The sequence below is a fragment of the Malus sylvestris genome, chromosome 8, assembly GCF_916048215.2.
Source record: "Malus sylvestris chromosome 8, drMalSylv7.2, whole genome shotgun sequence".
NCBI classification, from domain to species: Eukaryota; Viridiplantae; Streptophyta; class Magnoliopsida; order Rosales; family Rosaceae; genus Malus; species Malus sylvestris.
In genome coordinates, this window is record NC_062267.1 from 18890438 (window position 1) to 18951385 (window position 60948).

Below are 60948 nucleotides of genomic sequence, written 5' to 3' on the forward strand. Positions count from 1 at the left end.
TGTCACTGCACAAGGCCTTCCAACTTCAATGAATGGCCTTAGACTTTCTGTCTGCGTTAGAAAGAAGGAAACAAAAGACGGAGCAGTTCAAACAATGCCGTCAAGGGTGACACAAGGAGCTGCTGATTTCGAAGAGACCCTTTTCGTTCGGTGCCATGTTTATTGCAGCTCCGCCCATGGAAAAAAGACAAAGTTTGAGCCGAGACCCTTTTGGGTGTATTTGTTTGCAGTTGATGCAGAGGAGCTTGATTTTGGGAGAAGTACTGTGGATTTGAGTCAGATGATTCAGGAGTCCATTGAGAAGAGCCGTGAAGGCCAACGAATTCGACAATGGGATACGAGTTTTAAACTGTTAGGGAAGGCGAAAGGCGGTGAGCTTGCTCTGAAACTAGGGTTTCAGATTATGGAGAAGGATGGAGGAGTTGGGATTTACAGTCAGGTTGAGGATTTGAAGTCTAGTAAGTCCAACAATTTCACATTTTCTTTTGGTAGGAAGCAATCGAAAACATCATTTAGTGTGCCTAGTCCAAAACTTTCAAGCAGAGGAGAAGCTTGGACACCTTCACAAGCAAGAAAAGCAGTTGATCTTCAGGGGATTGATGAACTCAACCTTGATGAACCGAACCCGGTTCCTATATCATCACCTTCTTCTTCTTCTGCAGCTCAAAAGCCTAAAGAACCAGAAGTGCCAAAGGTGGAGGAGCTTGATCTGCCAGACTTTGAGGTAGTGGATAAAGGAGTTGAATTCCAAGACAAGGGAAAGGAATATGGGGAGGAGCAATCCGAAAAGTCTGTTGGCGAAAAATCAGCAACATCAAGTGAGGTTGTGAAGGAAATTGTGCAAGACCATGTTCATACAACAAGATTGACAGAACTTGATTCAATTGCTCAGCAGATTAAGGCTCTTGAGTCTTTGATGGGGAAAGAAAAAATCGACGAAAAAGATGAAGAGGATGAAGATATCAAATCACAAAAATTGGAGGCAGATGAAGAAAATGTGACAAAGGAGTTTCTTCAAATGCTTGAGGAGGAGGAGATCCTAAACGAATACAAATTGAATCAAAGTGATGTTCCACCTTTTGCCCTTGAAGGGGCAGAGGAATCTGGTGAGGGTGAAGCAGCAGCAGTTTACCTTCCTGATCTCGGAAAGAGCTTAGGGAGTGTGGTTCAAACCCGCGATGGAGGATATTTGGCATCCATGAATCCTTTTGATACTTTGGTAGCAAGGAAAGACACTCCAAAACTTGCCATGCAGATATCAAAGCCGTTTGTTCTGCCATGGGATCAGTCCATGAGTGGATTTGAATTGTTTCAAAGGATTGCAGGTATTGGACTTGATGAGCTGAACTCCCAGATTATGAATCTGATGGCATTGGATGAATTGATGGATAAAACTGCGGAGCAGATTGCTTTTGAAGGCATTGCGTCTGCAATCATTCAAGGAAGGAACAAAGAAGGTGCTAGCTCGAGCGCTGCAAGAACAATTGCTGCTGTTAAAACCATGGCAAATACATTGAGCACAGGCAGGAAGGAGAGGATTTCGACCGGGATTTGGAATGTGAACGAGAACCCTTTGACACTAGAGGAGATTCTAGCCTTTTCCATGCAGAAAATCGAGGCCATGGCACTCGAAGCTTTGAAAATTCAAGCTGAAATGGCTGAGGAAGAAGCCCCATTTGAAGTTTCACCAACGAACAATAGTTTCACAAATTCAAGTGGTGCAAAAGTACTTCAAAACCACCCTCTCGCTTCTTCAATATCGCTCGAGGATTGGATCAAAAACCACAGCCTGGCAAGTTCAGAAGGTTTACAAGACGAAAACCAGCCGGAGACAATTACACTGGCTGTGATTGTTCAGCTGAGGGATCCCTTAAGGCGATATGAGGCGGTTGGAGGCCCTATGATAGCGCTTATTTACGCAACGAGAGCTGATGGCGCCGTCAATGAGGAGGAGAAGAGATTCAGGGTGACAAGCATGCATGTGGGAGGATTGAAAGTGAGGACAAAAGGGGGAAAGAGGAATGCGTGGGACAGTGAGAGGCAAAGGCTAACTGCAATGCAGTGGCTAATTTCTTATGGATTGGCGAAAGCTGGTGCGAGGAAGAAGGGCAAACATCATGTGGCATCCAAAGGTCAGGATTTGTTGTGGAGCATTTCATCAAGAATGATGGCTAATATGTGGCTCAAGTATATGAGAAATCCAGATGTAAAATTTACCAAGTGAAACTTTGTATTATTTGTATTGGTTTAATTATTTTTTGTAATTTATTTGCTGTAATAATACATACAAGGAGTAAAGATTAAGGAAGTACAAATAGTTATAACTTTGAGAGTGACAGATTGTAACACCTACAAATAGTTATGTTTGATGCACTTGTAGAAATTATCAGAGAGATTAGTCAAAGGTCCACTTTCAAAAACACCGATATTATCCCTAACTTGGTAGTTATCACCTGCACAATCTATTAGATGTGAGGTTTTATCACAAAAGGCTTTGGCATTAGTTGAAGGGAGACAAGTAATTTGTGAGGCAAGTTATTTGTCCTTCATTGTGATTGAACACTGAATAGCAAAGATAATGGAACCTTAGTAGCATAAGTTGACTTTTGAAAACCCTAATTCAGTAAGATATAGTGTACTTTCCTTGGTGGGCAGGATTGAAGGAAACTGTAATCACTATATTAAGGGTGTCCTTACTTTCACAAAACACACGTTCTATTTTGAGCAAACTGTATTATTACTGGAACAGTTATGCTTGTTGAAAGTAGAAGACTCCTTGGTCATTTACATGAACCATGTCTTTCGTATTCTACAGATAAATAAACTATAATTGGTTTATTGTAAAATTTAGCTTATCAAATCTATAATCCTAATATCTTGTTGTTTCTATGATTTCAGAAATATCACATCCACCACCACAGGACCACCACTAGGGAAACTTTTGAAAACCTACAATGTGGTCCTAACTCTAAAACAAGGATCAATGGTCCATTGCTTTGAGCAAGCCATAAACTTGGGACGAATTGAACCAACGGAGGAGACAAGTGAAGAAATTTGGCCTAGTCCTTATTGCCAGGTACATCACATGGATGATGACTTGCACATGGGAGGACTAGCTAAGACTCACTAACAACATTTTTAATTCATCATTAAGAACATGTTTATTAAAGCCATACTTAATTAGTTTAGTTCCACGACAATTGAAAATATTAGTGATAAATCTTCAAAGAAACCAAAAAAAAAAAAACATTAGTCAGATGCAATAACAGTTGAATCGAGAAGTTTTTCTCTTCAAAAGATATTTCTATTTTTTTTTTCTCTTTAACTAATTTGTCCATCGGTAATGGAGATCACATTGGTTGGAATGTAGGCCAATATGTCTCCAATTTGTGTTTCATTGACGAGTAAGGCGGTCAAGCTACTTGCACCTGATCGTTTAGTAGCTCTTTCTAAGAGACAGGAATGCAAATAGAAATCATCGCCTAGGAAAACCTCACGGCATGGCAGTCATCACAACAATAATGAAATTTGTCGATATGTCAACTCTATAATACAATGTTGACTCAAAATTCCAGCTTGAGTTTCACAATGGCCTTGTAGCTCAAAGACTCTTACGAAAGTTTACTCTTGCACACGAATTCCTGTATACTCTTGGACCCAAAGTCCTGTGATCAATTCCCCCTCCATTAATATCGCTTGTACAAAAAAACAACTTCCATCTTTAGTTCTTTATTGGAGGGAACAAGATGATACTAAGGCATCAAGACAAGTATTCGACAAGTTCCAGATGCAGAAGAATGGGCCCTCTGCTCCATTGTTTCCCACTTTGTGAACCTAACATGGGTCTTGCTTTACAAAATGTTTGGTAATGGGAGTTGAACTTTTACAAAATTAAATTTCATCTTTTTCTATAACAGTGTGAAACCAAAGCACCAAGATCCCTCCTTTTACAGCCTGTACTCCTTTGAAGAAATGAAAGAAAACCAAAAGAAAAAAGAAGCCCCAAAGAGTTGAAGTCCAGATAACAATAGCACTTTCTTAGGGTTTTGTACTTTATGGATTGGAGCTTCTACCCACAAATGAGCATGGTGGAGGCAAAGACCTGTGTCACTTTCTGCACAAACAAACCCCCATTATTCCATGGCCCCTCTCCTCTTTGTCAGGTTTCTTATCCAACCCTTCCTTACCTTGACTCCCTCCGCCTTGTTGCCGACATGACACACACTGCCCTTGTTCGACCTCTTCCATCTGATGAGCTGGGCCAAGTGACCAATCCTCTTCCGCCACCTGAGCGGGATGTGGGATTTCCCGTGCTCTATCACGCTCTTGCTATCCTTTGCCTCCTTTGTTTCCTTGGCTTCCTTGCTCAGGTTGTTATTCCAGGACATGTTGCAATGATCTAGAGAGACCTTAGACACTTTGTTCTTTTCCCATGAGGCCACTCCATTGTCTTCAAACTTGATTGATATGAATGAGTCTGCAAAAGCAATTGACATTGCGAATAAGTGATCATGGTTGCCAAGAAAATTCAGACATGCACATTCTTTACAATCCTTTTCAGTGGTGAGAAAACCCCCAATGACCGACTATCTCATTGAGTTCGGGGCCTTAAAACCCCAAATACGAGCAATCATACGCAACCACACGGTACTCCCATCATTTTCAGTTAAGGCTCCAAGGGTTGATGACCAAGTAAAAGCAAATGTAATTCAATCAAAAGAACGTAATTAACGCGAATTTAAGGTTTGGAGTTAATTATATATGGTTTCATTCAAAATGGGCTAATGATCATGATATTAACTTATGAGAATATAAGCAAACAGAAAATGTTAGTCAAATGTAGCAACTGTGTTTTCATCCCCTCCAAACTTTACTTTCATTATTATTATTATCATTAGTTGGTTGGGATGGATGGAAAACGATTGTTAGTTAGAAACTTAGAACTAAAACATAAGGTGATGTCAAATGATCATGCTACCTTTTGGATTTTGGTCTTTAATTAAGTTGCTTATAATAATGGAAGTATGGTGATGTTTAAAATATTTCTAAAGAGGGATGTTTTCCAATACCAATATTGATTTGGAGGACTAGTGGTGACCCTCCCTCACTTATTTTTCAAGTGAACCAAATGTAAATGCACAAAATCTCATAAAGGTGTCACTTAGTACTTCAATGATATTCCTCCTCATTTGTAAGTAAGAGGTATTAGGTTCGATTATCACCAAAGGTGAATTTGAACCACATTATTGCTAGCCCATTATGAGGCTAAGCCACGCCCTCCTTCTTAGCGTAGATAATATCGTTTGTTAAAAAAAAAAATCTCATAAAGATAACATCCATTTAATTCAAAAAAAAAAAATGCAACTTGGTTCAGAAGGATGAAGCTTTTTTAGGTAATTGTCAAAACTGATCTGCATGTAGTTTTTTAATAACAGTTTCTTCACAAAATTGGAAACAATTCCTAATTAAATTAAATTGATTAGACAATTCCATGAACCCCAAAAACAGAAAAAGATGCTTCTTCATGAATAAATCCCTAAACCCTAAATCATTTTTTGCAATCTTTCAACTGGATTTTCTTTTTCATGCTGTCATTGGTCTTGAAAACTTGAAAACCCCATATACTTAAGGTATAGAAAATGAAATCTTGCTTCGCAAATCTGCCATTTTATTTAAACTTTGACCATAATTTTGTCATTATTACCCAAAAAGCAACTAATTACGCAACATATTCAACCAGACCCACAACAAACAAAGAAACAAATACACACATACAACATCAAAGCACAATGCTTGGCCTTCAACATTGTTTATATCACCACAAACCCATAATTTTTACCACTAAAAGCTGGAAAAAGTGAAAAAGATAACAAATTTAGCACTCACCCACTAGAAAAATAACTTACCTTCTTGGCTGGTGGAAGCCTCTTGATCTGAGCCGTCGTCTGGTTTCCCCTGCCGACTGAGGAGAGAGCTGAAAGCAAAGATCTTGGGGAGGCTAATGGGTGCCTTCTTGTGCATACCATTTGGGTTTTTATGGGCACTGCCGCTTCCGACGGATGAGACATGGTGGCGGTGGTGGTGGTGGCCTTTTTTGGAAGCCAAGATTAGAAGCCTCTCAGTCAGGCAGAGGGAGCAGACCCCCACAACCAGCTCTTTGGGGTGGAAATAGCAAAAGGAGGTGTCTTCTTTGTACCCATTCATGTTAGAATTAGGGTTTGAGGGAGTTGATGAGAAAGGTGGAAAAAGAAGGGGAAGAACCGAAAAAGTGAGAAAAATTTGTGACCTGGAAAGAAAGAATAGGTTGTGTCTTCTGTGTTGTGTTGTCTTGTGTTTTTCTGTGTTTGTGGGAGAAGTGTGGGAGAAGTGTGGGAGAAGAATAACTGTTTGTGCGTGTAATGTGTGTGTAGGAAGGCATTATAGTCCGGAAAATTTTTAGATTAACGGAGGTGATCACGAGGTTGGCCCACAAATCCATTTTGGCCAATATAATATTTAGAATTGAATGTATGCTACAGACCATCTCCAACCTTTAAGTTAAAATCTAAAATTTAGGTTTTAAACTCTAATGATTGGGTCTAAAATAAATTTTAGGTTAAAACCTAAGATTTGGACAAATTTAACTCAAAATTTAGGCCATGATTAAAAGGCTGACCAACCAAAATTTAGGTTTTAAACTAACCCAATCCTTCTTCAATTGTTGGGTCTAAAATAAGTTTTGGGTTAAAATTTTAAATTTTGGTAATTTTAAATTTTTAAATGCATTAAATTCAACAAATGATATCGAATATGGTCAAATCTAACATTACAAGAAAGATCTAACGGCCCAAAATTGAATCCAATGGCTAAAACAATTAAAAAAATATATTTAAATCAAAATTCACCCAAAAACTCTATAAATATATGTTTCATGGAGTCAGTTTAGTGAATTTTCAATTTTTTCAGAATCTAAATATTTTAGGTTAAAATACTCATAAAAATACATTATGATAATCCACATAAATTTTATTTGATAAAGTTACTAAAAAAATTAATTTAAAAAAAAGTTAGCCTAAATTTATTCTTTAATAATCTCAGGTAAAAATTTTAACCCATAACTATTAGATAAAAAAAAGTTTATGGTTAAATTTGAGTTAAAAAATTTAGGTTTTAACATTGGACTGATAAATTGGAGTTTGAATATTATGATTTGGTTATTTAATTGAAACGAGAAAAGTCGTGAATTGGAAAGAAAAAAAAAAGAAAGAAAATGGGATGAACTAATATGTTTTCTTAGAAAGAGTACGATATTTCATTCGTTGAAAAAAGAGCATTACACAAATATATTATGAAGAACTCGTGACACACCCCGATCTAAATCAAGGCATGTTGGCCATCACGTGAGGGTGACGTAGCCATGTGCACAATGTGGAAGCAATTAAAATAAGCAATATACGAATATTTATAAACCGAAACTACTAGAGTGCACTAGAAAACAGGAAGTGTTAGGAGTCAGTTACAAAAGTAAATACTCCTAATCAGAGCATAATAAGTCTAGGTGCAGTCCAGTAGGACAGAGTTATACAGTACTAGGAATGTTTTACTATTATTTAGATATGTCAGAACCGCCAAAATCCTCAATGCCACCTACAACAAGTTTACCTAAAGCCTGGAGGGGCGCAAAACAGGAAACGTGAGTGGGCAAAAACAAATGTTTTACAAAACCATTTCATTTATCAACATATCTAACCCCTCGCTGTAAAACATGTATAATTTTTCCCAGAATCAAGATATATGCATATACATAAATATATATGAAATTATATCAATTCAAATCATGCTTCATATAATCATATTCATATGTATGTCATGCCAAGATATAACAGAGTAAACAATTCAGGTAAGAATATTTTCATATAAATATAACATGTTAGCCGGAACCCCTGCAATAGTCTGTACGGCTGAATTCATAGCTCAAAACTCAATCTAGCCGGAGTCAATACAATGACCTATACGGCACTATACTATACAAGAGTTGAAACCAAATGAAAAGGTTTGTACGACCATAATGGGTGTAAAATAATCATGCTCAATACTACTCTCACATAATAGTTGGCGATAAATCGCTAGTCACTTACGAGTCGGAACCACCTAAAATGGTCTATACGATAGGATTGTGCACCTAAATTGGATCCAATATGAGCATATGGTGCGGGAGGTGACATAATAAACAGGCATGTGCCATATCTCTGGCTAAATCACAATCACCCTAGGTGCAGTTTTAGAGCTCAACATTGTTCAATCACATATCGCATCATTGATAATTCACATAACCAAACATAACTCACCTGAGCTTACCTAAGCGTCCACAGCACCACAATTATATATAATGCATCATATACCAATTCATATACGAAATATAAATTCATATGCATGGCATTTAAGGCATACTTTCATTTAAACACATATTTCTGGGAAAATATCAAGTATATAAATATATACTGAAAACCAAAAACCCACTCACTGGTATGTCGAAGGGTCGTAGCCCCCGAGTCGCCCTTGAACGCGCTTGTCCTCGGGATAAGTCTCACCTATATGCGAATTAACTATAAAAAACGTTATTTTAGAGCACATACACAAAACTAGCTAATAACTTCTCATACAATGCTCAATTTTGGTATTTGAACATACCACAATGACATAAACAACCTCAGGATCATTCCTAAATTTTTAAAATATTTTTTCGACCACCCAAGTGCCGGCCAAGGCACGGCCAGACGCGCCGCCCACGCGCGGGCACATGCCAGGCACGCTGATGGCGTTAGTTAACGCCGTTAGGAATATTCCGTTAACTCCCATCATATTCTGTTAGATTCTTAACGGCATCAGCTAACGCCACTAGCATATTCAATCAAAACTGATGGCATATGCCACCTTCTTCTCCGACGAGTCACCAGACGCTGGCGACTTCACCGATTTCTGAGTAAATCTTTAAAATGCTTATTCTTCCTAGTTTCTTCACCATTTTTCATGAAACTTGAACCATTGGAAAGCTGGAGATGAGAGGAACGATGTTATACCTGTTTGAAGCCTCGAAAACCACTGAATCACGCCTGAGCAAGCTCGATAATTCTGGCCAAACTTGTAGTGCTTCGATCTTAGTCCTCCGACGTCCAATTCACTACATTTTTCTTCTCCAAGCCTCACAAGGACGTCCTAAAGCTTCCTATGTCCTTAAAATTCCCTAAAACACAAGATTTCACGTCCACATGAACAGTGACCAAAATCGGAGCTAAGGTTTCCACGTGAAATCGAAGGTTCCCTTACCTAAAAATGGTACCAATCGATTCGTCTGAGCTTCACAAACACAATGATGATCTTAAAACCTTCGATCTACAAGGTTTGAGAGGGTTTCTGGGTTGGTCCGTACGAAGAAGGGAAAGAGAGAGAGTGTGAGAGTCTGTGAGAAAGAGAGAGCACGGGAAGGAGAGAGAAAATGATGGGTGTGTGTGGTCCAAAAGCCACCAATCAACACTAAGAAAAGTCTTAGTTCTAATTGGGTCACCAATCTAAAACAATTTAACCCAATAATAACTCACATACATCATTTAACGTCCAAGGATAAAACCGTCATTTCACATCACCGATAATAATAATTCGGGACGGGCTGTGACAACTCGACTCCATAAGAATCCTTGCAAACTAAATATGAAAATATTATAATAAAACATCATGAATAATTAGATATGATGAGATTCACTTGATATTTCAATAAATTTTCATAAATATACCAAATCAAATCCAATCTAATAAGCTCTAGTTAGATTGGGTTGGATTTACGCTACTAGTTTCACAAACTCAAATTGTGAAATTCACATCTCAAACCCCAAAAGGTCTATTCGATTCCTAAACCAACCATGTCTACGTGCATTTTATTGCTTTTAAGTAGATAATAATAGGAAAAATTAGTATCCGGTCCCTAGTTTTTACTGTTCATTGATTAACACCTTATTAGTTCTTAAATTTTGATTCAAGTCCCTAGCATTAATGTGATAATGAATTTACATGTTTATTATATAATTTTTTTAATATAAAAATTAGTAATTAATTTAGGGTTTAATACTTACACCTCTATTAAACTTCTAATTAATTTTCAATTCAAACATTTCCAAAATAATAAAAAATTAAATTAAATTAAGTTTGTACCTATTAGTTTTTTTTTTATATATAAAAAGATTCTCAATTTTTTAATCTTAAATGTACCCATTCATATAATTTTTCAATTTTTTTAATCTTAAATGTACCCATTCTCAAATATATCAATTTGTTATATGTAAAATGTACCATTTTTTAATATAAAATTCATTCAAATTTTTTAATCCATGTTTAAACTTATATGGGTACATTCTTTTTCGTTGATTTGAGAATGTATCCATGTTTTGGTACAATAACTTTTTTTGTTAATTTTGGTTAATGTACCCATACATATGTGTATATACACACACACACACACAATATAATAGAGAGAATAATTTATATTTTATTATTTTTAATCCCATAAATTATGGGTTTTATTTAAAATCTCATTAATATAAACAATTAAAATTTTCAATTTTTAATTTTTAATTAAAAAAATATAGTAACTTACATTATTACATTAATATCAGGGACCTCAATCAAAAACTAAAAACTAACAAGGTTTCAATCAAAGAATATTGATAGATAGGGACCGCATCCAAAGTGTCCCATAATAATATGTCATTTAATACTACAGTTTAGTGGTATTCTTTTTCACTGTATGAGGTTTAACCCACTCTCTTCCCCTTAATGTAGATAATATCGTTTGTTCAATATATATATATATATATATATATATATATATATATATATATATATTTAATATTCTATGCAGGTGACCCTCTACTATGGTAGTGGAGAAAAGTGTTGATCTTGAACCATGACGCTTTGATTTAACATCTAATCTAACAAATATATAGTTTTACCCAACAAAAAAAAAAGTAAAGTTGAACGAAGTTTTGGATTGAATGCTTCCTTTTTTTTCACAATTCAATTACTAAAGCTAAAATCTCTAGCAAAAGCATTGTGAATTAGCCTTGTTGCATAGATAGACCCGTTCTACTGCCAAGAGGAAAAAGAAAAAGTATGGAGGAGTGGTGTCAACTGAACTGAGAGCCCACACGTTGAGTTGATTAGTATGATATATATTTATGGCTAATCTTCCTAAAAGTGGAAGACTAAATGCCTAGAATTTGACAAACCAAACCCCGAAAGCCTATCGAAAACGCTTGGATTGGGGATGCGGAGTTGGTCACTGCCATGTGACTTTTAAGTCAAAAAGTGCGACTCCCACTTGATTTCTTTCCCAACTTTATAAAGGCATAGATAAGATGTAAGCTAAAGTCGTGAGATTGCAATTGCAAAAGTAGGTTTTTATAGGTAGTTTGTAGGTGCTCAAAGAAAAGTTATAAAATGGAGAAATTTTTGCGTGCAACAATTAGATCAGATATATACTATTCGACTCATTTGTAAACAAACGAGTTGTTTTGTATTTTAAACAGAGTAACTACTGATTTCTCTTTTGAACTTTCACTTAACTTTTCAATTAGAAACTCAAGAACTTAAACTTTTCTTTATATTGATTTCCAACCTAGTGTTAGCTTTCCACAAATTCCATCCAAATTAACATTAACTCGTATCACGTAGACACCATGTGACTCCTTTGAGGACAAAAGCGTCACTTCGCCAAACCTTCAAACACAAAAGCTATATAATAGGTCAACATTTTAGAAATCTAAGGTTTTCAATTATTTTAAAAAACAAAGCAACCGAACTACCCTCATATGTTGTGTACATGCTTCCATTTAACAATAATTTGGATAGAATGAATTAAAACCAAACAACATGGGAAATCGGTCAAAAAAATTAGTTTCCTTAATTTTCCAATTGAAAAGTTTATGAGGGAAATTAAAAACTAAAGTAAAAGTTCAAGGATAAATCAACAGTTTACTCTTTTAAGTATCACTTGATTCTATACATGTATTGTATGAATTTCAATCCAAAAATCCCACTCTTATGACTGAGATGAACAGTTCACTTAATTTGACCACCGGACACAAGAACTTCTCAACAAGATTACCTAGCTGTTTTTTCGTCATATCACATCTTGGAAGAAAGCCACGGTGTGGGTGCATAACCTTTCTCCAAGAAGATTGTTTTCACTACAAATGTGTAGTCAAGGCCTTGATATTCCAAATTTCCTTGGAAAGCTATGAGAATTATGTGAAAAAAATGGACTCGTTTGTTCTCTCTGTGAAGATTTTCTGGGACAATTATGCAAATCTCTATCTCCAAGACCTCTCATTCATGCCTCGTTTTCTACAAATTGGTTTACATTTTTTGCGTATCAAGATGTAGGTCACTCAACAGTTGCTAACAAGATCGACAAGAGGGTTGGAAGACATGAGAAAAATCAATACCTCCTTAATTTAATTATGTCTTGTGACGTTTTATTATCTGAACTTTATTTCTTTTTTTTTAAAAAAGACTAGCAAGTGGTTTCGTTACGGTAGTTTATTTTTCTAGATACCAAAAAGACTCATAGAGACATTTCAGCCTCTTCCTAACCACCATCATGTGATTTGGGGAGGCTGAAATGCTTCTTTAAATTTTAATTTGTGCCAATATTCTCATTTCTAGTCCCTTTTTAGAAAAAAATTAAAAAAAATTTAATTTAAAAAAAAAAATTCTTTTAAGTTTGCTCCCTCTAAACTTTTAATTCGTGCCAATAGTACGGTTTTCCCGTACACCTTTCGGTTAGGTTAGTCAATTTTTCTATCAAGTAAAGCGTTATTTGTGGCCATTTGGTACAATGAAGCTTTTAAATTTGTTGTTGATGTGTAAGTTATCCTTTTTATTTTTCTCAAGCTTAAATTATCATAATCTTAAACATTTACTATTCTACCTTGTAACTGTGGCATTTTGTTGGCATATATGCATTAAAAGTTGGACATGTGCATTGCACGTGATGAAATTAAAGAAAACTTTGATAGAATTGACCGTTGGGGGTATATATATATTATGTAGAATTAAAGTGATCAATAGGTGGCACCACAACAATCCCCACTTCCAGAGGCCAGAAAGACTCACAGATGAAGTTTAAGAGGATTGAAACCCAAATTGAAACTTTTTGCAAACCGAAATAAGATCCAAAGTTGAAGAGCATTGCTAAACTTTTTTTTCTTTTGGTTAAAGATTATTGAAAGGGAAAGTGAATGAAGCATAAAGTTAAAAGGATTGAAAGTTGATGGAAACAAACAAACAAACTAATGGGGCACATGGGGTAAGTGGCCCTCTACCATAATGATTTGAACATCGTTGGCTTCCTAATTTAACATCTAATCTAATAAATCTGTTGATGCACAAAACCAAAGGGGTCTTGGAACAACGTAAATCCGACCGTGAATCTGCAAGAAGGTAAATAACATAAGATGTATTGTGGTTCACCCCAATGTTTGGGCTACGTCCACACTGATTATTTTATTTCTCTGAGATGTTGAAGAGGGAGAGAACATGAGAGAGCTTAGAGCTTAGGGGATGTGAGGAGGCTTAAGAAATGGCCTTTCTCAATGAGGAAAGTGAGAAGTCCTTTTATAGAATAAGGGCTCCTCACTTATTACATATTTGCCCCTTCCTCTATTACATAATTACACTTAAGTCCCCCAGGTATTTATACGAGATCTAAATACAGAGGCCCTAAGTATGGTATAAACAGTAGTCCCCCAAGTCTTCAGTCAAGAGAGTCTTTTAGCTAGAGACTTGAAATTCAATCCATGTGTGGGCTGAAGTAACTAGATGTTGTCTAGAACTGATACTCGATATGAGGCGGTGCCCAATTTGAAATGATGCTCAACTAGAAGTAGCATATATTGCGAGGCTGCTCTGCTTGTGGCTTATGTTGCCTTGGTTGGCTCGGCTTGTGGCGTTTGAAGGTGAGGGAGTCCCTTTTATAGAATAAGGGCTCGCTCCTCAATACATGAATAATGGACTAGAGTTGATGCTCTCTAATGATTGTGAGGGAGTCCCTTTTATAAAATAAGGGTTCGCTCCTCAATATAAAAATAATGGGCTAGAGTTGATGCTCTCTAATGATGGTGAGGGAGTCCCTTTTATAAAATAAGGGCTCGCTCCTCAATATAAAAATAATGGGCTAAAGTTGATGCTCTTTAATGATGGTGAGGGAGTCATTTTTATAGAATAAGGGCTCGTTCCTCAATACATAAATAATGGGCTAGAGTCCCCCAAGTATTTTTCATGAGGCCCAGTTGAGGCCCAATATATGGTACATAATGTAGTCCCCCAAGTCTTCGGTCAATAAAGTCTGTTGACTTGAGACTTCAAATTGAATCCATGTATGGGCCGAAGTGGCGGTTGTTCGGAGGCGGTATTTGTATACCCTGCACTGAAGCTTTGTAGGTGAAGCTTTGCAAGTGAAACTTTGAAGCTGGAGCTTTTGTAAATGAAGCTTTTGAAGCTAGAGTTTTTGTAACTGAAGTTTTTAAAGCTAGAGCTTTGTAAATGAAGCTGTTGAAGCTAGAGCTCTGTAAATGAAGCTTTTGAAGCTAGAGCTTTTGTAAATGAAGTTTTTGAAGTTAGAGCTCTGTAAATGAAGCTTTTGAAGTTAGAGTTTTTGTAAATGAAGCTTTTGAAGCTAGAGCTCTGTAAATGAAGCTTTCGAAGCTAGATTGACATAAGTGATGCTCATGAATGTTTATGTTGATTGACATGAGTGATGCTCATGAATGTTAACATGAGTGATGCTCATGAATGTTGACATGAATGATGGTCATGCATGTTTATGTATGATTGACATGAGTGATGCTCATGTATAATTTTGGAGTACTGAAAGTACTTTTGATCACCCGGTTGGTGATAATAGCAGCAGGCTGCCGAATAATTTTTTGTAGTACTGAACGTACCTTTGATCACCAGGTGGGTGATAATAGAGGCAGGGTGTCGAATAACTTTGGAGCCATAGGGCTTGGCTCTTTTAGGCATATGGGCATTCACCTCCACACAACATTGCAGCCCATTATTTTGGGCTTGCCATTTTTTTTTTTTACCCTCTGATGGGGGTTATACAAATGTCTCTGAAAGATAAGAAAAATAAATTACATCATTCAAAAATAAATATGACCCTCTGCTCAATGGGTCACGCCCATAATGCCATCACCAACGCAATTATGTCTGCTTTTATATATATATATATATATATATCTTCTTTTGGTTTTTGTTTTTGCTTTTGTTTTGCTTTTGCTTTCCACCGCACTCTCTCTATCTCTTCACCTGTCAGGTAAAAGGAATCATAATAATAGGAAACTTATTTTTTTGCTTTTTTTCTTTTTTCTTTTCCTTTTTTTCTTTACTTTTGCTCTTACTTTGTAGATTGCAGATGGCACTCAGGTTCTCTGCTTTTACTTTGTAGATTGCAGATGGCACCCGTTGGAGAGGGATGCGGGCTCGCGTCAGCAGAGCCATGACCGTGGCCACCAATGAAGGCATCGAATGTGACGGCAGGGTTAACATGCCCGCCGGAGATGTTTGTGGCTATTGAAGCAGCGACAAAAAGGGTGAAGGCGTGCGCTAGGGCAGTAGCTACAAGGCCGGCCGGTGTGGTTGATGCACTGTCAATGAGCTTGTAGAAAGCCATGCCAGAGCCTTCACCAGCAAAAACAAAGATGAGGACTGAGATGAACTCAGCAAGAGCTGCTTTCAGAGCATCAGCCTAACCAAACTTAGCTGTGCTTCCCAGTGCAATTCTGTTGATCGCCATTTCGACTTTCGACTTAACCAAAAAGCCTTTAGACTGTCGCAAGAGGAAACCCAACTCAGCAAGGTCGGGATTTATGAACTCGTGGGATCAACAGGGACTACAGCTGGACTGAAGTTAGGACTGTCGGCTCCAGTGGTGTCGGAGACGACGCGGTGGATCTCGGCGCTGGCAAGCTGGACCTGGGCCAGGTTTTCTTGGGTGAGTGGGATCTCGCTGATCTATTTATTCAACTCCTCCATGTCCTTGAAAGCCTCACGAAACTGGGGCTCTATTTTGGAAACGAACTCGTCCGTGAACCCGACCCGATCAACTTCAGCACCGTCGGCTTCGCTTTATACTTGTCGCACTTTACCATCTTCTCGAGCTTAGGCAGCAGCCTCCCCAGCTTCAAGGGTTCTGGGTTAGGCGCGGCGTTGATTTTTTACGTCAGGCAGAGGGCCGACCCGATCTGCGAGTTTGGGTCCTGCTCCGTGAAATCAGTGATGGGTGCGGGGACAGCGAGTCGCCATGGGTCATCATGGGTTTTAGAAAGGATGGTGATCATGTTGCCTCGAATGACGGTGGACAGGAGACTTGTCGGAGGCGTCGGTGGACTGGATGCAGAAGAGGAAAACGGGTACAGACGTCGGGTTTACACAGAAATTGACGGTTGCTCCGATCGGCGTCCGCTTCGTCGTTGATTCGAACGTCGAGGTCGTCATTCGAGGCAACTGAGAAAGTGATCTCTGTGTCCAGATCTGATGATGAATTAGTGGTGGAAGTTGAAGAACCAGTGAGAAATTGACCCAGAAAATCCATAGTTTGAAGCAGTCAACCCAATTCTCACATGCATTGGCTGCAATCCCAGAGGCCATCCTTCGTGTTTCACTTCCTTCGGTAAATGGAAGAAGTGTCATTTCCTTATATTTGCATTGCAGCTTTACATTTTTCTGAGGTGAATTCTGGTGTGGTAATATTGGGTGACTCTATATCTATATAGATAGGGGGAGTTTGTCTGTACAAAGAACAACACCTGGAGTCTAGAGAGAGAGAGCTGAGGAGTGTTTGAGATTTGGATCTTTTCTGTTTCTGGGTTTTTTGTGATTTTGCATATTCACGGTGGAGGTGAAAAAATGAAAGAGAACCGACATAGTTTTTTTTGTCGATTCCCACAGACGGCGCCAAATGTTGACGCACAAAACCGGAGGAGTCTTGGAACAATGTAAATCCGACCGTGAATCTGCAAGAAAGTAAATAACATAAGATGTATCATGGTTCACCCCAATGTTTGGGCCACATCCACACTGATTATTGTATTTCTCTGAGATGTTGAAGAGGGAGAGAGCATGAGAGAGTTTAGAGCTTAGGGGATGTGAGGAGGCTTAAGAAATGGCCTCCCTTAATAAGGAGAGTGAAGAGTCCTTTTATAGAATAAGGGCTCCTCACTTATTACATATTTACCCATTCCTTTATTACATAATTACACTTAAGTCCCCCGAGTATTTATACGAGATCTAAATACGGATGCCCTAAGTATGGTATAAACAAAATCTATCGTTTGACCCAAAAAAATAAAAAAATAAAAAAAGCGCACATGGGAGTGCTTCTAGTTGGGCTGCCTCAACTCTCCAAGTCAGGTTCATAACATGGAGCGTGGAGAATGGACTAGACCAGATAATTCCCTTCTCCCTTTCTTGACCAGACCATTTAGGCATCTCTTCCCACCCCAAATGTGAAGTATTTAAAATCTTAACGTCCCTTCCAAGCTGAAAATTTCATTTCCAAACCCTACCTTTACTTTTCTTATATACCAATAATGAAATAAAACATTTTAAGGTCCATGAATTGGAAACTGAATACACTTTATCTTCTCAACGCTATCGTGTTATTTCTAATGAAAAGAATGAATTGAGTTCGTATAGGCATTTTAGATGCTGCTATTGAAATAGTCCTTCTAGCTATATTTTTTGCTACTATGTTCATTTCATAAAGTATTCTACCGGTTTAACGATAGCTGCCCAATATTCAGGAGATCCTTTCCCCGAACCCATAGGTGTTTATGTAGGTCTTATAGTAACAGGTTTGTTTAGAAATATGCGCACCCATATTTTTCCACTATTGCGTGCATTTCATGTCATTGCTCGCCTCCTTGCTTCTATTTGTCTAGATGTGATCCAAGAGGGTTCAAGCGCTTGAAGAGCATATCTACCGAAGCAAATACAATTACCTCAATAAGATATTGCTTTCATTATTCCTCTGTGTTGTTTACGAAATCTAGTACGACATCACGTGTTTTAAACTTTATATGGCATCACGTGTTTCAAATTTCACATTGCCGTTTCAAGAAGTCATCATATAGGAATTAACCATTGGATTTTATTTAGTGGTTCAATGTATACCCAATTTTTATATCTGGACACCCTAAAATTGTTGGCAACCCATTGCACTAAGAAATTTGAGAAACAATGACTTTTCTTCTTTTATTGTAAGCTAAAGCACCACTCTAGGTGGTTGGAAAATGATTGTCTGCAATCCGGCCGATTTGAAGGTGGGAGAAGCGCCGGTCACCATTAGTACGGTGACGAGTCAAAAAAATGATAAGAGATAGCGGATAAAGGATATGGGTGGTTGTGCACCGATGAAAGAGAGGGCGACTTGGAGAGAGAGAGAGTTTGCAATTGCAACACGATTTTGCTCCAACACTACCCATTCATTTTCTTTTTTTTTTTAATACCTAACAATTATTCCCTAAAACTTAGTTGCGTGTTTTGGTAACTTAAACAATAGGATACAATGATCATTAAAATAAGAAAAATATGTGGGGTGTCCAAAGAAAAAAAATGAGTATACAAAGAACCAATGATAAAATTACACTAAATGGTGGCCTAAATCCCATAATACGTAATAATTGAGTATCAAACATATGACCAACTGTGGTACTAAGTGATTGGCAAATTCTTCGAAACCTAAATTTTGGAGCCGAAAAAAGTGTGGACAAGAGGAACGAAAAATACAAATTAAAAAAAAAACAACTTAAATCAGAAAAAATACAGAGAGGATGGTGGCATTCTAAAAAAATTGGTACCTTGAATTAGGGCTGGGCACAGGCCGGACCAGAGCAGGTACAACAAATTTTAATACAGGAATCAGACCTAATCTAGCCCGTTTGAAACAGGCCAAGTCCACAGGTTCTTATTTTTTTTTTTGGAAAAAAAAAACTGAATTTTTACAGCAGCACACCTGCATAGATTCTCATAATACATATTTTACAGTTTGCACAACGCATCCAAACATTACAAAGTCCAACATCCAAGTCCATAGATTAACATTACATCGTCCAACATCGTTCGATACATTAAATCCAAGACATTCAAAATAACATCTGAGACATCTAAAGATCAAATCAACATACAAAATAACATTCGAGAATCCGTGACATCTAAATTCCAAAGTCCAAAATCAAATAATCCAAAATAACATAAACATGACATCCGCAATAAATTCCAAATTAACATCTGAAATCACATCCAATGTCCAAGTTCCAACAATATTCCTCATTGAATCTGTAATAGAATATAAACATGACATTTTTAACATCCAATATCATATTATCCTCATTGAATCATTGAAATTTAAAGTTTATTCATTTGAGTTTAAAATATTAGCACAATTCATTTTCTTTTATTCTTTCGAGTTGTTTGAGGAGCTTCAATTTCAGGAACCCTTGATGAAAGGGTTGAACTTGTAGATATAGTATTTGCTTTTCTTCCTTTATATTCTACAACAAAGAACAAAAGAAGCACATTAATTGTAAATGAATAGAAGACAACAATTAATATAAACCAAACTATACAAAACAAAATAATTACCTTTTTCACTCTTGATAAAATTCAAACTCGGCCGGACTTGCTTCATACTCAATGTTGCTAATTTGTTCACTTCTTAACCAGTTTTGAAGGCATATCAAGGACTCCACTGTTTAAGGAATGAGAGATGATCTAAAGGGATCAATTACTCTCTTTCCTCATGGCCTTCTCATTGGCCCGGCCCGGCCTTCCCCGTTTCTTCTATTAAAAAATTGGAACCGACCCGTACCCATCCGACCCGCGATTCATATACCCGTTTGCCCACCCCCTACCTTGAATCGTCTTAGTTTCAATGCTATAAAACAAAAAAACCAAAAAATCTCGAAATAACAAATCTATCGTTTGACAAAAATAAAAATAAAAAAACACAAAACCTCGACGTAACCAATAAAAAAATCTAACCATTTTGCTTCAGTAGCTAACATAATTACACTAATATCCTCATTCCTCTTATTGCTTGGAGAGTAGCTTAATACAAGTAAACTCTACGAATTTTCCCTAACACTAATCCTTTGGCTTGCATTAAACCTCCCAAGGCCACAAATAAAATGGAGAAATACGAAATCTGGTGGTTCCTTCGATTTATCACGAAGCGTATAACTTGGAGAGGTCTTCTGAGAACGCCTTCCTAATGACATCTCTCTTGAGCTTCAGGGCTGCAGTGACCAGGCCGGTTTCTGGAGTCCATGGTTCCGAAAGCAACTTGATTTTGGCAGGGATCTCAAACTTCTCCAAACGCGCATTCTTTGCTTCCTGTTAATTGGTGAAGCATAAATATTTGAATCAGAACATAGCATAACAGATCGCACCAAGCATGTTCAAATAGATGGCACTCAGTTTCAAGTAACAGAAATTTATCGAGAAGATGTACGTACCTTTACAAGTGATGCTTGCACTTCTTTTATGGCTTCTGATTTTGAACACAAGTCTGCAAAATCAGTAAAAGCGATTCCTTGCTTTGAAGCCCAATCTTCCACTGTGACTCGAGAAGCCACCACCAGAGCCACACAGTAACTATGAAAAGGATCAGCGTGCAACATGATGTTGTCGACGAAGGGGCAAACTGAAAGAGCAGCCTCAACCTGTAAAGGAAACATTAGTCTCCGAGGAAAACCTGATGAAGAGTTGCATTCATCTAGCAACACTCGTACCTTTCCTAAGGAGACATACTCCCCATGCTGAAGTTTGACTATATCCTTCTTACGGTCAATTATCTCAAGACAACCATCAGCATGAAATCGCCCTATGTCACCCGTATAGAACCACCTCATTCCCTTCTCATCAACCTTTTCACAATAAAACCAAAAAAACAAAAACAAAAATTACCCAAAGTACGGACTGAAATGAACAATTTTTTTGGTGAGTAGCCGCAATAAAAAAGAATGGTATGAAATATCCGAAAGTCTACCTTGTATGACTCTCTTGTTTTTTCTTCATTTTTGAAATAACCAAGTGTAACATTTGGGCCACCAATGACTATCTCTCCACGAGGCATTGGGGTATCGATTTTCAGATATCCTCCTTCAGCCCAATCAATTAACTGGATACAGAAGATAAAATATTTTAAAATGATTCAAGTAAATATCATCTTCGTGCCTTGGAAACAGAGTACAAAGCTCTTAAGCAATTTGCCCTTAACAAATACGAAAAACAGAATTCAATCCAGAAATGCACAAATGAACACCTAAATCTATAAGTCAATGAATCATGATAAGGATTTCATACGAGTTTCTTTCTTTCATGTTTCTTTTTAAAGAAGAAGTTGATATTATGAATCAGAAAACATGTAAATAAAAACCCACTATCATCTCTTACCTTTATAAATGAGCAAGGAAGGGGAGCTCCAACTCGACCTACAGAAGTATCATCGAACTCTGAGAATGTCCCGCCGGCGCAAGTTTCAGTGAGGCCATACCCTTGGCCAATTGGAGAACTGTCAATAGCATCAATCACAAAAGAGATATGATGAGAATAGAGCAAAAGAAAACAGAAACACAAATAAATTTGTTGTTTTACAAGAATGGAATAATGAGTCATCGCACACCCCTGAATTTTAACATTCATAGGAACTTCTTATTAATATGCAAGTTGAGTTCTTCCATAAGTATTACTGTGTAAACTTTATTTACTGAGGAGAAAGAAATAGGGTATCATAATCCTTTTAGAACACTGAATTTGTCCTGCTGGTAATCTTTGACTTTGAATTCATAAACTTTATAGGATTGGAAAAACACTCGAGGTGAAATAAGAGTTGGCCAACTTAAAGAACATGAGCAGTTAAAAGTACTAAGACCATGTAAACCCAAAGCAAACTTTCATGAACTATTAAATCACTTGAAAAAGTAGCAACATCCTACAGGATAAGGTCATGATTCACAATATCTTATACTGTAGCTGTTAAAAGTACTAAAATCATACTAACCCAATGCAAATGTTGATGAATCTTTGAGTATCACCCGAGAGTGGGGCACCACCAGAAAGGATAAAACGAACATGACCTCCTAGAACAGCACGGACCTTTCTAAACACAAGAAGGTCCCACAGAAACTTTTCCAGGCCCCAAGCCCCAAACCAACTGCCATTCACAGAAGACAACCTACGAGCATATGCCAAGTGAAACAATCTCTTGGCTAGTCCACCCTTTGCATTTACCTGAAGCATCATGAAGATACAGTGTTGATAAAATTGGCATAATGTGCATTTGTATATGCATCTGCTCATGTAATTTTGTATATATATTATATGCACAAGAAGTTTCAAAACCTTATTGAGCACTCCATCTCGAACACGGTCAAGAATTGCAGGGACAGCTGTCAATACGGTTGGTGCAAGCGCAGTTGCATCCCCCCTTGTTCCCCTTTTTATTTTACTTGATGTATCAATAAGGGTCAATGGAGATCCATACCCTATGGAACTTCCAACAGCAACCATGACGTTCTTCAAGATGGATAGTAAAACTTGTTAATCAAGTACCAGAAATATATAAGAACATAATAACGCAGCTAGTGATCGTTATTAACAAAAAACTATCAAAGGATCACTGTAGCCATGCAATCTAGCCAGCTAACATATTCACCATACCTCCGCTGCTAATTCAAGGATATGAGCGAGGGGAAGATATGCCAGATAAACATCCTTGCTTCCAAGGCCAGGAACAATAGTCATGACGGCAGAAACTACAGCTAGCACATTAGCATGTGTCATCATTACACCCTGTAAAAAGTGAAGATGAAGGTTAATTAATGGTGATTGTTGATTGGATGAATGCCTATAGTTGCATTAGATGCCAACTCAAAATAAGTACACAAAAAGTAAAAAAGAACAGCACAGAATAGAGTATAATACAAAAATTTCCATATATCTGAGGAAATTTTGTAAGGAAATGTAATGCAACAAGTGCCTATTCTATTTACACATACGACATAAATTGATAATATTTAATTGAACGCAACCATCTAGTGTTCACCACCCTGTACCCTAACTCCATAAGGCAATGCTCACATAAGCAAATTGAAACGCTTGTACTAAGTACTGGTTTGGTACTGAGGTGCTTTTATCAAAAGTGGGTATCAAAAAAAGATGAGCTCACAAAGGTGTTTGATAAACACTTAAAAACAGCTTATTTTCACAGTTTTGGGTGAAAAAAAAAGCTGAAAACGTGAAGCAGCAAAAATGAGCTTATTCTCACAACACAGCAGAAGCAGTTTTTTTTTCAAAGCACAACAATACCAAACCAGCAATTCCATCCAAATTGATACACATGATATCTTTGTTCCGAAAATGTGATGGAGTTGGATGCTACAAAGCGACTTTCAACCATATCTTAGTATTTAACTCAAGACTATTAATAAGAAGAAATTTATCAAATGAAAAGAAAAAGAGTATGGTAGTAGTGACATTTATAATGCTGCAGCAGTTTAATACTGATAGAAACTAGAAAAGTGCATATAAAAATGTCACAATCAAGCATCCTTGTCTTCTGAAAACTTTAACAGGGTAACAAAAGCACTTTTCAAGTGTAGTTTCAAAACCAAAACTCAATATATATCAACTGTCGACAATGTGAAGGTAAAAGGAAAAAGAGTAGCAATATTGACCCAAACATCGCACAAACTCCCATGTCAACAATCAACGATTAAGTAACCAATTAGGACTAGCATGTCTGAAAGTGCAAGGAAAAAAAGGCAGAAACCAAAATAACAATATATAATAGAAGCTTTAAACCTTGGGTAATCCGGTGCTTCCACTTGTATACATAATGACGGCAATATCTGCTGGAAGAGGTAAATCAGCATCAACAGGGTTTTCTCGGCCAAGTTTCTCGACATCCTCAAATGAAGTGATTTGCCATCGACTTTCAACAGATGAGGCACTAGATGGAATCTCGTCATCCAGACATATGATTCGCTTTACCGTGTCTAGTTGTCCACTTATGTGTAGAAGTTTTTTCAGTTCTTTTTGCCCACAAATCACAGTTGTAACTTCCGTCTGGAGAAAAAATAAAATGAAAATTATGTTGGTTATGTAGTAGAACAAAAACTTTGAGGACAAATGACAAACAAACCCTAATGTAGAACGAACATGTCAACACCATCCATGCATTTATTTTCTCTATTTTTTTCTGCTTTCAAACACAGAGAAACCTAACACCAGAAATGCATCTCCAGTCATTGAAAAGCTCCCCCAACTAGGTTGCAACATTTTGGATGAGCTATATGAAAGTCACACTATGAAATTAGAAATATATTGCTTGTGCTCAATACGCTGTTTAAAAATTAAAATCACTAAATAAGTAAATAAACATACATGCCTCTAATCAACAAAAAAAATGGTACAGAAAGCAGCCTATTCTGCATAGCATACTGTGCCAAACAACAGGAATGTGTGCGCGAGTCTATGAGAGAGAGAAACAGAGATAGATATATAATTAATAAACATATATATGTATATATACAGAGAGAGGGAGAGAGAGAGAGAGTACCTCATTTAGTGAGTGACATAGAGCCTCCTCCCCAAGAGATGCGTATATGGTAACAACAGTGACATTGCGCCTAAAACAACCCTGATATAAGAAAACATAGTCAGGAAAAAGAAATTTGTGCATAAATTCAACCGCTTCATCATTGCTTACAAACAAAGCCGTTTAAAACTCTAATTAAGCTATAGATTATACAAAATAAAATCACATCATACGTGCAAAAAAATCATGCTCTCAGGAGGTTCAAGGTGAAGCAATAAATGAATATCATGAATGTCAGAAGAATGATTAATTTTATGTAAGAAGGCACGTAAGACATAATTTTATGTAAGAAGAGCGTAAGTCACGCACCTGCAATGCAATAAACCACTCTTCTCTAGTGTCAGCAAAGATTGCCACTCTCTCCTCCCTTTGATGCCCTAGTTGAGCTAAACCGGAAGCAAAGTTGCATACAACTTCAAATGCCTTTCCATATGTTAGCCATTCGTAGTCCCCCAAATGAAGCTTCTCGAAGGATCTTCCGTCCTTTGATACTTCAACCTCCCTTGCAATCAATGCTCGGGTTCCAAGAAGGCATTTATCCTGGAACCGCTTGGATGACTGCTCGAAAAGCTCTGCAAGAGTTGTAACAGTTTCCCATAGTGTTTGAACTGGGGCAGTATACCGATGGTTTCGGATTGCATACCCGGGTTCCCCACCAACATCAACGGCCACACCCCGTTGCTTCGCTTTCTTCGATTTCTGAACTATTATAGTTACTAACAGAGGAATAAACGCACCAACAATGTAAGGACCCATCTTTTCCCAAATGAATATCCAAATTTCAATCCTGAAAATTTAATAAAATTCAGTCAAATTTTATCCAATCACAATTACACTAAAAAAACTTAACAAAATAAAGAAATTTAAACCGTTTTGATTATTCCAAATTTTAATAATTTGCTCACATTTATTTTTCATTTTTCAAATTTATAACCTTCTTTCTACATTGTAAGCAAAGCATGTCATGAACTGAAGCACAAAAGCAGGGGAACGAAATAACAAAACTACTATAAATCGCACATTGCAACAACACATAACAGAGAAGCAGAAACCCAAAAGCAAAAGCATAAAAACAACTTTTTAGAAAAGCAGATTCACCGTGTTAATTGCGCTTCGGAGTACCTTGTTGTTCAAGCCAAAGCCCCAGAAACCGAATTCGACCTTCAACTCATCAGCATTGCAAGAAATGCGAGCAATTGGAGAGCGAAGAGCTGAAGAACTGGGATCGAAACGAGGTCGTTTAGTAGCAGTGAGGGAGGGAAGGCTGAGAGGCGGAGAGATCGAGAGGAAGGGGAGTTGAAGTCTCAGACTTTTCAGACCTACTGAAATAGTCTCTGAAGACTGAACTGGAGTTATTTTGTTTTTTTCTGTTTAGGTATCGGCGCGGATCGAGTTAATATGGACCGTACGATGTGGGCATTTGTACGACCAGATATGGTGCTTGCGGCCCATATGGGTTTGAATGAAGGCACTCTTCTATGCTCCAATCTTTTGTCTTCTATTTACCCTCTAAATTGGCTCTTTTGTATTTCTAGTTCCGTCAAATCACAATTTGATATAACCACAGCAAGTGGTTCGGTGGTCATGACGCGAACTGCGGCTTTCTAATAAAAAACAAAATGCGGGAGGTTTTGAGTTCGATGCTCCGAGCTAATAAGTCTATTTGAATGTGGCCACAGGTAGGGTGAAATTCCTTATAGTCTCTCCGGATCCGGAAGGAAGAAATTTATATACACACGCATACACATATATAGGTAGGAGTAAATTTTAAAATAACAAGAGAAAGTGTTACACACATGTTAAATTATGATTAATAAGAATGTAAGAATGGCTATTTTCAAGTTTTGTCTTCCTTTTTACGAGATGACATTTAAACTATCTTAATTAATAGAAAATGAAACTGAACTAAGGTAAAGTGAGACAAACATGCTACTTTAACAAACAAATCTAACTCACATCTTCGTCTTCTATTTTACTATTAGAAAACAAGAAGCAGAACGTTGCATTGTTTATAAGTAAGAATTCATTCCTCCCAAGTCCTAATTTTGAATTACAGCCTAACTGATACTAAAATAAAATAGTGTTGAGTTTTACATCGTCTATGAAGAAGAATCACGGAAGAATGATTCCTTACGGGTAAGATGACACGCGTTATCGTCAAAGGAGGAGGGGAGGAAAAAACAAAAAAGTTGTTATTGATTGATTGAGTGTACATTGGTCTAACCACGTGGCGCAACATGAAAGAAGAGGATAAGAAGCAGGATGGTGATGCTTGCTAGGCCACCAAATTAGTTTGGTTTGGAATTAGTTATTAATTTTGAAAAGCACTCAACTGATTGGAGAAAAACTTCGGTGTAAGGGATGCATACACCCTTGTCGCATGAGGAATGGGAACGAAGTGCATACAACCCCGATATGGCAGAAGCATGTCATCAAATTATCATGTGAGAAGACAAATAAACAGACGAATCAAAATGTATACAGTATGAAAGTCATGTGAAGAGAGCGAGGCATGAACAAAATGTATATGCAACGGGGAAGATAAGTTTTGTCCCCAACTTTTTGTACATTTCCCTACCGAAATGGTCTTTTGCCAAATTACCAAACTACGTTTTTAGTCATGAATTGAAATGACAAGGATGTGTTAATACTCCTGTTTGGTCTCATTTCCCAAGGTTTCGATGCTACTTCTAAACACATTCTAATAGCAATATTGTTTTAAAAATATCCGGCTAGCACCGCTTAAGTCATGTCTAGACACTAGGCGGTTGACCACCGTTCCAATTAGTTCCTAGGCAAGAAAATGCGCCAAGACCCCATTAGGCGTCCGTCTAGCCCGCCTAAATTCATCTAGGCACCCGCTTAAGTCGTGATTCTCACTTAGACATATAGTTGATAACTTTCATTTTAGATTTTATTTGTTCAATGGAATGTAAGAGACATGTTGAATACTTCAATGAACACTCATTATATGCTTTCCAATATATTCTAATAATTTATGTTATTTTATTTTGCAATTTATGTACACAATCATGTGTTTTTTAAGTATCAATACACTTATTTATACTATATAAAATAAATTTACTTAAATCCGCCTAGTCTGCCTAAGCCTCCGCCTAGCCCACCACCCAACTAACGCCCATCGTCTGTTAGAACCTTAGCAATGATACAAAAAAAAAAAAAAAGATGTGAGAATTAATACAGTTCCAACATGTTGTAGGTTTTTAGCTTGGTCTTGGCCTTTCACTCGTAGTATCATGTGAATTTCCATGGGACGTAGCTCCTCCGGAAAAACATTTCCTTCACTGATCTCAAAACTCTGGATAGATCCTCGCGTATTTGCCCTCCAAAATTCAAATTGGCGTTACTCCAATCTGTATTCTTGGTTCATCAGACCCATCAGTGCTGCTATTATCTCCTCGGCTATCTTGAGAATGTTGTCCTCAGTATGCGTTTGTGGCCACGTTCATGAACATATTGGCAAATTCTGCAGGAAGAGCACCTATATTAAAGGTCATAGAACCAAATAGACATGGTGCAGCCAAGATTTGAAAAGACGTTAGGCGCTAGTTGAGCAGCAGGCTAGAGACTAATGCCTAACACCTAGGCCATAATTGGATTGCTACCAGTTATCTCATTCCAAGTTTTTCCCTCCCTTTTAATAAGATGATATTTTAAACTATTTTGATTAATAGGAAGTGAAATTGAACTTGAGTGGAGTGGGGTGAACATGCTACTCACATCTTAAGAGTATTTCCACCTCTAAAAAGTGTCTTGGGCAATAGTCAATTCAATTCACTCGAGTGAATAGTAACTGTCTGTAATGAATATTAACTATCTAAATGCATATATACCCTGAATAGCCCAAACAATTTGCATTAAAATATTATTATTTATTATAAAATAATAAAAATAATTTTATTTTAAATTTCTGATAATAATAAAAGATTACTTGAAAGTATTTGAAATAATAAAATGTAGTGCGGTGGAAAAACATAATTAGATATTTATAGTTATATTTTTAATTAATTTAAAATAAAAATAAAAATGAATTAATACATCTGTCATCTTACATCACATGGCCTAGAGGTTGGGCTAAGCAATTGTTGACTGGGGGACTAGCTGGGCTCCACTGGAGCTCATTGGATGTAACGGGCTGGAGACCAATTTTGGAAGGGAAGGAGGGGATTATGCCACCTCCCTTAGGGGATGCACGGTGGTGGAACTGTTTTAATGGCATAGATGTAAGGACTAGTTTGGTATTGTTGTGTTTAAAAAAAAAAAAATTATTTCTGCTGTGCTGTGAGAATAAGTTCATTTTTGTTACTTCATGTTTTCAGCTTTTTTTTACTTAAAATTGTGAAAATAAACTGTTTTTAAATGTTTACCAAACACTTTTTTTAGCTCAGTTTTTTTAATACCCACTTTTTATAAAGCACTTCAGTACCAAACTAGTACTAAGTCTCTTTAGTTATTCCCAAACTACAGCGACATGATTCATATCCACATGAACTAAACCTTTTTTTTTAATTATTATTATTAAGAGAAGAGTTCGAAATTATTAAAATTATTTAGAAGAAGTGAAGTTTTGAACTCTGAACACATAGATAGAAACTCAATACCTTATAAACTAAACCACAAGTTCTCATATGCAACACCAAACAACAATCGCGTATCTATAACCCTATCCATTGTATTACGAGCACCTGGTATTGGACACTTTGGTTGCTATGTCACGAACAATAGTTTTTTTTTTTTTTAACAACAACAACAACAACAACAACAAAGCCTTTTCCCACTAAGTGGGGTCGGCTATATGAATCCTAGAACGCCATTGCGCTCGGTTTTGTGTCATGCCCTCCGTTAGATCCAAGTACTCTAAGTCTTTTCTTAGAGTCTCTTCCAAAGTTTTCCTAGGTCTTCCTCTACCCCTTCGGCCCTGAACCTCTGTCCCGTAGTCACATCTTCGAACCAGAGCGTCAGTCGGCCTTCTTTGCACATGTCCAAATCACCAGAGCCGATTTTCTCTCATCTTTCCTACAATTTCGGCTACTCCTACTTTACCTCGGATATCCTCATTCCCAATCTTATCCTTTCTCGTGTGCCCACACATCCCACGAAGCATCCTCATCTCCGCTACACCCATTTTGTGTACGTGTTGATGCTTCACCACCCAACATTCTCTGCCATACAACATCGCTGGCCTTATTGCCGTCCTATAAAATTTTCCCTTGAGCTTCAGTGGCCTACGACGGTCACACAACACGCCGGATGCACTCTTTCCATCCAGCTCGTATTCTATGGTTGAGATCTCCATCTAATTCTCCGTTCTCTTGCAAGATAGATCCTAGGTAACGAAAACGGTCGCTTTTTGTGATCTTCGCTAGATTGCTCCGGTCATTAGTGTGGATAAGTATATAAATGGATAGAGATAGGAAAGCAAACACAAGATGTACGTGGTTCACCCAGATTGGCTACGTCCACGGAATAGAAGAGTTCTCATTAATTGTGAAGGGTTTACACAAGTACATAGGTTCAAGCTCTCCTTTAGTGAGTACGAGTGAATGATTTAGTACAAATGACATTAGGAAATATTGTGGGAGAATGATCTCGTAATCACGAAACTTCTAAGTATCGGAGTGTGGTGTCGTCTTGACTTGCCTTATCTGTCTCATAGGTAGATGTGGCATCTTCTCTGGAAGTACTCTTCCTCCATCCAGGGGTGGTATCTTTAACTGGTGGAGATGCACAAGGTAATGTATCAATTTCACTTGAAGCTTACTTGTAGTTTCAGGCTTGGTCAAGCGCGATACAAACCATGTAGTAGGAGTCCCCCAAGTCGCCGAGCTAGGGGGTCTGCTGAAAGAGGTGACAGACAAGGTAAGCAATCAGAGCTCCGACTGATTGTTCACCTTCTCCCCATCTTGCAGCAGCATGAAGGATAAAGAGAAGAAAAATGAGAAGAGATGATATGAGATACTTTTGCTTTTGAAGAAGTAACTTTCCACAGGCTTATTCTTGAACTGAGTTGGAGGGTTTTCTGGTTTCCTCCAGAGTATAAGGCCGACTGAAGAATTGAGGGTCAAAACAAGTCCATCAAATCTAGAGTACGTTCCACCCTGCTGATATGGGATACTTTTGCTTTTGACAGAGTAATGGATGTATCGGCACGTGTGCTGTTACGCTTGTCTCCACATGCTTCCTTGTATCCTTTGCACTTGCCCTATCTGTTCCTCAAGCAGATGCGGAATCTTCCCTGGAAACATAAGATGATGAAGATGAGTACTCGAGAGCAATGCCAGGTAAGTAATCAGGTAAGGGGTTCCAGGCAGTCAGTTCCTGGCTGAAAGCTTGATTCCAAGTGCTGACTGATTGCTCTCTTTCTCCTTGTCTTGCAGGTAAAAACAAGGCCAAAAGAAAAAACAGGGAAAAAGCATGATATGGGATACTCTTGCTTTTAACCCTGATGATATGAGATATTCTTGCTCTAGTATAGCTTGTTTGCAGATGTATTATCGGGGGGAAAGAAAGCTGAATATTTCGAAAGGCTTTGTTGGGAGTGCCCTCTCAGATATGATGAAGGGTTGAGCATTTTTGCAGGTCTGCCTGTCCGTTGGGGATGGAGGTCGACATATATAGGAGTCTCCCTAACAACAAGTAGTAATGCTATTCCTTTACCCTGCTTGGTCATAGCACGGTAGTGGGAGCTGCCAGTTTCACATGTTTTAACTCTGTCAGAGCACTTTGAAAAAGTGGTCTGTGGTATCTGGCTCTCGAGATTCGGAGAACGATGCCTCTTCGATTTTTGAGAAAGCAATCATGCTGGGGGTCTGACTCTCGAGATTCGGAGAGCAGTGTCTCTTCGATTTTTGAGGAAGTAATCATGTTGGGAGTCTGGCTCTCGAGATTCGGAAGGCGATGCCTCTTCGATTTTGGAGCAAGCAATCTTGTTGGGAGTGTTGTCTCGAATGTGAGTAAAGGTTGGACATGTTTGCTAGTCTACCTTGCCACGAAGCACAAAGGTTGACACACAGGGACTTTCCAATTATCCAGCAATGGTACTGTTCCTTTACCTTCTCTTCGATTTTGAGAAAGTAGTCATGTTGGGAGTCTGGCTCTCGAGATTCGGAGGAAGGTGCCTCTTCGATTTTGGAGCAAGCAATCTTGTTGGGACTGTTTTCTCGAATGTGAGTAAAGGTTGGGCATGTTTGCTAGTCTACCTTGCCACGAAGCACAGAGGTTGACACACAGGGACTTTCCAATTATCCAGCAGTGGTACTGTTCCTTTACCCTTGTGGGTAATAATATGGTAGCTAGACCTTCAAAATTTATGTGTCTAAACTTTGTTAGTGCTGTTTCTTTGCTATTCTTTTACCTTTCTTGGTCAGAGCGATGTAGTGGGAGCTGTCTGTGGTACCCATGAGTTATTGTTGCGTGTGGGAAGTGGGTGATTGAACAGTAAGATTCATGTGCTTTCTACTTCACCAGAAGTCTTCGACAGAATGCCCATAATTTCTGCAAAGCTGAGTGTGCGTGTGACAGGTGCTGACAAGGCTAGAAAAGTAGGTGCCTCTTCGATTTCTGAGATCGGCCCTCGTGGTCTCTGAGCAGCCCAGCTTTTGAGAAAGCGAGCGCCTCTTCGATTGATTCGGAGAACGGTGCCTCACCGATTTTTGAGAAAGCAATCATGCTGGGGGTCTGGCTCTCGAGATTCGGGGAGCAGTGTCTCTTCGATTTTTGAGAAAGTAATCATGTTGGGAGAGTGGCTCTCGAGATTCGGAGGGCGGTGCCTCTTCGATTTTGGAGCAAGCAATCTTGTTGGGAGTGTTTTCTCGAATGTGAGTAAAGGTTGGGCATGTTTGCTAGTCTACCTTGCCACGAAGCACAGAGGTTGACACACAGGGACTTTCCAATTATCCAGCAATGGTACTGTTCCTTTACCCTCTCTTCGATTTTTAAGAAAGTAGTCATGTTGGGAGTCTGGCTCTTTAGATTCGGAGGACGGTGCCTCTTCGATTTTGGTGCAAGCAATCTTATTGGGAGTGTTTTCTTGAATGTGAGTAAAGGTTGGGCATGTTTGCTAGTCTACCTTGCCACGAAGCACAGAGGTTGACATACATGGACTTTCCAATTATCCAGCAGTGGTACTGTTCCTTTACCCTTGTGGGTAATAATATGGTAGCTAGACCTTCAAAATTTATGGGTCTAAACTTTGTTAGTGCTGTTTCTTTGCTATTCTTTTACCCTTCTTGGTCAGAGCGATGTAGTGGGAGCTGCAAGCTTCACGTGCTCAACTTTGGCAGAGAACTTTGGCAAAGTTATCTGTGGTACCCATGAGCTATTGTTGCGTGTGGGAAGTGGGTGATTGAACAGTAAGATTCATGTGTTTTCTACTTCCCCAGAAGTCTTTGACAGAATGCCCATAATTTCCGCAAAGCTGAGTGTGCGTGTGACAGGTGCTGACAAGGCTGGAAAAGTAGGTGCCTCTTCGATTTCTGAGATCGGCCCTCGTGGTCTCTAGGGAGCCCAGCTTTTGAGAAAGCGAGCGCCTCTTCGATTTCTGAGATCGGCCTTCGTGGTCTTTGAGCAGCCCAACTTTTGAGAAAGCAAACGGCTCTTCGATTTCTGAGATCAACCCTCGTGATCTCTAAGCAGCCCAACTTTTGAGAAAGCAAACGCCTCTTCGATTTCTGAGCAGGCGCCTCTTTGATTTCTGAAGCTCCGTCGAGTGCAGATTTTTATAGAGGCTGGCATTAAGTTCCAAAGAACACTTGAATCTCCACCAGTAGAAGCTTCATTCTTGCACTTCTAAGATCTTGATTTGTCCGACCTCTTCTCTCTTCAACACCTTTGAAAATGTCTGGCCCCTCCGACCGTCGTTTTGACTTGAACCTTGTTGAAGAGGCAGCCCCGCCTTCTCCAGACAACATATGGCGCCCATCCTTCGTCTCCCCAACTGGTCCTCTTACCGTTGGGGATTCCGTGATGAAGAATGATATGACCGCTGCGGTGGTGGCCAGGAACCTTCTCACTCCCAAAGATAACAGACTACTTTCCAAACGGTCTGATGAGTTAGCTGTTAAGGATTCGCTGGCTCTCAGTGTTCAGTGTGCAGGTTCTGTGTCTAATATGGCCCAACGCCTATTTGCTCGAACCCGCCAAGTTGAATCATTGGCGGCTGAAGTGATGAGTCTCAAACAGGAGATTAGAGGGCTCAAGCATGAGAATAAACAGTTGCACCGGCTCGCACATGACTATGCTACAAACATGAAGAGGAAGCTTGACCAGATGAAGGAAACTGATGGTCAGGTTTTACTTGATCATCAGAGATTTGTGGGTTTGTTCCAAAGGCATTTATTGCCTTCGTCTTCTGGGGCTGTACCGCGTAATGAAGCTCCAAATGATCAACCTCTGATGCCTCCTCCTTCTAGGGTTCTGTCCAGTACTGAGGCTCCAAATGATCCCCCTCCGGTGCCTTCTCTTTCTGGGGCTCTACCGACTGCTGAGACTTCTCCTAAGCAACCTTTGTGAAGGCTCCCTCTTGTGTGTTTATTTTGACTCATGTATATGTACATATTTGTAGCTTATCGGGGATATCAATAAATAAGTTTTCCTTCATTTCAACGTATTGTGTTAAATACACCAAAGCCTTCTTCGCTAAGTTCTTTGAATTTTCTTTTGTTGAAGCTTGTATGTTGAAGCTTTCTGAGTGGAGCATGTAGGTTGGGGTAGTGTTCCCTTAATTTCCCGAGTGAGGAAAACTTCTTGGTTGGAGACTTGGAAAATCCAAGTCACTGAGTGGGATCGGCTATATGAATCTTAGAACGCCATTGTGCTCGATCCTGTGTCATGTCCTTCGTTAGATCCAAGTACTCTAAGTCTTTTCTTAGAGTCTCTTCCAAAGTTTTCCTAGGTCTTCCTCTACCCCTTCGGCCCTGAACCTCTGTCCCATAGTCGCATCTTCTAATCGGAGCGTCAGTAGGCCTTCTTTGCACATGTCCAAACCACCGTAACCAATTTTCTCTCATCTTTCCTTCAATTTCGGCTACTCCTACATATAAAATGAAATAGTTAGCATAAAAAATGGTCATACATATATAAACGGTAAGGTTAATTATACAAATTATTTCACAACTTAATAAACCAAAACAAGAAATTAGTTTTCTAATAATTAATGGATTTTAAGTTGGTTTTGGTTTATTAAGTTGTCAAATATTTTAAACCTTTGAATCTAAACTAATATAATATTGTGGCTAATATGCATTTGATTTTTACAAGTCCTCAAAATGAGGACCTTAACTGCCCTTATCCTAGCCATTAATGGAAAAAAAATAAAATTTAACAAACGATATTATATACACTAAGAGAGATGAGATAGGGTTAGCCTCACAATGGGCTAGGAATAATGTGGTTCAAATTCGTCTTTGACGAGAATCAAATCTAAGACCTCTCACTTACAAGTGTAGAAGAATACCACTAAACCGTAATGTTAAGTGGCTAACCATTAATGCAATGTCTCATTCCCACTACAATGAATCAAACTATGCAAAAGATGACTTGTTTATCTGAAAAATAGATGATCATTCTTCGAAGGATCTTGGAGCAATTCACTCCACCATTTATCGGCTTTTTATGATGAAATGATATTTTTGTTTGGTAGAAGTGTCGATTTAGCCATTGAACTATCACTTCAGTGAAAATTACGTTTTTGAATTATTTTTTTCGGTAAAATAAGTCCCTAAATCCATAACAAAATTGCTAATTTCATTCCTACTATTATATTCAAAACTATTTAATCAAATTTTTCGTCAACTTAAGTCACTTGACACACTTTAGAGTGTAATACCATTATTTTTCGCCTATAAGCCCTTAACATTTCATATAGGTTGCGAATTTAACGTTTAATTACCCTCTAAAGTTAACTCTATATACTATTTTGTTATGTTAAATTACAAATCTACTCTCCCATATGTGTCACATGCAAGTACGTGATTTAAATTGATGTAAAATTGAATATAGTATCTTCAAATCTAATATTAGAGATGTAATTGACTGATTTTTATAATTCAATGACTGATTTTTCTAAAAAATATTTTAGGAACCTAATTTTCACTCAAGTGATAATTCAATGACTAAATTGATAATTTACCCTTTTTGTTTTGAAATAAGTCTCTTACTTCATCCGGAGCTGGAGCAATTTATGCAAAAGGGAAGTTTTGGTTATCCAATTTTGTCATCCACCACATTTTGTCATTCCACCTCCACCATCTTTGTAAGCAAAGTAACAACACCATGTATAATCTACATAATTGCCATCAAAATTTGCTAGGAATGCTTTAATGTTTCAGTTAAAATGATTCTATAAGTGATACTTCTAAGGCCTAGTTTTGTATTGTTTTTTTTAACCAAAAACTGCTTCATTTTAAAGTTAAGCAATAAAAAAAAATTTGGTAAAAAATAAATATCCTTCTTATTTTAATAGTAATTGTAAGATCTCACATCGTCCAGGGGAGTGGATCATGTAAGCCTTATATGTATATTCTCATCTCTACCTAACACGAGGCCCTTTGGGAGCTCACTGGCTTCGGGTTCCATCGAAACTCCAAAGTTAAGCGAGTTCGCGCGAGAGCAATCCCATGATGGGTGACCTACTGGAAAGTTCTTGTGTGAGTTCCCAGAAACAAAACCGTGAGGGCGTGGTCGAGGTCCAAAGTGAACAATATCGTGCTACGGTGGAGTCGAGCCTGGGATGTGGTGGGGGCCCAGGTCGAGATGTGACAATAATAGCCTACAAACAACAGTTTTTAAAAGTAGTATGTAGGTTGTTTTAATAAAAAGTGAAGTTGCGTCTTTAATGAATTTTTTTAATTCATATCCTTCTAAACACATTTTATCCTTGGAAGTGACCACCACCACCTACCACTACAAACCCTAACCTCTTACACCACCATTACCATTACTGCCACCACCACCATAAGCATACCTACCACGACTATCACTACAATCACAACTGTCAACTGCCACCACCATTGTTAACAACACCACCACCACCACCCCTCTTAAACTGCCACCACTGTCACACAACCATAACCACAACTGCCACCATCCCCATTGTCGCTGCCCCTGCCACCATTGTTACTTATGCAGCCCAACCACCACACCTTTTTATTGGCACCACCACCGCCATTTTTTTCATTATATACAATTAAATCATTTTTATTGAAATTTACCAAATGCTTTGACACTGTTTTTCATACTCACAACTATTTAAAAATACAATTTTATCAAACGCTTAACTGCTTTATTTTGTAATTGATTTTTCTTAAAGCACAATAGAAGCCTTTAAAAAAATAATAAAATAAAATATAAAAAAAGCGTAGCAACTATGTATAGTGTGTCTGTTGTGAAATTGATGACATGTGTGCAGTGAAATATAAAGTAAATAAGACATAATATTTACTAGGTTCGGCAAGTATGCCTACATCCTCAAGGTAGTAGCAATAGTCTCATTATCATACTAAAATTACAAAGTAATGGAAACAATACATTGTATCTCTTTTATAGCAATTGTGAGATGTGCTTAAGGAGGGTTTGGTAGAAACCTCTAAAATTATGTGCATCTCCACCCTCTTTTCTTAACTTTGTCTATGCACGAAAGTGCCACCCACCTTTACAACGGTATCTAATTTCTTCAGGACCAACCTTACTAAGTTGAGAACAGAAAATACGAATCAAAATACTCACGCAAGCTTTTGCCAAACGTCTGAATCCAACTTAATAATTCCAAACCATTCAATTGGTTTTGGATTAATTGTATTGAATACGGTTAGAGACAAGGCTTGAATAATGGTGCTTTGTCTAGGCTCAATGACAAAACCATGCGCAGAACTTAGGCGCATATTTGAGCAATAAATAGCTTATCTCGAATATAAAAGATAAATTAAATTGGATGTGACCATTAATACCAACTCAAATGTCCCGCATCTCATTTGACCTGGAAAGTTAAATGAGTTTTGGCAAGAGTACTACTAAGATAAGTGACCTGTGCGAGAAGTCCTCGCATGTTTTCCTTTGTTTTGTGTAAACACATGCCTCATTCACATGAACACATTACGTTACTCTTTTTTGCAAATCACAAATTAACATAAATATAAATAATGAATCAACGTAAGTAAAAACGAAAAACTTATGCACATTTTTCAAATTGTTATTGTCAAGTGAATAACAATGGATACAAGATTTCCAATAACTAGCCAAAGTATTCAACGTTGCAGAAACTTCAATGAAACTCTCTTTGGTTTGAACTTTGAACGTTTTTGGCCTTATTGATAAATGACCTACAGAAAAATATCACTGGGTCTTGGTCTTGTAATAAGACAAGTGAAGCCTGAGTCGGATTGTGTGACGAAATTTGTACCATCATGCAATTAGTCCAACCACCATAATTAATTAAATCCTAATGACAGTAACCCATCATTAATATATGGGAGGGATTAGCAATGAAATGAAGCTAACCACAACAAAGGGCCTAGTGGTAAGGGTATGGACTGCGGTTGCCCAATAAACAAAACAATGCGGGAGGTTTGGGGTTTTGATGTTCCGAGCTAGTAAGTCTGCTTAACTGTAGTCACAAGCAGAGTGAAATTCTCCAAAAGAGATGGATAACCGTAACTGCTCACCAGTTGTCCTCAAAAAAGAAAAAGAAAAAAAAAGGCCAATGAAATGAAGCCCTTATGCAACTATAAATGCAATGTTACCAGTGCCTAGCTAGGATAAGCAGCTCCTTAACAATGGAAGAAATCAATCCATCATACATTCTATCAGAAGAATACAGGCCTAAACACGTAATCACCGAAGGCGAAGGAATCCCGTTGATCGATCTCACTCCGATAACCAACCGAGAAATGTCAGCCGGCTCTGACAATAAGGCAGTGGAAGAGCTTGCCGCTAAGATAGGGGAGGCTTGCAGGACGTGGGGGTTCTTCACGGTGATCAACCATGGCGTGCCTTCAGATATTCGGAGAAGAATTATGGAGGCGTCGAGGAAGTTCTTCGCGCTGCCGCTGGAGGAGAAGAAGAAGGTGAGCAGAGAGGCTCATAACACAGCAGGGTTTCATAACGATGAGCATAGCAAAGACTTCAAGGACTGGAAAGAAGTTTATGATTTTTATGTAAATGATGGGATGCTAATGCCGGCTTCCCATGAACCCGATGACCCCGAAATTGTTCCATGGTACACTCCGTGGCCCGAGAACCTATCCAAGTTCAGGTAAATGTCCCTTACAAAATACTAATGTTATGTAAATTATTAACAATCTGACAACATAACATGTCATGTAGGGAAACATGCGAAGAATATGGTCGAGCATGTGAGAAGTTGTTTTTCAATCTGCTGGAACTGGTAAGCCTCAGCTTAGGCTTACCTCCTAAGAGGTTGAATGGATACTTCGAGAATCAGGCAAGCTTTGCCCGGCTCAACTACTACGCTCCGTGCCCCAAACCGGACCTTGTTCTTGGCACCGGTGGACATAGGGACCCCAGCGCTCTTACCGTCCTTGCTCAAGAAGATGTTGAAGGCCTCGATGTGCTGCGAAAATCAGACGGAGCGTGGGTTCGCGTCAAGCCTGTCCCGGATTCCTTTGTCATCAACGTTGGTGATGTTCTTCAGGTACTACATCTCTTGAGCAAATGTTCATCCTGTTAACATTATTCGATTAAAAACTTTGGTTTCTTGGCAGGTATGGAGCAATGATCTTTACGAAAGCGTCGAGCATCGAGCCATGGTGCACGCAGAAACGGAGAGGTATTCGATCCCCATATTTTTTCACCCGTCTCACGACATAACAATGAAGCCGTTGGATGAATTGGTCGACGAAAGAAGCCCGGCGAAGTATCCAGAATACAAGGCAGGGAAGTGGTTGAATCTGAGGATGTTTAACAATTACAAGAAACATGGCTTCTATATGCGGATGACTGACTACAAGATTGCTGCTTAGCCGGCGGATTTCTAATCCAACGGCTTATACTATGTATGATTCTCCAAGTTCTAGTACGGATTATATGGTAAAATAAAACGAAAAGTTTGTAAAACCAGACTGTTTATTATACGAGTAAACGTTGTAGTTTTACGTATTTAGGAACTGAATCGTAGCTATTGAGCTCAGAAAGTTCGATATTGTGAGAATGTCGTATGTAAACAAGAGCACACATTGCAAAAGAGATGCAGGCAGCGACCTACGTTGCTATACTACATTAGAATTAGCCCTTCGATCCGATGGCATTTCCACGCTTGATTAAAATGACACGGACATTGTCTTAAATTATCATTCTACTTGTGAAAAGTACAAATATGTGTGAGAATCTGTTCTTGCCTCTCAACTAGCATTAGAAGAACACATACCCGTTGCTAAGTACTACAGCGTTTCATTAGCAAGATGACTCGTAGATGTGTATTTACGCATTCAAACTGTTCCGATGTTGCTTGCTTGGGCTGCAAAGAAACAACGATACTGCAAAGAAATTATTCGACTTGATATGTCAATGTATAAGAGCAAAATGTAATGATAACAACGAAAATACAATGCAAGCCTTACAGCATCCTCATTTGCATTGGTAACTTCTGATGCCGATGTGTCCACAGAGGCTTTTTTCCCCGCCTTTCGTTTCTGCTACATCCAAAACTACAGAGTTAGCATAACATCATTGGAACAGGGCAAAGCATTCAGAGTGCAACTTTCACAATTCACAGGAACACACTGCACGCACAAAAAGACAATAATTTTCACGCTATAGTTGAATGTTGTCAAATGGTATTTAGACTCCTGGGTAGCATGCATTGGAAACTTTAATGAATGATGCATCGGATAAATATGAGACCATATACATCCATAATAAATTTGTATATAATGAACGTTGTACACAAATCCATTCCAAGCTTGTGTCTCATAAGAACACATCCTTTAAAGAAACAACGTAGATTGTTACTCACTATCAACAACGTTGCATCAAACTGTGGGTGTGGTGATGGTTGAACAAGAGGTAGTTCCAACATCTATAGAAAACTAAAACATATATCTAGTTTATGACTAAAACTAACTACATGGAGGCGGAAATGATACTTTCATCCAAGTCCACTTAAGATTTCAACGATATAGCCACTTTTTGAGGGAATGGTATAACCAGTTAAAATTGTAAATGTCAAACAATATAAACTGAAGTTGACATTTGCAAGCTAATAAAGCATTCATAGTATTTCACTCTTACCCTTTCCTCCAGTGAAACATCACTTATAGTTTCCCAGCTCACTTTCCAAGCATACTAATTTTTTTTTTTTTTAATCTTATTTTTTTTACTAAGTCAAGGGTATCCCGAAGGCTTCCTAGGCCCGAGGACTAATCCCTCCGGTGCATGTGAAATGCTCCAACTGTGCATTGCAGCACAGTGCCTGGCCACTTTGACAGCTTCGGGGTTCGAACCTAGGCTGGGGAGCAAACCCAACTAGGCAAGAACCATTAGGCCATTTGGAGTGGTTTTCCAAGCATACTAATTGAACGTCGCAGCTACTATCACATGTGATCTGCCAGTATGATGGGAAATTAATCACAATAATTCAGATCAAGTAGTACGGCGATGGTTTTGATAAATACACAACGTATCCAGCTTACAACGCATTAAAGATGAAACAAAAGCAACGAAATTTAATCTCTAAAAACTTTCCACATAGTTTACTGTATCATTGAAATAGTTGTTTAAAAATGGAAATAAAAAATATAGTCATATTTAGTCACCTTGTACGTATTGTTTTGAGTGTTATAACCATCCACTGTACCTGGATAAAAACTGGTAAAGAAAAACAAATATTGTTATAAACAAGGGCTAAAACAATGCTGAAAATCATCTCCTAACTGGGGGAATGCTCACCATTTATCTACTGGAGACAAAAAATTGATCCTTTGCCCAATCAATGCCTCATCCTTCTCACTAATTTCCTACATAATTAATTATAAAATATTTCTAAGGACACAGTAATCTAAAAAATGTAATACAATTTCAAGTGTATTCTCAGAAAGAGCTTATTCTTACTTTCCAGCTGCAAGGGCCCCTTAGCTTCGTTCTGGGGTGATTGGAATGTTCCATGTTAATGTTTCTTTTCACATTAACATTTTCCATCAATCGAATGTTATTTTTTTTCAAATTCTGGACTGAGACATTTGATCCACCGATTGTAGCTACAGAATCACAAGATGAAAGTATTTCTTTTTCCAAAGTAATCCCAGATTTTTTGGATACACCATTCTGGTAATCATTATCAGAATCACTTGGAGAGAGATCTCGTTTTCTCCTACGTCCTCCTGTACTGGTGCCTTGTTTCTCAGCCTTCCGGGGTTCAGCTCCCCCATCACTGGACAAATTAACTATCTTGGAAGATGTTAAGATAAGTTTGTTGTCCTTGAAAACACTGGATTGTGTGCTATCCTCTTGACACTTACGCCCACGTCTAGGAAGAGCACTGGCAGGCTGAAACGTGAAGAAAGAGTTTCCAACAAAATGTTTCCAACAAAATGTTTATAGGAAGAATATATCATTAAGAAAATCATAGGGGCAATATAACTAAAGCTGTAAAGGAAAACTGGAGATACATACCAAAGAGATATTTGATTTAAATATGTCAACTAACCTTTTGAAGAAGTACTCACCAAAACATGATTGATTGAGGCATCTTGAATTGGACTGCACAGAACAGATAATAAAAAGGTGAAATAATGTGGAACAATTAACTAGAAATTTAAATTTCTTCCAGCCAAAAGATAAAGAAAAGAATATCAAATCTTATTGAAAACTGCTCATCACTTTTATTAGAGATACTTACTTTATATAAGGATGATGGTAGAAAAACTTTCCCAGGAGCATGTGATGCGGAGATGCCATTATGATTTGTTAACGTCACAAAAGAGTTCCCAATTTCTGCCAGAATATGCAGCTTCTGCATAACAAGAAAAACCTCCTTTCCTTAATTAAAAAACATAAACATAAAGTGAAGAGGAGAAAAGATCTTCTGAAGGAAAACTCTTACACCAGTTAGTTCAACGTCTATAGCATCCTCAGCCCTCTTAATTGCATGGAAAATGAAAATCAAATACAAGACAGAATCCTTGGTAATATCCAGAGTACCAGCAGCATTACTGGCATTGACGAAAGCCGGCAATAAAACTAACAGTGGACTGCAAAGAGAAACATAATCCAAAGTGTGTCAGCATAGCTGCATTCATATTCAGTACTAGGCAATCTCCAATATTATCTGGATATATTTACATACCTGCAAAACTGAGCATATGCATTTTCATCTTGACAGTCGTCAGGTGGGAAGCCTGTATCATGAGCAAGAATATGGATAAATCTTTTTGTCCAAGTTACTTCTTTTTTTGTCCACGTTTCTTCTCTTTTTGTCTAACTCACTTCCTTTTTTTTTTTGTGAGTTTTGGGAACATCCCCATTCATAGGTCCGAGATCCACATCTATGAATTGAAAGGTCTTGCAATCAGTTGTTAGAATCAATAGGTCTTCAAATCGTTCATTTGAAAAAAATTGAAACACTTCTTATTGGATGATCATGATACTTCCCAAAAATCAAAATTCTTGATCAATGGAGGAACAATATCACCATTTTTGTTCAATAAGATACCAGAGTGGATGATTGACTCATTCCATACTAGAAATAATCGCAGGAAATCTTTTGATAACATGGATTCCTGTTCCTCAATAATATCCCACGATCAAGACAATTGGCCACCACTATGTATGCTGGAAAATCAGTGTTTAATCCTTCTTGGACTCCAGAGATTTGACGCACTTGAGCTTCTCTACTGTAATCCTTGACAAATTCTGCAATATATTTTGACGACTAAATTGAATGGTATCAGAATACATTTACTTGCTCAAGCATACAGAAATAACTCATAGATAGATACAGCATATTTAGCATACATCATCCTGCAGATCCTTGAGGCAATCTGAGGTGGCCATTGCGAAAGCACTTGCATATCTGATAGGTATGGCATGCTCCTTCAGTAATTTGTGTGTTTTATCAAGAAGTGATCTTCTCACCAATGGTGAGTCATCCTGAAATGTGTAAGAAGGAAAAGAAAAATGACCGTGAACATATAATTAGTGGCAATTCAAGAGTGACAATGAAATCAAATCTGAAGAAACTGAAGAATATATAAATATTACGGGATGCAAGTCAACTAACTGGATTAAGCATTACTGGTGATTGATAGATGCATAACACGCTTATTGCAGTCTCATGCCATCTATTTTTTTAATAAATTTTATAAAGTGCATTTCTTTTACCATTTGTCAATCAGTCTATAAATGGGACAGCTCACTAGAAAAATCAGTGAATCTTATTAAGTTCGCTAAAGACACATTTATACTTTAGCAATAAACTATCATGAGCTCCAGGGACCAGAACCTCAAATTCCATCAGGATTCAGGAATATGTTTCCATTAGCTTTACAGGAAATGAAGTTCGAACAAGAAGTCCACTGGAATAACAGGTAACCAAGAAAAACGAAGGACAACACTAGGATACACAAATCAGAACCAAACATAAATACCTTTGCCCTTAAAATTATATAGTGAAAAATCTCTGGAGAAATATGGAAATCCCATCTTTGAGCAAGCCGGAGAACAGACTTTGCAGCAGCTAATCTAATACAAGCCTTATCACTTTCACTGCAATAAAAATAAGTGAAACCAAATGAGTGGTGTTTGAAATACTTATCACATTCACTGAACACAGATTTTAAAAGCACCAAAAAAAAAAAAAAGCAGAAAACTGTAGCCTTTTTATTCAGTTGTGTGTTGCTCAAAATTGCCATTCACAATAATGAGCATCAGTCAGAGACTCACAATAAAAGCCTAAACAAACAGTTGAGAATCTCCTTTCTGAACGTCAAAGTTTCCAAAGCATCCCTCTTCCCATATTTAGCAGAAGTCTGGAAGAAAAAGAATTGTAACAATAAACTCAACTACTAATGCAGTCATGCTTATGAAAACAAAACCACATTTTTTACTGCTTCATTCAAGCACCACAGAGATTCTAGTCAAAAGCTGAGACGATATCCAAACACATGTAGTATAAGCTAAAAAAAGAGCCCGAGCGCGAGGCAGAGATATATAATTAAATGAGTTCGTTAATTTGACCTTCAATTCACTTGAGCCAGAACGAAGAATTAAACCCACATAAAAGTTAAGAACAAGCTCATACAGTTTAAAACTTTCTATTTGATGACAGAATCTGAAATCATACCCTGAGGTGATACCCTCTGCAGTTTCTCCCTTTTGCAGCATTGTGGACAAAATGCCACAGAGCTCATTAATTTGCCGTTTAGTGTTGTCCTTGAGCTCATTAATTTGCTGTTTGGTGTGAGTTCCCCGGTGTGGCAAGAAGCTCTTGACAAGTGTTTTCAGGCCATATATCTGCAAAATAATTGTTTAGAGAAACCAATGGAACTATCAAGTAAGTATTTGGTTTGGTGTAGAAAAATGCCCTGTGAGGATCGGTGTACTTCTAAGCCCAAGAAGTAGTGTAAAGGACCAAGATCCTTTACTGGAAACTGAGAACTGAGTTGTTTAATAAACTGTTGACAGAGGTGAGAGTTTGGACCAGTCACAAGAATGTCATCAACATACACTAGGACAATAACTAAATGAGGACCATTGAGAACAAACAAAGATGCATCAGAGGATGATTGATTGAATCCAAGAGAATGAAGGGCTTGATAGAGTTTGTCAAACCAGGCTCGGGGGGCTTGTTTTAGTCCATATAACGATTTTCTCAACTTACAAACATGACTAGGAGAAGTAGGATCAACAAATCCTGGAGGTTGTTGCATGTAGACATCCTCCTTTAAGTCCCCATGAAGAAAAGGATTGCTTATATCCAATTGATTGAGAAACCAATTATATTGGACAGCAAGAGTAAGGAGGATGCGAATTGTAACCGGCTTTGCAACCGGACTAAAGGTCTCTTGGAAGTCAATACCCTCTTGTTGATGAAAACCCTTTGCTACAAGGCGAGCTTTGTACCTATCAATAGTACCATCAGCCTTTTTCTTAACTCGAAACACCCACTTACAGCCAACTAAATTTTAAGAAGGATGAGAGGGGACGAGTGACCAAGTACCAGTAGATATCAAGGCATTGTATTCATCTTGCATGGCTGCTCGCCAGTGAGCATGCTTAGAAGCTTGCAAGTAAGTACTGGGAACATAATCAAGATCAACAGGAAGACGATGTTTGGTTGCTGCATAAACCTGAGACTTAGATTTACATATGCCAGCCTTGGATCTTGTAATCATGGGATGAGAATTAATGGGGATAGGAGGATGACTTGGCAAACTATGTGGCAAAGGTGAGGGTTCTGAAACAGAAACAGAACTAGAAGAGAGAGGTACTGAGGTACTAGGAGAAGCTGAACTTGGAGGACGGGAGACGGGCAGAAACATAGGGCGATGCACTTCTAGAGGAGAGATTGGGAATATAGTTATCAAAATGAAGATCCAGAGATGAAGAGCCTGCTGGAGATGCTGCATCTGGATGAGAACCGTGAGGTTGAAGTGACTAAAATGGATAGGTATTTTCATCAAGAGAACGTGTCTGGAGATGTAAATTCTATTTGTAAGGGGATCAAGACACCGATAGCCTTTATGTTGTAGGCTATATCCCAGAAATGTGCAACATTTACTCTTGGCATCCAATTTGCTGTGAACATAGGGTTTGAGCCAAGGGAAGCATTGGCAACCAAACACTTTGAGTTTGGAGTAATCTGGGGGTTGGTGAAATAGTAGTTCCCATGGTGACTGGGAAACACCAGAGATGGGAAGCCGATTAATGAGATACATTGCAGTGGAGAAAGCTTCAACCCAGAATACAGGAGGAACATGAGAAGCAACTAGCAAAGTACGAGCTGTCTCAACAAGGTGCCTGTGCTTTCTCTCAGCACAACCGTTTTGTTCAAGAGTATGGGGACAACTAAATTGATGAAAAATGCCACGTTGTCTGAGAAATGATGCAAAAGATGTGCTGATGAATTCACCCCCTGAATCTGAACGCAGAACTTTGATTTTATTTCCAAGTAAGTTTTCTACATAAGATTTGAAGACAACAAATGTAGAAAATACATCGGACTTGGACTTCAAAGGAAAGAACCAGCTATATTTGCTAAAGTCATCAACAAGAAGCAAATAGTACTTGAAACCACTATTTGAAATAACAGATGCTAGACCCCACATATCACAGTGCAAAAGTTGAAGACTTTGAGTTGTTTTTGAAGAAGCTACTCCAAAAGGAAGCTTGTGATTCTTTGCAAGTGCACAATCTGAGCAGAAGAAATCAACAGTGGACTTGTCGTGTAATGCCAGTGTATGATTAGAGATTACCCTTCTGAGAATAGAGGAGGAAGGATGACCCAAGCGCCAGTGCCAAACTTTAACAGGAGCTTTAATACTGAGCAAAGCTGTATGTGATGAATTTGAAGAAGTACTTGAGTCTTGAAAAGGATAGAATCCATCTCTAACCAGTCCCCGCAAAAGCATCTTCCCCGAAATACGATCCTTGACATTGGATCCATAAGGGTCAAAGGTCAATGAACAATTATTATCCTTAAGAAACTGATAGGCAGACAAGAGATTATGTTTCATGTATGGAACATGTGAAACATTTCGGAGCTGAAAAGAAGTATGAGGAGTATGCAAGAATGATGAACCAATATGATGAATAGAAAGTCCTTTACCATCACCAATATACACTTTGTCCTCGCCAGTATGAGAGTAGGAGAAGAAATATTGGCAACATCATTGGTAATGTGAAAGGTGGCACCCGAGTCAATCAACCAAGATGGAGATGGTTTGACAGAGTGATTGACATACATAGCAACGAGTTTGGCTGGAGGAATCAGACCACAAATGTCTGGATTCATGCGATCAAAGCAATCAATAGCCTCATGACTGGTAGATCCACAGATTTGACAAGGAACTTTGAAAGTGGAAGAACCTTGATCTTGGCGAGGGCTTTGATAACTGCGATTGCCACGATTGTTGGAGTAATGACCACGGTTGTTATGGAAGTTGCGATTGCCTCTATGAGAGAAGGAATTGCCCCGATTATTCTTTCCACGATTGTGAGATTTTGGTTGGTGCCATGATTGGAGTTGGTGCTGAGCAGCAAACACAGATGGAGTGCGTAATAGAGGGGGTTGAGATTGCACCAAGAAAGCTTGAAAAGGCTCAGTTGCAAAAGATGATCTGGCATTTTTGCGTCGAGCCATAGACAATTCCTTAGTGAGAAGAAGACCATGGAGCTCATCAAGAGAGGTAGAGGACAATCGAAGCATGATTGAGTCTATGAAAGACTCTATGAAAGACTTAAATTCATCAAGCAAGCCATGAAGAGTGGCTGCAATAAGATCTCGATCAGAGACAGAGGCACCAGCAGCTTGCAAGGAATCGGAGATTTCCTAATTTCTTGAAGATACTCAGAAATAGAGTGAGATCCTTTCTGAACCGATTGAAGACGCGACCGCAATTGATGAATGTGAGCCTTTGAAATTCCACCAAATCTTTGTTCAAGCTTCACCCAAAGGTCGCGAGAAGAGGAAACCCCAATCGTGAAAGGGATGATTTCCTCAGAAAGTGTGGAATTAAACCAAATCAAAAGATTTTGATCTTTTTCATACCATTCCTCAAATGCAAGGTTGATGCTGCGATCAGGCAAGAATGGCGATGGACATGCTTCAGTTCCATCAATGATTCCAAGAAGCTTGTATCGCCTGAGGATTGGGCCAAACAATGCACGCCATGGAAGGTAGTTTGATCTTTTCAGCTTAATCGGCAGCATGGTGCCGATGTTATGAATTGTAAGAGAGGTGTAGGAACTCAGAGGACTTGGATTACCAGAGAAATTAGGGTTTTGGATCGACGGAGAAGATGATTCAGGCGGTGTCTTGAGGGTTGCGCCACCATATCTTGCAGAAATCACGAGGCAAGAAAGATCGGAGAAGAAGAATTGAAGAATCAGAGAAGAAGAACAGAGAATTGAGCAAGAATCGATCGATCGATTGAGCAGAAGGAGGAATCGATGCTGTTAAGCAAAATGGCGTGATACCATATAGAAACAGAAAACTTCCTCTGTAAGTTTTCTAATTGTATTTTCTTGACATCATAATTGTACACTGTGAGGATATATATATAGCCTTTGGCTATTTACAACAATACCCCTTAACTGCCTAACCTTATAACAACCCAAACTAATTACAACCATTAGCACAGCTAATCACATTTAGATATAACTAACTATTTTACAGTAACTGAAATGGATGACTTGTCATTCTCCCTAATACTTATTAGGAGGCAAATGAACGCCATAAAGTGTATGTGATTTAGAAATATAAATAGATTATCTATATAACCTAGTTTATGTGAAGCTGAAACAATATTTTAAAGGGCGAAGGCGTAGGCGTGGCATTTCATGGATACCCCTGCCTAGGCTAAAGCCTTGAGGCGTGAGGCGAAGCCTTACGGGACCTAAATAATTGGGGACTGCTGTGGGTTTTAAAAATAAAAGAAAAAATAGACTTGCCCAAAATGGTGTCATTTTGGGTCAAGTCATTTAAAAAAAAATTAAAGACTTGGCCAAACTGACGTTGTTTTGGGCCAAGTCTTTAAAAAAAATAATAATAATTTTCCTCTTCTTCGGGTCCTCTTCCTCATGAAGAGGCCACCACACAATGCAACCCTAAACCCAGACGATAGAGCCTTCAACTTCAATTTACCCAGACGACAGAGCCATTCGACTTCAATTTCAGGTCACTGATGGATTTGGGAACGCCAGCCACCCGGCTTCAGGCTCACCTCAGCTGCCTAGGCGCGCCTCGACTGCACCTAGGCTAGTTTCCATTGGGTAGAGGCGTTATCACTCCCGCCCCACCTACAAGGCCGCCTAGGCGCACCTCGGGGAGTGTTTTAAAACACTGAGCTGAAAGATACTTAACGATAAATATGGATAAACGAACCTAAAACTCCAAACTCAAGCTAAGCATACCTTACATAGATCTTGGAAAATGAATTGCTTCGAATTATCAATTAAAGCAGCAATTGCTGAAACAGCATATTTTGACTGAACGCGAGTCCCCTCCAGACAAGCCATCTCCATAAAGTGGTGGATTTCACTTCAAAGGAAGAAAAAAAAGTTAAAGCCACTCTCTAAACATTTAAGAAAAAAAAAAGGTTTAGATTTCAAAAGGCTTTATATTTAACAAAAGGAACGGAGAGGAAAGGCATCTATTTCTCATTTAACTGATGCTAAAGGAATATACAATGTATAAGCAAATAGCAAAAGTAAGAAGCCCAAATATCATAGCATGTATTTTAAAGGTTGGGGTATTTTAACAATTTGACCAGTTACTCCTGTCACGTATAAGGAATAGTCACGCACGCACATTAGAAAAACTGACATACATGACTTTCAGAATCCATGCACATGTTACAGAATAAAAATCCTTGATTTGACCCTTTTATATTTTCCTTCGATTGTGTGCACCATGTACAAGCTCTTTTTAATATATATTTAACAAAAACAATTTCTGACAGAGAAAACATCCAAAATTGAATGACTGGCCAAATTAACAACCGAAATAAGATAAACGAGGAGACCCTTCACAATAGTCTCCAATGGAACATAAAACTCCATCCTGCTAAAAAATGCATAAGAATCAGAGAAATTGCAGAAATTACCTGAGTTTAACTGATATGTGAGAGCCTGCTTTGGCTAATACTTCAATCAACTTATCATTAATTGGGTCGCTCTCGTTTAATAACTTCTGAAATTGCACTTGTGAACCTCTCAGGAGAGTTGGAAAAAGCTGGTTATTGCCTGAACCAGAAAACAATTGAAAGACAATTTCATACAGTGAAGAGACAAATATTCCCTAGATATTTAGTAGTTGGTCACACATCCAAACTTATTTACTCCTAGTCTTATCTTATATAAAACATAGATACAAGGTTGAACTCCGTTAAAATAAAAAATAAATAAATAAATAAATAAAAGGTAAACTCTACTTGTATACACACAAAAATTAAATAATACCTCATCCACTTATGGAAACTAACTTATTCTCTCAAGCTATATCCCATCGGCAATGCATGAAGCCAATTTGGGCCATTAAAAGTTAGACGAAAAGCCAACATACTACCAAATGACAGCATCAGGTGAACTCAAACTCATTCTATAACCTGGCGCTCGTAAATCATAAAACTTAGCTCAGTCCTTGAGATTCATCGATGTCAGAAATGCTATATGTGCTTGCTAAATTGTTTCTAGACAACCACCACCACAGTAATTCATGGCCATTGCTTAAATTTACATGCTACGTGTTTTTGTGCTTGCCAACCCTTCATGGCCATTCTCTCGTCCGGTTAGCTTTGTCTTTTTTATCACATAAACTCAATCTAACTTAAACATTCACATTCAAAAGTTTTACTCTTCTGCTGAAGAAAGTATTATTCAAATGCTCTAGGCAAAAAAACTTCTTACCAGCAGAAGTCTCACAGAAGCAGCCTCCAAGTGCCTCTTTCCAGGACTGTTGCTAGATAGATCATCTAGAATACAGCGAACATGCTCTGCACTAAATATATTGTAAGAGCATTTTGAGGCAAGTGTCTGTAGAAACTCAAAATTCTGATGTATCCCCCCAATCATATTCAGAAATTTGTCCTGAAAAGAAGACAATAAGTAAATAACACAAATTTTTAACAAAGGAAAAAATAAAAGTAAACTATTATAATTTTGTTACAATCAAATTTCTTAATCATATAAAAGAAGAATCACTGATAAAAAAGACCATCTTTTGACACCACCACATTAGTAACCAAGTTGAAATCCAACTTGCCCTCCCACAATACAAAATAACTCCCATCAAAATTACAAGGAGTCAAATCATCGATTCAAGCAAACAAAAAGTTGTTCCCACTTGACCTAATTTAATTCCAACCATGACTCTAGTACAGACGGACTATAAGTGGAAATTGTCTTAAAGAAATGGTCTTCGTGTAATTGTAGTTATCACCAGAGAGTTCGATAATGTGTTCCTGGTTTTCCAGAGAAGTTTTGAACGACTCCTCCATATTCCTATATTTGCATTGATAAAACAAAAAGCATTTAAGCCTCATCTCAGAACTGGAATTCTCCATATAAACCTTGTCCTGCCTCCTCACAACATTACTTCAGATGTTTAAGTTTCATGGAAGTGAAAAGTTAAACCTTATAAATGACAAGCACTGTTTGCAAGTTGCCCCAACTCCACAAAAACTACCAATATAGGACGCCATATATGATCCTATTCAACCGTTTTTGCCCTCCCCATATCATGAAACACTTTTAAAAAGGCAAGGTTCATTGAACTTAAAGCTCTGGCTTTCAACAACATTAACTTACCAATTCTGTGATTCAGATAGTCTTAAATCAAGAAAATCCAACTGAGATAGACAACAAATGCCATAAAGAACCTATATTACGAATTAATTTCTTTACCTCTTTTGAACAGTGAAATCATACTCTTTAATGAACCATAACTTAATATAGGATCTATATAACTAAAGTTTATATGAGGAAACCGCATGTTATCTTTGCAATGTAAATCAACCACATACAAATTAATGAGCTAAGGATATACAAAAAGAAATACAACAACAACAACAACAAAGCCTTTTCCCACTAAGTGGGGTCGGCTATATGAATCCTAGAACGCCATTGCGCTCGGTTTTGTGTCATGTCCTCCGTTAGATCCAAGTACTCAAGTCTTTTCTTAGGGTCTTTTCCAAAGTTTTCCTAGGTCTTCCTCTACCCCTTCGGCCCTGAACCTCTGTCCCGTAGTCACATTTTCGAACCGGAGCGTCAGTAGGCCTTCTTTGCACATGTCCAAACCACCGGAACCGATTTTCTCTCATATTTCCTTCAATTTTGGCTACTCCTACTTTACCTCGGATATCCTCATTCCCAATCTTATCCTTTCTCGTGTGCCCATACATCCCACGAAGCATCCTCATCTCCGCTACACCCATTTTGTGTACGTGTTGATGCTTCACCGCCTAACATTCTGTGCCATACAACATCGCTGGCCTTATTGTCGTCCTATAAAATTTTCCCTTGAGCTTCAGTGGCCTACGACGGTCACACAACACGCCGGATGCACTCTTACACTTCATCCATCCAGCTTGTATTCTATGGTTGAGATCTCCATCTAATTCAATGTTCTCTTGCAAGATAGATCCTAGGTAGCGAAAACGGTTACTTTTTGTGATCTTCGCTAGATTGCTCTGGTCATTAGTGTGGATAAGTATATAAATGGATAAAAATAGGAAAGCAAACACAAGATGTACGTGGTTCACCCAGATTGGCTACGTCCACGGAATAGAGGAGTTCTCATTAATTGTGAAGGGTTTACACAAGTACATAGGTTCAAGCTCTCCTTTAGTGAGTACAAGTGAATGATTTAGTACAAATGACATTAGGAAATATTGTGGGAGAATGATCTTGTAACCACGAAACTTCTAAGTACCGGAGTGTGGTATCGTCTTGACTTGCCTTATCTGTCTCATAGGTAGATGTGGCATCTTCTCTGGAAGTACTCTTCCTCCATCCAGGGGTGGTATCTGTAACTGGTGGAGATGCACAAGGTAATGTATCAATTTCACTTGAAGCTTACTTGTAGTTTCAGGCTTGGTCAAGCGCGATACAAACCATGTAGTAGGAGTCCCCCAAGTCGCCGGGCTAGGGGATCTGCTGAAAGAGGTGACAGACAAGGTAAGCAATCAGAGCTCCGGCTGATTGTTCACATTCTCCCTATCTTGTAGGCAGCATGAAGGATAAAGAGAAGAAAAATGAGAAGAGATGATATGGGATACTTTTGCTTTTGAAGAAGTAACTTTCCACAGGCTTATTCTTGAACTGGGCTGGAGGGTTTTCTGGTTTCCTCCAGAGTATAAGGCCGACTGAAGAATTTGAGGGTCAAAACAAGTCCATCAAATCTAGAGTACGTTCGACCCTGCTGATATGGGATACTTTTGCTTTTGACAGAGTAGTGGATGTATCGGCACGTGTGCTGTTACGCTTGTCTCCACATGCTTCCTTGTATCCTTCTCACTTGCCCTATCTGTTCCTCAGGCAGATGCGGTATCTTCCCTGGAAGCATAAGATGTTGAAGATGAGTACTCGAGAGGAATGCCAGGTAAGTAATCAGGTAAGGGGTTCCAGGCAGTCAGTTCCTGGCTGGAAGCTTGATTCCAAGTGCTGACTGATTGCTCTCTTTCTCCTTGTCTTGCAGGTAAGAACAAGGCCAAAGGAAAAGACAGGGAAAAAACATGATATGGGATACTCTTGCTTTTAACCCTGATGATATGAGATATTCTTGCTCTAGTATAGCTTGTTTACAGAGGTATTATCGGGGGGAAAGAAAGCTGAATATTTCGAAAGGCTTCGTTGGGAGTGTCCTCTCAGATAAGAGAAAGGGTTGAGCATTTTTGCAGGTCTGCCTGTCCGTTAGGGATGGAGGTCGACATATATAGGAGTCTCCCTAACATCAAGTAATAATGCTATTCCTTTACCCTGCTTGGTCATAGCACGGTAGTGGGAGCTGCCAGCTTCACATGTTTTAACTCTGTCAGAGCACTTTGAAAAAGTGGTATGTGGTATCTGGAAAGCTGATGTTGCGTGTGAAGATTACAGACAAGCTTTATCCAAGGAGATCCAGCTCTTGAAGTTGGGAAAGTGGTGCCTCTTCGGTTTTCGAACAAGCAATCCTACCGGGGATCTGGCTCTCGAGATTCGGAAAACGATGCCTCTTCGATTTTTGAGAAAGCAATCCTACTGGGGGTCTGGCTCTCGAGATTCGGAGAGCGGTGTCTCTTCGATTTTTGAGAAAGTAATCATGTTGGGAGTCTGGCTCTCGAGATTCGGAGGGCGGTGCCTCTTCGATTTTGGAGCAAGCAATCTTGTTGGGAGTGTTTTCTCGAATGTGAGTAAAGGTTGGGCATGTTTGCTAGTCTACCTTGCCACGAAGCACAGAGGTTGACACACAGGGACTTTCCAATTATCCAACAGTGGTACTGTTCCTTTACCCTCTCTTCGATTTTTGAGAAAGTAATCATGTTGGGAGTCTGGCTCTCGAGATTCGGAGGGCGGTGCCTCTTCGATTTTGGAGCAAGCAATCTTGTTGGGAGTGTTTTCTCGAATGTGAGTAAAGGTTGGGCATGTTTGCTAGTCTACCTTGCCACGAAGCACAAAGGTTGACACACAGGGACTTTCCAATTATCCAGCAGTGGTACTGTTCCTTTACCCTCTCTTCGATTTTTGAGAAAGTAATCATGTTGGGAGTCTGGCTCTCGAGATTCGGAGGGCGGTGCCTCTTCGATTTTGGAGCAAACAATCCTGTTGGGAGTGTTTTCTCGAATGTGAGTAAAGGTTGGGCATGTTTGCTAGTCTACCTTGCCACGAAGCACAGAGGTTGACACACCGGGACTTTCCAATTATCCAGCAGTGGTACTGTTCCTTTACCCTTGTGGGTAATAATATGGTAGCTAGACCTTCAAAATTTATGTGTCTAAACTTTGTTAGTGTTGTTTCTTTGCAATTCTTTTACCCTTCTTGGTCAGAGCGATGTAGCGGGAGCTGCAAGCTTCACGTGTCTCAACTTTGTCAGAGAACTTTGGCAAAGTTATCTGTGGTACCCATGAGTTACTGTTGCGTGTGGGAAGTGGGTGATTGAACAGTACGATTCATGTGTTTTCTACTTCGCCAGAAATCTTCGACAGAATGCCCATAATTTCCGCAAAGCTGAGTGTGCGTGTGACAGGTGCTGACAAGGCTGGAAAAGTAGGTTCCTCTTCGATTTCTAAGATCGGCCCTCGTGGTCTCTGAGCAGCCCAGCTTTTGAGAAAGCAAGCCTCTTCGATTTCTGAGATCGGCCTTCGTGGTCTTTGAGCAGCCCAGCTTTTGAGAAAGCAAACGCCTCTTCGATTTCTAAAATCGACCCTCGTGGTCTCTGAGCAGCCCAGCTTTTGAGAAAGCAAACGCCTCTTCGATTTCTGAAGCTTCGTCGAGTGCAGATTTTTATAGGGGCTGACATTAAGTTCCAAAGCACACTTGAATATCCACCAGTAGAAGCTCCATTCTTGCACTTCTAAGATCTTGATTTGTCCGACCTCTTCTCTCTTCAACACCTTTGAAAATGTCTGGCCCCTCCGACCGTCGTTTTGACTTGAACCTTGTTGAAGAGGTTGCCCCGCCTTCTCCAGACAACATATGGCGCCCATCCTTCGTCTCCCCTACTGGTCCTCTTACCGTTGGGGATTCCGTGATGAAGAATGTGAAGGATTTATTTTGAAAAACATGTTCATTTGAGCAACATCATATGGCATGCAATTAACAATTAAAGGCGGAATCATGCTTGCATGTACTCAAAAACAAAACATTACCATGAAATTCAAAGCCTAGTAGATTGGTGAACCATTAATCAACTCAAAACAAAGTGAGTTGAAATTATTACCTTTGTAGATTCCTCTTTGCATAAGCAAAGGCTAATCACCCAAAGAGATAGGGCCTTCATTCCTTGCTTCTTAGATCCATGGATTTGGATGGAAAATTAGGTTTCTCCAAGTTCCCAAAATAGGGAACCTCTAAGTCTCTTCACCAAGGTTTGATTGTAGAAGAAAATGAGTGACCTTGGAGTAGTAGGATTGCTAGATGTACCCTCCAAGGTGTTGGCCTCTTTAGAGAGAAAATGGAGAGACAATTCTCACCAATTTTCCCCCAAAATAAACCCTTAATCACTTAATGAATATTTGGCTATAAAATCATTTATATAGTCACTTCTTTAAGTGACCTAAACAACCAAAACCCTAATTCATTTCATCATGGCCGGCCATTTAGGGGATTTTGGGCTTTTGGGCTTTAATGAATCTTCATTCATTAAATTGTCATACAACTTAAGTTAATGGGCTTGACGTTCGAAGCCCATTGGGCCTTAAGGTCCAAAACTATCCCGAAGTCTTTAACGAACTTATTCGTTTGATTAATTAACATATTAATTAATCCTTGCCATAAATAAATGATTAAACCATTTAATCATTCTTACTCATTTCCGTTTAATCTCCAATCTCTACCTTTTACGGTGTGCGATCCATTAGGTTCCTTTTAGCGAGGTAGTGGGCGATTAAAACCATTTTACATCGATTGTGAATTGAAACTATTTTCAATTCTCCCTTTAGTGATTACACACGTTTAGGGCTTCCACAAACCATGAGTGACACCTAGCAGCATATCATGGTTACCCAAGCTAATCAGAAGAGGTGGAGAACCTATTCAGTTCGGGATTACAAATGCAATACGGTCCTTCTCTAATCTAATACTCTTGACCACATTGTTTGGTATGATAGTTTATTTACTCATGTCTACTATCCAATGTAAATCGTTTGCTTATATGATTTCCTTGAATGTGATTTGGAACGCATTCCCTAATCTCATTCATACTCTGGCCAGAGATTCCAAATCATATCATAGAGTATTCTCCCTCAACTGTTTGAAGGTTAGAGATCCCTTGTTGCGCATTCACTTGTCTCCATAGCTAAGTGGCTTAACCCCAACGATGCCGTGGACACCCCGAGGGGGTGACTTTGACATAATCAAAGATCAAGGACTTAACCACAAGACAACTGTGATGCCTCAGGTCAAAGGACTACTTTGCATTATCCCAACCATGAGTTCTTATGTGACATGGAATATGAGAACTCTTCGTTGATCACGTTCAGTGTACTCATTCTCTATTGAGCACCTACGTACTTGTCTTGATGTCACACACACCAATGACTCGAGACTAATCACTCTCCCTGAGAGAAGACATAGTACGTACCGATCTTTACGGACTGTCAATGCCCAATTGACAATCCTATGATCAGGAACATTTAGGATGTGTCTACGAAAGAATGGTCTCATGAATCTAACTTCATTAGATTACATTCTCCCAATCACATATTCCTTGGACTTTATCGTTTAAGCATATAACATTTATATGAGACGGCTCAAACAATAATCTTTGCCCTTTATATGTAAAACTAGATTAGTTTAACATGTGAAATGTCCGTAAAGTATCATCATATGATTGGCTTTAGAGCACATTTCCAACAGAATGATATGACCGCTGCGGTAGTGGCCAGGAACCTTCTCACTCCCAAAGATAACAGACTACTTTCCAAACGGTCTGATGAGTTGGCTGTTAAGGATTCTCTTGCTCTCAGTGTTCAGTGTGCAGGTTCTGTGTCTAATATGGCCCAACGCCTATTTGCTCGAACCCGCCAAGTTGAATCATTGGCGGCTGAAGTGATGAGTCTCAAACAGGAGATTAGAGGGCTCAAGCATGAGAATAAACAGTTGCACCGGCTCGCACATGACTATGCTACAAACATGAAGAGGAAGCTTGACCAGATGAAGGAATCTGATGGTCAGGTTTTACTTGATCATCAGAGATTTGTGGGTTTGTTCCAAATGCATTTATTGCCTTCGTCTTCTGGGGCTGTACCGCGTAATGAAGCTCCAAATGATCAACCTCTGATGCCTCCTCCTTCTAGGGTTTTGTCCAGTACTGAGGCTCTGAATGATCCCCCTCCGGTGCCTTCTCTTTCTGGGGCTCTACCGACTGCTGAGACTTCTCCTAAGCAACCTTTGTGAAGGCTCCCTCTTGTTTGTTTATTTTAACTCAAGTATATGTACATATTTGTAACTTATCGGGGATATCAATAAATAAACTTTCCTTCATTTCAACGTATTGTGTTAAATACACCAAAGTTTTCTTCGCTAAGTTCTTTGAATTTTCTTTTGTTGAAGCTTGTATGTTGAAGCTTTGTGAGTGGAGCATGTAGGTTGAGGTAGTGTTCCCTTAATTTCCCGAGTGAGGAAAACTTCTCGGTTGGAGACTTGGAAAATCCAAGTCACTGAGTGGGATCGGCTATATGAATCTTAGAACGCCATTGTGTTCTGTCCTGTGTCATGTCCTCCGTTAGATCCAAGTACTCTAAGTCTTTTCTTAGGGTCTCTTCCAAAGTTTTCCTAGGTCTTCCTCTACCCCTTCGGCCCTGAACCTCTGTCCCATAGTCGCATCTTCTAATCGGAGCGTCAGTAGGCCTTCTTTGCACATGTCCAAACCACCGTAACCGATTTTGTCTCATCTTTCCTTCAATTTCGGCTACTCTTACTTTACCCCGGATATCCTCATTCCTAATCTTATCATTTCTCATGTGCCCACACATCCAACGAAGCATCCTCATCTCCGCTACACCCATTTTGTGTACGTGTTGATGCTTCACCGCCCAACATTCTGTGCCATACAGCATCGCCGGCCTTATTGCCGTCCTATAAAATTTTCCCTTGAGCTTCAGTGGCATACGGCGGTCACACAACACGCCGGATGCACTCTTCCACTTCATCCATCCAGCTTGTATTCTATGGTTGAGATCTCCATCTAATTCTCCGTTCTTTTGCAAGATAGATCCTAGGTAACGAAAACGGTCGCTCTTTGGTATTTCTTGATCTTCGATCCTCACCCCTAACTCGTTTTGGCCTCCATTTGCACTGAACTTGCACTCCATATATTCTGTCTTTGATCGGCTTAGGCGAAGACCTTTAGATTCCAACACTTCTCTCCAAAGGTTAAGCTTTGCATTTACCCCTTCCTGAGTTTCATCTATCAACACTATATCGTTTGCGAAAAGCATACACCAAGGAATATCATCTTGAATATGTCCTGTTAACTCATCCATTACCAACGCAAAAAGGTAAGGACTTAAGGATGAGCCTTGATGTAATCCTACAGTTATGGGAAAGCTTTCGGTTTGTCCTTCATGAGTTCTTACGGCAGTCTTTGCTCCTTCATACATATCCTGTATAGCTTGGATATATGCTACTCGTACTATTTTCTTCTCTAAAATCCTCCAAAGAATGTCTCTTGGGACCCTATCATACGCTTTTTCCAAATCTATAAAGACCATGTGTAAATCCTTTTTCCCATCTCTATATCTTTCCATCAATCTTCGTAAGAGATAGATTGCCTCCATGGTTGAGCGCCCTGGCATGAACCCGAATTGGTTGTCCGAAACCCGTGTCTCTTGCCTCAATCTATGCTCAATGACTCTCTCCCAAAGCTTCATTGTATGACTCATTAGCTTAATACCCCTATAGTTCATGCAATTTTGTACATCGCCCTTATTCTTGTAGATAGGCACCAAAGTGCTCATTCGCCACTCATTTGGCATCTTCTTCGTTTTCAAAATCCTATTGAAAAGGTCAGTGAGCCATGTTATACCTGTCTCTCCCAAAACTTTCCACACTTCGATTGGTATATCGTCTGGGCCTACTGCTTTTCTATGCTTCATCTTCTTCAAAGCTACAACCACTTCTTCCTTCCGGATTCTACGATAAAAAGAGTAGTTTCTACACTCTTCTGAGTTACTCAACTCCCCTAAAGAAGCACTCCTTTCATGTCCTTCATTGAAAAGATTATGAAAATAACCTTTCCATCTGTCTTTAACCGCGTTCTCTGTAGCAAGAACCTTTCCATCCTCATCCTTGATGCACCTCACTTGGTTTAGGTCCCTTGTCTTCTTTTCCCTTGCTCTAGCTAGTTTATAGATATCCAACTCTCCTTCTTTGGTATCTAGTCGCTTATACATATCGTCATAAGAAGCTAACTTAGCTTCTCTCACAGCTTTCTTCGCCTCTTGCTTCGCTTTTCTATACCTTTCACCATTTTCATCGGTCCTATCCTTGTATAAGGCTTTACAAAATTCCTTCTTAGCCTTCACCTTTGTTTGTACCTCCTCATTCCACCACCAAGATTCCTTTTGGTGTGGGGCAAAGCCCTTGGACTCTCCTAATACCTCTTTTGCTACTTTTCGGATACAACTAGCCATGGAATCCCACATTTGGTTAGCTTCCCCCTCTCTATCCCACACACACTGGGTGATTACTTTCTCTTTGAAAATGGCTTGTTTTTCTTCTTTTAGATTCCACCATCTAGTCCTTGGGCACTTCCAAGTCTTGTTCTTTTTTCTCACTCTTTTGATATGTACATCCATCACCAACAAGCGATGTTGATTAGCCACGCTCTCTCCTGGTATAACTTTGCAATCCTTACAAGTTATACGATC

General features: G+C 38.8%; 5 protein-coding genes and 1 long non-coding RNA gene across 7 annotated transcripts in view; 3 read left to right on the forward strand and 3 right to left on the reverse strand.

Moving 5' to 3' along the window:
• LOC126632435 (protein PLASTID MOVEMENT IMPAIRED 1) overlaps nucleotides 1–2324 on the forward strand; it is a 2940-nt gene extending 616 nt beyond the window's left edge. Inside the window, exon 1 of the mRNA XM_050302849.1 lies at nucleotides 1–2324. This exon is cut by the window's left edge and continues 616 nt beyond it. Coding sequence (XP_050158806.1) covers nucleotides 1–2224 — 2224 coding nt within the window. The 3' untranslated portion in view covers nucleotides 2225–2324.
• Nucleotides 2325–3646: 1322 nt separating this feature from the next.
• LOC126633511 (uncharacterized) lies at nucleotides 3647–6393 on the reverse strand. The gene is made up of 2 exons (XM_050304120.1): nucleotides 5907–6393; nucleotides 3647–4477 (listed from the first exon to the last, which is right to left on the reverse strand). The coding sequence occupies exons 1-2, from the start codon at nucleotides 6202–6204 to the stop codon at nucleotides 4134–4136; spliced, it is 642 nt and encodes a 213-aa protein (XP_050160077.1). The 5' UTR covers nucleotides 6205–6393; the 3' UTR covers nucleotides 3647–4133.
• Nucleotides 6394–20055: 13662 nt separating this feature from the next.
• LOC126633360 (long chain acyl-CoA synthetase 9, chloroplastic-like) lies at nucleotides 20056–26079 on the reverse strand. 2 transcript variants are annotated; one of them, XM_050303939.1, is made up of 12 exons: nucleotides 25817–26079; nucleotides 25004–25481; nucleotides 24656–24736; nucleotides 23899–24162; nucleotides 22756–22887; nucleotides 22438–22611; nucleotides 22097–22326; nucleotides 21490–21607; nucleotides 21083–21214; nucleotides 20826–20960; nucleotides 20550–20756; nucleotides 20056–20427 (listed from the first exon to the last, which is right to left on the reverse strand). In XM_050303939.1, the coding sequence occupies exons 2-12, from the start codon at nucleotides 25448–25450 to the stop codon at nucleotides 20260–20262; spliced, it is 2088 nt and encodes a 695-aa protein (XP_050159896.1). In that variant the 5' UTR covers nucleotides 25451–25481; nucleotides 25817–26079; the 3' UTR covers nucleotides 20056–20259. The 2 variants fall into 2 exon arrangements, with proteins under 2 accessions (XP_050159896.1, XP_050159897.1); XM_050303940.1 differs by having other exon boundaries at nucleotides 25793–26079.
• A 7522-nt stretch (nucleotides 26080–33601) lies between these two features.
• On the forward strand, nucleotides 33602–58709 carry LOC126633365 (uncharacterized). The gene is made up of 2 exons (XM_050303945.1): nucleotides 33602–34003; nucleotides 58253–58709. The coding sequence occupies exons 1-2, from the start codon at nucleotides 33680–33682 to the stop codon at nucleotides 58472–58474; spliced, it is 546 nt and encodes a 181-aa protein (XP_050159902.1). The 5' UTR covers nucleotides 33602–33679; the 3' UTR covers nucleotides 58475–58709.
• Nucleotides 38452–39830, forward strand: LOC126633363 (protein DMR6-LIKE OXYGENASE 2-like). Its single transcript, XM_050303943.1, has 3 exons — nucleotides 38452–38963; nucleotides 39035–39362; nucleotides 39433–39830. The coding sequence occupies exons 1-3, from the start codon at nucleotides 38485–38487 to the stop codon at nucleotides 39688–39690; spliced, it is 1065 nt and encodes a 354-aa protein (XP_050159900.1). The 5' UTR covers nucleotides 38452–38484; the 3' UTR covers nucleotides 39691–39830.
• LOC126633368 (uncharacterized) lies at nucleotides 52431–56108 on the reverse strand. The gene is made up of 2 exons (XR_007627041.1): nucleotides 55783–56108; nucleotides 52431–55717 (listed from the first exon to the last, which is right to left on the reverse strand). It is a non-coding gene; the product is annotated as an uncharacterized LOC126633368 (long non-coding RNA).
• Nucleotides 58710–60948: the final 2239 nt, after the last annotated feature.

Bases quoted from the DNA above. Each gene is read 5' to 3' on its own strand.
- LOC126633511 (XM_050304120.1), bottom strand. From the start codon at position 6,204: ATGAATGGGTACAAAGAAGACACCTCCTTTTGCTATTTCCACCCCAAA. The intron at 4,478-5,906 runs GTAAGTTATTTT...TTGCTTTTGCAG, and splicing joins GGCTTCCACCAGCCAAGAAG to ACTCATTCATATCAATCAAG.
- LOC126633360 (XM_050303939.1), bottom strand. From the start codon at position 25,450: ATGGGTCCTTACATTGTTGGTGCGTTTATTCCTCTGTTAGTAACTATA. The intron at 21,608-22,096 runs GTTAGTATGATT...TGCTATTGACAG, and splicing joins TTCATCAACATTTGCATTGG to TTCTCCAATTGGCCAAGGGT. The intron at 20,961-21,082 runs GTAGACTTTCGG...TATTGTGAAAAG, and splicing joins AAACAAGAGAGTCATACAAG to GTTGATGAGAAGGGAATGAG.
- LOC126633365 (XM_050303945.1), top strand. From the start codon at position 33,680: ATGAAGAATGATATGACCGCTGCGGTGGTGGCCAGGAACCTTCTCACT. The intron at 34,004-58,252 runs GTTTTACTTGAT...TCTGATGGTCAG, and splicing joins TGAAGGAAACTGATGGTCAG to GTTTTACTTGATCATCAGAG.
- LOC126633363 (XM_050303943.1), top strand. From the start codon at position 38,485: ATGGAAGAAATCAATCCATCATACATTCTATCAGAAGAATACAGGCCT. The intron at 38,964-39,034 runs GTAAATGTCCCT...CATGTCATGTAG, and splicing joins GAGAACCTATCCAAGTTCAG to GGAAACATGCGAAGAATATG. The intron at 39,363-39,432 runs GTACTACATCTC...GTTTCTTGGCAG, and splicing joins ACGTTGGTGATGTTCTTCAG to GTATGGAGCAATGATCTTTA.